This window comes from Carassius gibelio, chromosome A9 (assembly GCF_023724105.1).
Source record: "Carassius gibelio isolate Cgi1373 ecotype wild population from Czech Republic chromosome A9, carGib1.2-hapl.c, whole genome shotgun sequence".
In the NCBI taxonomy this organism is placed as follows: Eukaryota; Metazoa; Chordata; class Actinopteri; order Cypriniformes; family Cyprinidae; genus Carassius; species Carassius gibelio.
The window spans coordinates 22,556,843-22,628,931 of NC_068379.1; the positions used below are offsets into that span (position 1 = coordinate 22,556,843).

Here is a 72,089-nt window from a genome sequence, read left to right on the forward strand (position 1 = left end):
TCCTCAAGGGGCTATTTCTCAGAATATCAATGATCATGTATGGGACAGTTTAGAAGAATGAGACTCAGATACAAAACAAGAGGAATACAGGATACAAGAGGAAAAGAGTGAGGAACCCAAGGAGAATCTCCAATATCTGTAGAAGAATGTGTTAAATTTGCTCTCCAGGAATGCTTTGAAGTGCTCCAAGACCAGCTGTGAGAACGTGATCTGTCAGTGGATCACGGTGAAAGTTCATCGGCTGAACCCACTATGCTTAGTTCTCCAATAAGAAATCGGTCAACACCACCAGAGACACCCTGAAACAATGAATGGGCTCAGAATCCAGCACTTTCACTGTTAATCTTATAAACAATTTATTCCCACCCACATGCTCTCTTGCTTTTCTCCTCAGTATTGTGGGTTGGGCATTATGGCTGTTTGCTATTCTCATTGTAAACGCATATGTGAAACTGAATATGCCGAGTTTATATGCAGCTCAACAATTTTTTTGAACAGCTATATTGCTTTCGCTTTGCAAAGCCATCACTGGCATGGTAACCTAAGGTACAAAAAAATCTCTTTTTAACCTTATTTCCCCCTAAATGGTACATTTTAGCCTATATTTGAACCTTTTGAAAGGGAACCTCTTAAGTGATAGTCCTGTACTTTTTTTTTTTTTTTTTTTTCGAATAATGCATTCATAGATTTGAATATGTAAGTTAAACATTATTTGCCTACACGAATATTATTATTATTTTATTTTTTTTTGTCATTGAAATGTACAATATGGATGTACTGACAGAATCTAAGCTTTAGTATTTGTGTATGCACAGCCCTATAAATGTAAAATCCTTTATGAATCTTTAATATTCTAAATACACTATAGTGCTTAAATATTTGGGATTTTTTTTTTAATACTTTCAAAACATTAGAACACTAAAAATTTATTTAAAAAGCACGTAACTCCACCAGTACCTTTTCTCAACAATAAAACATAATAATAAATAAACATATTTCAGCCATGGCAGAAGCTTCATTATATATATATATATATATATATATATATATATATATATATATATATTCATTATATATATATATATATATATATATATATATATATATATATATATATAATGAAGCTTCTGCCATGGCTATATATATATATATATATATATATATATATATATATATATATATATATATATATATATATATATATATATATATATATATATATATATATATATATAATGAAGCTTCTGCCATGGCTGTCCTCTGACCTGAACCTTATAGAAAATGAGTGGGGTGAACTGAAAAGAAGAAGCACCAACATGCAGCTGTGAATTTGAAGGAACCTGAGAAAATGCAGAAACGATAAACTATTAATCTTTTGTCCCATGTCTTGTGAATTTATGCAGCCCTGGATTTACTACACCATAAAAAGTGCCATATATCTATTTACTGGGGCATGATGATTTCAGGGTCCTGGCACTCTTGTATGTATGTTTCATCAGAAAATGTGGTGATGAGAGGTTTTACCACAGTGTGTGGATAGTCTTGATTTCTGGTGGAAATTTACACCAGGACATCCTCACAATGTATTCCTGATACTAAGCAGCCTAAAAGTTAGAGCCTTTTTAAGAGCCCAAGGGAGAAGTGAGATCAATAGTAGAAGCGAGAAAAGAAAGTGAAAGGAAGAAAGAATAGCTTTGAGCACTTTGAGCACAATACAGGGCCTCAGACTGAGTTATCTAATGGATGCTTTTTGGCTATCCGAACAGAGGAAAAAAGACAGAACAGTCCATCCTCTGTAGTCATTCTCCATGATCTGATGGATTTAATGGAAAAGGGAATTCTTTTCTACTGTTTGTCCATGCTGAGGGACCAGGACATAACTATCAGGATGAGCTGCAGTAATGGGGAGCTGGATGTGATGAAATGTCAGGTCAGACTCCTTCTCTAGAGATGTCGCAAGACTTGTCCTACTGGTATTGCTGGTGACAGGACCAGTGGGCTGCACCCTAGCAAGAGGCTGGTAATGGGACTGTCCTTGGGCGAACACATCACAAAGGTCTCACTAATTCTAGTGCAGAAAGTCATGGCTGCACAATTGGTACTTGCTTATTTGGAGTGTAGGAGTGAACAAACAAAGGCAAGAGGGAAAGTGGCTACAGCCATAATTTCAATAGCAAGTTCAAGTTTGCAATCTGAGATGTGGGAGGAGTGTGAGACATAAAATCCATCTGGAAAAAAGCTTCAAAATATGATTTCAAAATATAAATGCAGCTGCGTTAATGCTAAGGTGGGTGGCCCCAGATAAAAGCTGAATGAAGAAAATAGCTGAAATGTCAATAGAATATCCAGATGAAGGAATGCCATCAGAGAGGTGAAAAACAGCATCTGTACTTGTCGAAATGCATTTCTATACAAAGATTCACACTTATGTGTCTATATGGGTGTATTCAGTATACTTTCTTGTATTCTACAATACATTTCTTAATTTTTTTAATCATGTCTTCTACATGTACATCCCTATTTAGTCTCAATTTATCAACTAATTAATCATTAGAATAATTTATCAAAACAATACACCTCACCTAGTTTCTGTGCACAACAATGCGTAACACCAACAAATTAACAAATGGATAATGAAAGCAACTTTTTATACAAATTATTTGTATCTGTAAAAATTATTTGTATTGTAATTATTTGTATATAAAATGCCAATATTTCTTCATGCACCCTCATCCCCACGTTGCTTGAAACTTATGTTCAGTTACAATTTTGCTTAATTTATTGGGGAAAAAAGCAGTTCAGTTTTCAATCTCTGCAAAAACTTTACCACGTTTTACACTTCCATACAGAACTATATTTTACTACAACTGTTTCTGGTTTCTGCTCAGTGTCTCTCACATCCTTTTGTTTCTAGTCCAATAACTAATACAATTTTTACCATATTTCATCAGCATCAGATACAGTGGATGTGCTTCAAAACCCAGCGAACTACCTTGCCGTCTACTGCCAACGCTGGTATCATCTTAACTGAAATGTAACCTCATAAGTGATTTGGAATAGTCTACATATTAAAAAATTAACCATTAATGGAAACTACACCACATTATCACAAATAATATCGCTAAGCTAATGACACAATTATCTGAAAAGCAGAACACATAAATGTTGGAATATAACGTTTATTTTAATTGGACTGAATTATATAATGTTTATTTAAATTCTTCATCTTGCTATTTGTTTCACTTTAGCGCTTCCACAAAATGTAAAAAACTCAAATCAAAACCATAAATAAACTTGAACTGAAATAGTAATATTGAAGAAGTGTTCCCTATTGTCACGATCATTAGATGGAGTGCCCATGAACTTCAGAAGAGGGAACTCCACTCAGGACCATTCCACCCATCAACCACCAGATGTCACTTGGACACTAGCACCTCTCATACTGTTGCACCACACCCAAACTACATTGCCCACGAGTCACTGCAGCACAATCACCTTACCACACCTGCACCTCATTCATCAGCCAATTTCCTTGCCACACATGCACCTCAATTACACAAACATAAAAGCAGCACAATCACTCTCACTCACTGTGAAGTCTTGTTTAACCTGTCTAGCATTTCCGAGCGGTTTCCCTTGTGTTTGTTTTTCCCGTGTCTGATCTTGGATTGTGTATTTCGACTCTGATTCTCTGCTGCCTGCCCCAATCTCTGCTTGGTTCTGTTTTCGATTCTGGTTGCCCCTAACATACCTGACACCATTCCTGATTTCTGCCTGTCTGACCATTCTTTGAATAAAGTTTTGCACATGGACTCCTCATTACACCTATTCTAAAGGGTGATACCATATATATTTAAAACTTTAAAATGATTTCATTTCAGCTAGTTGCCAGTGCATTTTTATTTAGTTCAACTTGATGTACTTAGAACTAAAATAACAAAGAAATAAGGCTGAATATGTATGGATATTTAAAAAATAAAATCATTCAAAATATTAATCATTATTATAATACCAGTGATAGGCAGTTTGAGTGGAAAGGAACTTGTATTTTTGGGCGCATTAGATATACTGTATACAGAGACACCATCATTAGAATACGTTAATCAACGTGGGAAAATAAATGAATCTTATAAGTTATTAAACTTGTCGAGTGCCAGACATGCATAAGCACAAGACCATACTTTATCATCCCCTGCATTGTTCTGATTAACTACTAATACAACAGTAAGCAATTAGTTTATTGTGTATGGTATCTGTGGCATTCCATATTCCAGTTTTATACAGTAAATGTGCTTCTTTATTTATGATTACAGACTCCTTTTGTCTTTCTTTTTTTTGTATGTGTGTAACCTGACCCATTTATAACAGTCTTTCAATCGTTATACAATTAGAGCCTCATTTAACTAACGATTCTCTGCACCAGAAATGTCATTACCATTCGCCTCATACCTCATGCGCTAAGCTTTCAATTTTTATTTTGCAAAACTGTATGAAAAGTGCACTTTAATCTCCTGAAGTTCAGTTCAGTTCATGAAAGCAGGCTTTTGGAGATTGCTTAGATTGACTTAGATCTCATTTACATGCTGCTGTCAGAAACCCAATTAAAATGGCATAAACAAACAGAACAATTTTTAAAGGTTTCATACCATATTGAATTTTAATTACATTTCACTTGAATATCACTTGAATATTTCATCAGCTCTGAACAATGTTATGCTAAATGATGGCTAGAAAAAATATGACTTTATCACTGCTAAATTACTAAAAAAAAAAAAAAAAAAAAAAAAAAAGCAATTATGACCTACTGGTAAGCTTACAATGGCTCACTCTGATACCCAATATTAAAAATTATATCAGTTAAAATGACTTACAGAATTTACTTGCATCAATAACAAATACTGACACTTACAAATGAAAATGACTAAGAATGCTTGAAAATGTTTAGAATTCCAGTTCTGGGCCAAGAACTGCAAGCAATAAATGACAAAACAAAGGATTGTGAGCAGGCAATAAAAATGCATATTTTCCAAGCATTAGAATGAATGTATATTTTAAGGAATAGTTCACCCAAAAATGAAAATTTGCTGAAATTTTATTCACCCTCAGGCCATTCGAGACATAGATGACTTTGATGAGTTTGCTCCTCTACAGTGAATGGGTTCCGTCAGAATGAGGGTTTAAACAGCTGATAAAAACATCACAATAATCCACAAGTAATTTGTATCTTGTGAAGTGAAAAGCTGTGTGTCTGTAAGAAACAAATCATTCATTAAGGCATTTTAATTTTAACTGCTTCTGGTCAGAATACAAGGCCAAAAGACTCAGCTTTTCGCTTCATAAGACGTTAAGTGATGATGTCATGTAGATTACCATAATGTGCATTTTTTATCAACTGTTTGCACTGTTATTCTAATAGCACCCATTCATTGTAAAGGATCAGTTGATGAGAAAGTGACGTAATGCTAAATTTCTCCAAATCTGTTATGATGAGGAAACAAACTCACCTGCATCTTGAATGGCCTGAAGGTGAGTATGTTTTTGGACAATCTATTCATTTAAGGTAAATATGTCCTCAGTCCTATGCTTTTATTGAGCTGACCTTGCCTTGGAATGAAATTTTGGAATTTAGCATTCACTAAGGTTATGACGTTTTTACAACAGTTTTCTGCGCTCTGTGGGGTTCTGGTGGACTTCAAAGAGGATTAAGCTCTTATAAAATGAGTTGATTCTGATCTGATACAATCAGAGGTAGGGGAGGGCTTCAAATAGAATAAGTCAGAAAAAAAGTGTCCGATGGGTAATTAAAATTTGACAGATGTGAGCTTGTTTGGGTTTATCCTTTTTGCTTGTTTGTCTCAAAAACAACCTGGGCTATTTTAATAAGCCTTAACTATTTCATAAATACAAAAATACACACTTTACAATAGATTTTAATATACAGTATTAGGAAGATCACACTAGAATCAATGAAGGTCATAGGACACACACTGATTCCATCCGTCTCATTTGTTTCCTCTATCACAGATCAATAATGTGTAGATTACAGTCTGGGAGGGATCAATACAGCAACTTATTCTTATCACTAAGGCTTGAGATTGACATAAACGTACATACTTGAGTAAAGCCTTCTGTCTGGCCTTTGTTGCCGAGTGAATCAAGCAGAGACTATCTATCAATCTAATTTCGTATGGCACCTGTGCTGTATAGATTTTCCACAAAAACTTTAATAATAGACCACAATGGAAAAAGTTTATGACAGTTCTGTTAAATTAATAGATTTATTTTACTGCCTTAATAGAAGATGTTTTGTCTGCAGAACTGTGACACACACAAAAAAAAGAAAAATAAATTGTAACTAAACCACACACACACACAGCAATAAGAAACAGTCTGTATAGACCAAAATTAACTATCAGTATCAGATATAGGCCTGAAGCCGTATTTTGCAGACTCTGAGGGTTATATGTTCCACTGATAAACAAAATGAACTGCCCTCCTTGTCACCGTGAGTTAATTGCCTCTGGGTTCCAAAACTGGACCACAGATGTTTATGTGTATTATGTAGTTAGCTATCAGTGTTTATAATTCTCACTTTCCCAGTCCTGAAACAGATCCCAATGTTCCATAAACCCTTGAGGGTCAGGGGTGAGATCGTTGCTATTTTCTTTCAGCATGAATATATAAATGAATAAATAATTGACCCATTTACATAACATTTAGCTGCACCAGAAACATCACTCCACACACTGTGGTTAAAAATGTTTGTGAGCATGTTTTTTTTTCTTTCTTTTTTTTTTTCTATTGTAGTTAAACTACATATTAGTAATTCATGTCTGTTGAAAGAGATGAAGAGGGCAATGCTGAACAGAGCTCACCTGATTTGAAAAGCATTAATCAAACTCAAGTTTTCAGAATTTGATTTCATTCAATTTCTCATATATGAATGCTTCTTAAAAAAAAACATTCAACACACAAACACACACACACACACTTTCTCTATGCCTATGCTTTCATCTCACTATCATTATCTGCTTAAAAAAACTCAGATGTATTATATGAGGTACATGAGAACATGTGGCACACATCTCTGTGACAGCACCAGGAGAGACGTGCTCGACAGACATGTTTTTATGAAGCCATTAACATCGGCCCATCTGCTACAACCAATGATCTCAACAGCAGAAAGAAGTGCAGGTTTATGACCTCATACAAAGCTTACAGCACTGAATACAAACAAGTGTGAGAGAAACAACCTGCAGGTGATGGGAGAAATTCATCTGGCAAATTCATCCTTTGAAAACTTGGTTTAACATTTTACAAACTTACAACATACAGATGAGGTGTCTTGTTTGACTTTTGTGAAAGCAGTTTCAACATTATGCACTATATATATATAGATATATATATATATATATATTATATTATTATATATATATATTGTATATATACACACACACACTCATCTTAAGGATTATTAGGAACATCATACTAATACTGTATTTGACTCCCTTTCGGATTTTTTTATAGGATAGCATCTTGCAGTTGATGGAGATTTGTGGGATGCACATCCAGGGCACGAAGCTCCCATTCCACCACATCCCAAAGATGCCTTATTGGGTTGAGATCTGGTGACTGTGGGGGGCATTTTAGTACAGTTCTACCAGAAAGACTCGGGAGATAGAGGAATGTACGAAGCATACATTTATTGACAGCTCAGCGAGCACAATTATAAAATTTCTTTGGCGGAAGGCCCCGTCCATGGTTCGTAATCCGAGGGTAGCGAATCTGCATTTCCTGCCTGAAGACGAAGGCAGGGGCGCAGCAGACCCCCCTGGAAGGTAAGGACAGGACCATCCTGGTGGTGGTGGGGAGGGTGGAGGTTGTTGTCGCGTCGGCATCTGCGAACTCAAACATGTGTAAGTACGATCTTTTATACAGGAGTATAAAGACGTGATTGGATAATGATGAAGGTAATTAGTGACGAAGTGATTGAGTCTCCCTGGCAGAACTTAGGCTAAAGCTTCCATTGAACTCATTGTCATGTTCAAGAAACCAATTAGAAATGATTCGAGCTTTGTGACATGGTGCATTATCCTGCTGGAAGTAGCCATCAGAGGATGTGGTGGTCATAAAGGGATGGACATGGTCAGAAACAATGCTCAGGTAGGCCGTGGCATTTAAAAGATGCTCAATTGGCACTAAGGGGCCTAAAGTGTGCCAACATCCCCCACACCATTACACCACCACCACCAGCCTGCACAGGCATGATGGATCCATGTTCTCATTCTGTTTACGCCAAATTCTGACTCTACCATCTGAATGTCTCAGCAGAAATCGTGTGTGTGTGTGTGTGTGTGTGTGGGTGTGTGTGTGTGAGAGAGAAATGCTTTGTTATCACACTACATAATTATCTGGACAACTTAATTTTAATAGAAGCAAATTGTGGGCAATAAGAACACAATGACCTTTTAAGCACTATTTCTGTTTCCCTAAAAAAGAAGTTAATTATCTGTTCTGCAAAATGACAAAACATCATTCTATTTTTGAATAACATTTATGCTCTGCACCCTGAACGAACAACAGAAATTCAAGACATTCTATCCTGAGGAACTTTAGCCTTGGAACTTATACGAAACACTAACTGCTTTACATCAAAAAACAGCGACAGTAATGGCCTCTGTTAAAATATAATGGCTGATTTGTCAATTCTAATTGGAGTTACGATTGTCTGAAATGGTGTCACCATTGCAGTGATTAGAAATGATACACCACTCACCCCCTTGACCTTCCTCTACATACCACACATGGTCTCTCTTTTTACATGGCTTAATTGCATCTTGCCCACTGAGGATGTGGGTAATTCAATATAACGTCATGTTCTCGCACTAGACTCGTCTGGATTAAATGTCCATCAAACTACTGGAGTTCATCACAATATATTTTGTCGCCACAGACTACTCTAGTATTACAGAAATGATCTGTTCTATTCCAGCCAGAAAGGTTTCAGAGATGAAATGTAAATGTAGCGGATCAAATAAATCTAAATGTGTCACAAAATAATAAAACTGAACCCATATTCCATGTAAAGATCTGTCCGAACCAACTGAAATGAATTACTGCCAACGCTAACTGGCTCTCTGTATTGGTGTCTAAATCAAATAATGTCATCAATAAAATAAACAGAGTTGTACAGCAGAAATTCGCATTAAATCAGGTGTCAAATGATTCAAATACTGTCATCATTATTTGCCTCCATTTGTGGATGCCAACATCTCACAAAAGGTTATTTAAAACATCATAAACCAGAATTTATAGTTTGCTTTTAATCACCACTGCAGATGCAACAATAACAGTCAACATGTCTTCATCTGATCCTAATAAACATTTACACTACAAGTCAAAAGTTTGAACACAATTGACTGAATTTAGGAGCTGAAAAACTGTTTGATCTAAAGGCTTATGCATAAATGATTGAGATTATTTTTGTACACAATTATTATGTATATTATATATTATTATCTTCTTTACAAACCCATTTTTAATGAAAAATAATACTGGGAATTTGGGGGATGAAATCATATTCTAATATTTAGTAGAGAAATATATATAAAAATAGATTTAGATTTAGATTTAGATTACATAATTATTTATAATTTATATAATTTACATAAATATTCTAAATAATATGTCTTCATTACTAAGTTTTGGGTCACTATTTGAAAATCCATAGCTGTGGTCCCTTGGAGCTCTTCTGTATTTAAACATTGAAAACCTCTGGACTACGTCACTTACCTATATTGACATCCTGCTAATCATAGATAGTTAGTTTGTACTGTTTGTACTGTAACTTGCAGTGTACGCTGAGAAAATTTAACAGCAAAGAGATACCAAAACATTAATTTAACTTTCTTTGACAAATGAAAAACTTTCCCTTCTTCACAGTCCTAGTGAGAGGCATCTGAAAATAGATGCAAGAAGCAGTGTTGACTGATCATGAAAGCAAGTATGACTCTTTGAGCGTAGAATCATGTGGTATGATGTGAGCGTGTAATTCAAACACTAATTGCCTAACCCGTGTATCAGTTCCCGCAGGCAACAAGGTATAGTGTTTTCAGAACAGAGCACCCAGAGCCATTATTTCTCCTGTTTTGCAGATGAGCACAGAGTCCCACTGTACATTATTAGTGTTGTCAAGTTACTATGAGGTGGTTTAAAAGCACCCTTTAACACGCAAATAAGTGGCACTACAAATATGAATATTCTGCAAATGAATAGTGAAACTGTGTGACAGATATTTCTATTTAAAGAGTCTTACTGACATAAATTACTTCTCAGGTATAAAGGGATTTAGAGCAATGGTTGAAGTCTTACAGAACATCATGGTAAACTAAAGGGTTGATCAAAACGCAAATTTTTCTTTAAATGCAACTGTCATTATGATACTGATCGGTTTATAGGCAGTACTCAAATTTCTGACAGGTTATTCATTCCAAAAGGTTACAGTTTGAGAATTACTGTCAAACTGGATGGACTGACAGTCCCCTGCAGTTTACTTAGATTAGGCCCCTGTGTGGAGCATATATGACTCAGAGAACAAACCGTGTTTGCCCTATGTCTAAATGACTCCATGTTGTGTTGAAGCCCTAAAAGCAAGTCATTAATGTGCTATTTGAGCAGAAAACAACAGAAAAAAAAAGTCTAAATGGAATCTGATTTAGCTCTTGGGTGCTTTACATGCTGTAAAAGCAACTTAGTGGAAAAAAGATGGCCTCTTCTAAAATTGCATCAGTTAATGCTTCCAGGAATTAGTCATTTGTTCAAAACTCATTTTCAGAGGCCTACTTAAGACTTTAAATAATCTGTTCTCCTCTTAATTTTTCAAGGACGTCTGATACATTGGCTGCATGATGGTATGCATCCTGAAATTGCAGGGTTGACGGTGTATAAAGATTAAGAGCTTGTTCGCGTAGACACTAAACATCTGCGATTTGTCTTCACAGACACCTGAAGTACTTGTCTCTTCTCAGCAAATGGGCTAATGAAAAGCATCTTTGTGCTCCTAGTCTCTATATTGGTAGTTATTGAGAATCTTTCTCTGTGCAGATGTTGCCAAAGGTTTCAAGGGGGTATTGCGATTTTTCACCTCTGAGACTCTCATAACACTTGAATGGCTCATCGGAGAAACTCAAACTGTTACCTAGGCAACTGCCGCAATACTTAGAGATAAGTTAACAACCTCACCAACCTTAACTATTTAGTGAAATCCAGTGCATCATCACAAGTCACCTCACACTTTAAACATTGTTCCTTTTTTCACCTTTTCATTCAGAGGAAGAAGCAATGTTAAAGCACAATGCAAGTGCTCCCTCGGTTGATTTTAAATGATACTGCATGTCCTTGCTTGCTCTAAGCGTGCTTTGCTTTTTATACAATTCGTTTACATATCAGCAACACCCCACAAGGTTATTACAGACGCATCATTAAATTGGTTTTTTGTTTTGTTTTTGAGAATTCTCAATAAAGTTGTCCAAATATAACCCAAAGTATACAGTATTTGAGAATACATTTCAATTCCAGTTACATTACTAAAATATATAATACAGAATTGGGTCATTCCGTGTCAAATCAAGCAAAGCTCAATTTTTTTATTTTGTTAAGACAAATATAAATAATAATGAAAGCCAAAATGTTAAAGGTCACAGATATATATTTACTGAGTAATCCATGGAGAGTGGGGTCAAAATAATGATTTGGAGCCAATTCATAGGGATGTAAAAATTACTTTAGTAAGCTGGCAGCATCATTTTATTTTTACACATATATTAGCAAAAAAAGCATGTCTTGTGTCTTTGTCTTTGGTTTGCATGCCTGTACTCAATAAGTATTTACGATATCTTAAAATACTTTTGGATTCTTGTTCTTAACAAATGTCCCTTTTAGTATCTTCACTTTAAAGGCCCTCAGTGATTCAGTCCCAGAGATATGGAGATTTGAATTTGGCTCCATGAGTAAATTGGTAAATTGTTCACATTTTCATTGGTCAAAAACTAAATATGGGTGTTTTTTTTTTTTTTTAAAGAGAAATCTCAGAAGAACACGTTTAAAGTAGAAATGTAGCTGCATCTCTTTTTTTTCTATGCAGCTTTTTGCATAGAACACACCTATCTGAGTGCCATAAATATTATTAAAATTCAAAAGAATATTAACAAAAAAAAAAAAAAAAATTAGCTGGGGACTTCTGTTTGAGCTGACGCGGAATGACCCAATTTCAGTTTGAATATAAGAATGGACGGATGAATGGATGGATCGATGGGCAGACGGATGGACAGATAGATTCTTCAGGACTGAATTTTGCACAACCAGTAATTTTTTTTTTTTTTACTTTTACTGCGAGAACATATTAGTGCTTGTGCACTTTATATGAAGCAAGATTGCTGTGCTGTTGTTGAGTAAGGGATCTCATACAATACATGTTGTATGAGAGATGTGCTGAGTTAGCAAATGCCTGGCTTCTCTCTCCTTCCCAAGTCTGACAAGACAGCAATCTTTTGCTAAACAGAAATAGTCAAGATCTATTTAGAGGCTACATACAGATATGCATCACATGTAATTTCAGCAATAAAGAGAAGAGCTGCCAACACCAGTGGGGCCCTGAGTAATAAAAGAGCGTCTACTACACCTCAACAATGTTTAGCTATTATAGTTCACTCAGTGTGGTCTTATGCTGCCCTCTGCAGGAAACTGCAACATCATTTTACAACCTGTTTCCTTAACAAAAACACACACACATTCACATATAATTCATGAATAGTTTTATCAAAGAGCACCAGAGGCAAAAACATCAACTATCTAAGAAACGTTTGATGTTTAATTGCCTCTGTTGCTGTTTTTTTTTTTTTTCAAAAGCCTAAATATTATTTAATTGACTTTTTATATATCAAATGAAGAGTTAATTCACTTGTGCATATTGCACAAACTAGATGCAGAAACAAACTAGAAATCTAAAAACTAAACTAAAAATGCACTGAAATGCACAATCAGATATGTAATTATATAGCACGGGATTCAAATCCTGAATTGACATTATATATAGAATACTATTCATAGCCAAAATAAAATGAACAACTATTATTTATGATAAAATGTTACTTAAGTTAATTAGCTATTGCAGCATCTTGAGACCCAGTTATAATCTTTTTAATAATGACTTTTAACAGCATTACTGTTGCTATTTTAGAACATAAAGAGGGTGGAATTCCTTAATTGATACAATCTTTCATGTATAACAGTCATACAGTTTCAGTAGTTTAACTGGTAGGCCTAGAACATTTCACTAACAAGGCTGCAAGTTTAACTTACAGGGGTAATAAATAGTTTAAAAAGGTAATTTAATGTCACATTAAAAAAAAAAAAAACTGAAGGTAGATACAATGTAGGCTACATGAAAAGGTTAATGTTAGGGGTGCTCCGATCACGATCGGCCGATCGTTAATGCGCATTTCGTCAGTAAAGCCGGTTTTCTAATCAGCGGTTAATTCCATCAGGTGCGTGATTTCACATAGAGCAGCTGTTACTACACAGAGCCGTTGTTAACTGAGAAGATGGGCCAATAAACGCTGAAAATTAACGTGATTTGCGCATCTTCTCTATTAACAACGGCTCTGTGTAGTAACAGCTGCTCTATGTGAAATCACGCACCTGATGGAATTAACCGCTGATTAGAAAACCGGCTTTACTGACGAGATACGCATAACGATCGGCCGATCGTGATCGGAGCACCTCTAGTTAATGTGAAACTTTAAAATTAGAATATATATCCCCCACCACAGTATCTATCAATAAATCGAAAAGGTAGTAATATAATATACTTTTATATTAGCCTTTATTATTTAACTTCCAACGGTACTGTAATTAGTCAAATACGTAGTGAAAAGGTAAATGCGAATCCATTAAGATGACACTAGATGCCGCTGTTCTTTTAGCTACACCGACAGGCGAGCGAAGAAGTCTTGTCCTGTTTCGTGTGTTTCTGGGATACTGGCGGACTAAGTGTGCTCTGAATGTCATGGCGACCAACAGCGAGCAACTTTCCCGAGGTTTCGTAACGGATAAAACTGAAGAAATCCACAACACAGGTGAGTAAATGTGGGTGAATATTTCTCAAGAATAATGAGGGCGAAATGTAAGAATATGACCGAAATGGCCGTGCGTATGGCTGTATATTTGATGTTAAGCCGGTTACGAGCTGGATGCTAAGCTAATACAAGCTAACGAGTCTTTGTCCGCGTGTTCTGTGAGACGCTTATTCAGCCGTGTTTATTATGTATTGTTGCTTCCTACGCCTACATAACTTAATAATATCACAGGAAATATATATAATTATATTACACATGTAAATGAGCTGGCATTGTAGTTGCAAAGCACGTTTGTAAAGTTAGCCTGTGTAGCAGGCGCGTGGTGAGTTAACGCGCGGGAGCGCATCTCCATACTGTCTTTTTTATGAAGCAACGTGTAAAAAAACGAAAGATGTACTATATGTGTTTATATAAATGGTAGGTATGTTTTTGTTGTTTATTAAAATAACACTTACACACAACAATGTTATCTCTCCATGAGGTGCATAAAACCAAAACAATCACACGAGGTGTCTCGTGCGCCCGCTTGACCGTGTTAGCCGGGTTGCTTAACTGTCGTTTACGTACAAATATATATTATACAGTTACACAAATGTAGTATCTATGTTGTTTGGACTGAAAATGGGTAAAAAAAAAATGGTACCTAGTAACAAATTTGTGTAATGCTTAGGGGTAATTTGTCTGCATTGTCGGCAAGTGATAAGACCTTGAGTTGAGGGATGCATGATTTAATCAGCTAACATAGCCACCACTTAAAGTAAAGAATTTCCAGTCTGCCAATTTACCTGCTATTAATTTGAGAAATATTAGTCTCTATGAGAGTTACAACTACTGTAGCTACTGTCCTAGTCACACTGATTCAGTGTCCTTCTGCAACATCATAAATTATATAAAAATCGGGACTGTTTGAATAATTAATATTTTATAATCGTATGAGCATCATAAGTGATTTGCCAGGCTGATGTTATTATGCAACAGCTCTGTTGATTGAGTGCAAATAATCTGTATGTGCCAAGTGTGTCAGATATTATGTAACTAGCCCATAAAACATATGTTCATGTCTTTATGTAAGTCGCATTATAAGTATTTTAATTTTTTTTCAGGGCTCAATATTAAGGTTTTTTGCCCATAGTCATTCAGATTTGTGCTTACAATATTTTCACTAGCTGCATTGCAAAGCATTTTTTAGCAACATTTATATGAGGCAAACTATATTTAATTGTGCCTTAATAAATGTTGTTTTCTTTACAAATAAAAAATAAAATAAAATACTGTAAGGGCTATGTAATTGCATAAAGGTATAACTTCATAAAAAACACCAATGACAATTGGTGATTTGATTAGTTTTCAGTCTATCTTAACTGATGCTTCCAAGACATCTCAATTGTTCTTGCAGAATCGTATTGCTTTGGTGGCATAAATAAAATTCAAAACATCAATGTGTCACAGAAAACAAAATGATTGCATAAAATGTTTAGGATCACCACCATCCTTTTTTATTTATGTGGTGTTTTTTGGTTGGTTTGTTGAATTTATATGCATTTCTGTATTTGTTTTAAATGTAGAGTGAGAAAACGGGGTCAGAGCAAAGACTACAGAAATCATCACAAAAATTAAGATTGGGATTCAGTTTTTGAAATGGAGTGTGCAGTAAACACTGGTCCTGGTAAGTTACAAAGTCTTAGTCCTTTATACGGTCACAATTGTAGCATTTTGCTTTAATCATGTTGAAAATTGGTAATGGCAGAATGATTTTTGGAACAAGTGCTTTAAATGATATCATATATTCATACATTTTCAGAAGTGCCATATTATTAATTTATCTGATCGCTTACTTAAGTATATAATTTCTTCCTTGCTTTTCTCACAGGTAACATGACTGATTTTCCCAGTATATCTTTTTACATCTAAGTGTGGCATTTGGGGTTCACACTGTTAACACCAACTGTTATTATTTAGTTATTGTTGGCCATTTTTAAGGTGTAGCTAAGTCTGCATTATAATTATGTAGCTTATTTGTATACCGTTTATTATAATGGTTAGAAAACACTTGTTTCATGCTGTGGCTATAGTGTTCACATAAATTAGTTTGTAAACATTTTATGTTATCTCTACAGATGATGAGCCATCTGATACTGCTGTTCCGTATGAAGTCATTACTGTAAAGGATGAAAGTGAGACACCAAAAAAGAAAAACAAGAAGCATAAGAAACACAAAAGTAAAAAGAAACGTAAGAAGCGTAAGGGTGAAAAGGAGAGTAGCTCTGAATCAGGAGTTGACTCAGATGGTGATTCCCAAACCAGAACAAGGTGAGTTTTAGTTGCTTGACAATGCCGTTTTAAAAAAAAAAAAAAATTTTATGCTTTCAGTTTCTTTTTCATTAAAGCAAATATGTTTGTTTTTTACAGTGTGAAAAAAGATGGCTCATCTAACCCTGAGGCTGATGATCATGCGAATGCCACAAAAAACTGTATAGAAGGTATGTTTGTGTTTTCTCAATTAACAGATGATCCAGCAAATTATTATTATACATGTATGCACAATTTAAAACCCAATTTACTATGGGTTTTTATCTGAAATTTTGAGCACAACTATATGTGTCTTTACAGACCTCAGTGATGTGGAAGCTGATGCCAAGGTTAAAAAGCAGAAACATCGTGGTGGGAAAAAGAAGAAGAAAAAAAGACGGAAAGAGGAGGAAAAGCAGGAGAAAAAGTCCTCCTCTCGCTCAAGGTCAGCGAGTACCTCAGTGTCAGGGTCAGACTCAGAACCAGACTCCAAACAATCACAAAAATTGGAGGTAGCAAATTTAAAGATGGACAGAAAGTCACCTATCACTGCAGCTAAATTTTCAAAAGACAAATTTAAAGATAGCACAGCTCAGTTGGAAGATAAAAAGACAGAAATTACTTCTGATCACACTGAAGAAGCAAGTTTAAAATTAGGAGAAATAAAACCGATGTCTCCTGAGATTGCACATGCAATAATCACAGAGAGGGACATGAAGGTGGAAACTGTTGGGGAACATGAAAACTTTGGGAAAGCTCAAGAACTTCCTGATATTATCCCTAAGCAAGAGAATGTGCACAAAGAGCAAGCTGTCCAGAAGGACATTTCAAAGGAATCAAATGGGAATCAGAAAGAAAAGAAAAAACAGTCCATCTCCAGGTCAAGGTCAAGGTCACGATCGCTTTCAGACACTAAAGGGAAAAAATCCAAACACAGTTGCTCTAGAACTCCAAAGAAGTCATCTGGTAAATCAGGACGTCATAATGACAGATCATCTTCAAGGGACAGGTCTGTGTCTGGCTCTGGTGGGAAGGATAGAACAAAACGTAGAAGATCTAGGTCTCCAAGACGGTCCCCGTCCAAAGTAAAAAAGAAAACTGGACGGAGGTCAAGGTCACTCTCTGGAAGAAGAGCATATGGCTCTGACTCGAGGTCCCACACAAGGACCAAAAGATCCAGGACCAGGTCTCCACGACGTGGTCATCGTTCAAGATCTAGGTCAACTGGAAGATCAAGACGTTCACGCTCAAGATCAAAACAATCTATTTCACAGCGGAAGAATCGGCGCTCAAGATCAAGGTCCAGATCTGTACGGAGAGGAAGACACTCAAGGTCCCGCTCTCGAAAGAAAACTCCTCCTCGTTTGAGGCGGTCCAGGTCTAGATCTGTCCGAAGAGGCAGGCGAACTCGCTCAAGATCCATTGTGATCCTTAAGCGTTCTAGATCACGCTTGAGAAGAAACAGAAGATCTAGATCAAGATCTGCTCGCAGAAGATCAGGTTCAAGAAGCCCAAGACGTCAAAGTAAGTCTCGGTCACCTCAACGCACCAGGCCCTCTGCGTCACGTTCTCCGGCAGCCTGTCAAAGGAGGTCAAAATCTAGGAGCCCTCATAGCACAAAGTCACAGTCAGCATCTCCTCAACGACATAAAAGATCAAAGTCACGGACATCTTCACATAATTCAAAGTCTGAATCCCCAATATTAGGAAGAACTAAAAAGCAAAAAGGTACACCGTCAAGATCAGTTTCTCCGAGATGCACATCAAGATCAAGATCCATTTCTAGGGAGCGACAGTCATCAGATAGAAGTATATCTCCTACCAAGAGGGCACACTCTAAATCTCCGACAAAGGAGGAAAAGTCCTTAAAGGATAAGATTTTGAAAGATACCTCAGAGACTAAACAGCCAGTTTTAGATCCTGTGGAGGAAAATCTAGAAATAAAAGGGTCAGCAGGGTTAAGTGGATGGAAACCAGTGTCTACTGAATGTACATCTGTGCAAAATCCATCAAATGAAGATGTAAAATCATCAGAATGTGAAACACAAAGTAAAAACATTGAGCAAGAGCCCGAACATCCCTCTGAATGTGAAGGGAGATCAAACCGATCCAGATCTTTGTCCTCAGAGCCAGTTCCTCAACATATTACTGTAGGGACAGATCAAGATGATCGCTCAGGGAGCTCACGATCACCTTCACCGAGTAAAGTTAAAGAATCAAAGTCCTCCAACAGAACATCACCTGTTCGTAGAAAGCGCTCCAAATCAGCTTCTCCCACACAGAAAAGGCGATCCAAGTCTAAATCTGTCAGTAGCAAGAGGAGGTCAAGATCTCCTGTACGAAAACGCAAGTCCAGGTCTCCCTCACATAGTCGTAAAAAGAGGACAAAATCTCGGTCTCCTGTTCGGAAAAGAAGATCAAGATCAACCAATCGAAGGGCAAAATCACGATCAAAATCTCACACAAGAGCAAAGCGCTCAAAATCAAAGTCCCCCAAGCGGAAACGGTCAAAGTCTAGATCGCCAGCTCGAAAAAGAAGGTCCAAATCGCGTTCCCCTGCTAGAAAGAGAAGATCTCGTTCACGGTCAAGGGCTCGTCAGTCACGATCCAGAAGGTCACGTTCTGTTTCACGTCGGAGGAGACCAGCATTTCGTGGACGATCTTTTGATCGACGAGATCGATGGAAACGTGAACCAAGTCATTCACCAATTTTGATTCTCCGTAAGAGGAGGTCCACCTCAAGATCTCGTCGCAGTTCTAGCAAGACGCCACCACGTCTCACTGACCTAGGTAAATATGCTCTTTGCTCGGTTTCCCCTGCTTGTTGGCATTAATAAAATTAAGTTGATTTCAAAATAATGTCAACATAACTTTAATTGCCTCTCTCCTCAGATAAAGATCAACTTTTGGAGATTGCGAAGGCTAATGCTGCTGCAATGTGCGCTAAAGCCGGAATGCCCATACCTGAAAGTCTCAAGCCTAAGGCAATTCTGCAGTTACCTCTGCCAACCCCAGCTCCAACCCCATTGTCTTTGCCTCTGCCACTTCCTGTGCCCAATTTACCTATGAATCTGCCCATGGGTATACCAGGTATGACTGCAATGCCTAACATGACAATGAACGCTGCCATGGCAAGTATGACTGCAGCGACAATGACTGCTGCTCTCTCCAACATGGGTGCTCTGGCATCTATGCCACCGATGGCCCCACTTCCTACCATTACCAACAAGCCCCCTTCAGCACCTACACCTAATCTGGCTAGTATTGAGGAGGTGAAGAGGAAAGTGACTCAACAAGCTAACAGCATTAGCATCAAAGAGTTTACAGAGGTAAGATTTAAGTTCTGTCCCAGTTGCTAAATGAATAATCATACATTTTATATATATATATATTTATTGATATATGTGTATATATACTGGGTCTTAACAAAAATCTCAATGGATTATTACATTTAATGGCAAAAAAATTATGTTTGAAAATGTAAACTGACATTTCCTTAAAATCATTTTTTGTTGGCGAAAATACTAGTGGCCTAAGACACACACACATATATATATATATATATATATATATATATATATATATATATATATATATATATATATATATATATATATTAGGGCTGGGCAAGTTAATGTTATTATCATGTTAACGCATTAATTGATTTTTTTTATTGCGCATTATTGCAGTTTAATATTATTATGAAAGTCCGTTGCTCACTGTCTCTGAAAACACATACAGACAAATCATGGGTCACAGGAGGGGATGCTCCAGATCAGATTATTTAGGCTAAGCGTCAGCATTCCCAAACCACTCTCCAATGTTATTTTTAACAGAAAAGAATGCAATGATCATGTAATCATGAATTTATAAGTTAGAAATTGGAAGCTTCCGATAGCATCCCTATCACAATATATTGTTTTACAGGTCTATCACTTTTGTCACTCAAAAATATTCACACAATCATGCACCCCATATCAGATGTTCTGCACTCCGGCACGGTTAGCGCTAACACTCACTGATCTATAGTCAGGGACTGCTAAACGGATTGATCACACTAGTCAAACCAGGCTTATAGCAGCAGGCCTATTTTTAAATTAAGTGCACAATACACTACTTTTAAATGCAATATTAGTTTTGTGCATAACAATGTGATTAACTGCGATGAATCAATGACAATAATGTGATTAATTGTGATTTTTTTTTAATGTAATTGTTGCTCAGCACTTGTATGCATGTATATATGTGTGTATATATATATATATATATATATATATATGTATGTATGTATGTATGTATCTATATATATTATGAAATTAATACTTTAACACAGATACTTTAATCAAAAGTGACAAGTAAAGGCATTTACAGTGTTGGAAAATATATAAATATAAAAACAAAATGTGTTTGAGGACCAAATCAGCATATTAGAATGACTTCTGAAGGATTATGAGACACCGAAGACTGGAGTAATGGCTGCTGAAAATTCAGCTTGACCACCTCAGGAATTAATTATTTAAAAAAATATATTCAAAAAGAAAACAATTTTATTTATTTTTTTCACAATATTAAATTTTCACTGTAACTTAGATCAAATAAAAGCAAGCCTTTGGGAGCATTTACGCTTCTTAAAACATAAAAAAAATTAATCTTACCAAGACCTGATATATCCATTTAAAAACAATACTTATATTGTTAGTACTCTTAGTATTGTTTTTTTTCCTAATCTTTTTTTCAGAAATGTAAACAGATTGCTGAGAGCAAGGAGGAGATGAGCATTGCACGGCCACATGTTTCAGATGATGATGATGATGATGAGAGACGGGTGAGTATTCATGCTTAAATTTAGAGCCGCAAAACATCTCCATTTTTAAACCAAGTATGTACAAGTTTTGAGAGAAAATGATTGGTGAAATACTGCTTTTGGCCAAAACTTTTAATTGCAGTTTTTGGTCTCCTAGAATTAATCATGTTCTAGTTTTAACATTTTCTATCGGTTGCCTGTATTTACTTCTTGTTAATGTTTTTTTATTTTTTAACTCTTTTGCAGTAACCCACTGTCCTTCTGCTGCATCTCGAATATAGTCCTGATGATGGACACCTGCGGCTTGTATTTAGGATGGATTCTGCTAGAGGATTGCATTCTTCATGTAAATAAAGCTTTTGTTTGCTCACAGGAGAAGGACATTAGAGCATCTGGACACTTGAAGCTACACTGTTTTCAGTCATCTTTAAATTGTCAGTTATTGGAACAGCTGCAAGCTACAGGAACCTTTTTTTCTTTTTCTTTTTTTACCTTGGACTACAAACTACCACATTGGACCATTCAGTATGTCTAAAAGTAGAACAAAGGGGCTGAAGTGTTGAACAGACATACTACCTGCCCAGACTGACAGTGAAATGTTTTGCTTTCAGGCTTGTTTTTACCTTCACTACATATGGTGCCTCTTGATGCCATTGAAGAAGGACCTCTGGTAGATTTAATTCAGATTTATAGGTGTACTTAAAAGAAAGAACTGATTTTGTGGTGTAGTTTAGATCACAGGTAAGGTCTGTTGGTACACACTTTCAGAGCTTTCTGTTAACGTACAGAGACATGATCATTTTAGAAGGTTTTTTTTTTTTTCCTGTCATTTTAAAATTAATGAAGTGTTAGTCACTTGTTTAAATACATTAAAGATAATTGTTTTTGTTCATTAACACTTTTGTGAATTTTTAAAGCAAATTAAATGTTGAGTTTCAGAGTTGTGGATGTACTTGAGTGCTATACTTAACAGATGATGTTTGCATTGATGTGCATTGTAAGGGTTCTGACCACATCCTTTATTAACATTGGTTAAACCTTGCTGTCCTGCTTGATGGTAACTGGCATTGTGGCAAAATTCACAGATAATGACTCATTGATGAGATTAAAGGTTTCTATTCTTATTTTTAGTCTTCTCATATAGTGCATCCTTGTATATGACAGACCACGTTGCAGTTGTGTGGTATACAATGCTGTTTTATCTTTGTGACTGAAATATTTGACCCAGCATAGCTGCAGGGTGGGATGCTGTATTTTCAGGAGTGAAAACATCACCCATCACTATTCTAGATAAAGGGTGATTAAAATGCATAAGATTGTTTAGACACATGTACTGTATATTGTGTAGGTGTGTGTTTTGTCTGAATTATTATTATTATTTTTTACCTCTCCACCTCTACCTCTGTGTTCTATGGTGGAGACCACTTTACCGATTTATCTAAAAAAAAAACATGATGATGGCACAGCTCCTACTAATTAACTTAAAAATATTTAACTCTTTAAGGTCGATACATGAAGATTCATTGTTAGAGTATGTTTAACAAGATGGAATTTTCCACACAAAATAGTTGATAGGTTTGTCACAGTATTGTTGTCCACATTTAAGAAATGATCCGAACTTCTGTACAGAATTTCTTTACACTCCATTAGATTAATTAACAAGCATTGGGAATTATAATTATTTCGTTTTGCCAGTATTGTTTATTTTAAGGGACATTTCACCCAACAGTGAAATTATTGTCACCATTTATCCACCCTCATGTTGTTCCGAACCTGTGTGACTGACTTTTTCTGCAGAAAGGTTTGTGTTAACATGAGGATGAGTAAATGATGGCAATTTCCATTCCTGGACTATCCCTTCAATTAGAAATCTCTCATAAAAAAAAAAAAATAGGATGGCCATGCTGAAGTTTTCTTAAGGATAGTATAAAAAAGGTACAAGCCCACATTCCTTGCATAAAATGTGAAACATCCTCAGTTTTGACGAAGCATTTTAATCCTTTCCATCACATTGTGAAAAATAATGGCACACTTTGTATATAATGCAACTTCAAATATTAAAGGAAACAATCTACATAAATTGAAAATGTGTTTTCTTTTCTAATCAGTTATATTGGAAAAGAATTGTCACCTATGAAATCTTTAGAAAAATCATTGATTTCATCTGTTTTCATTTGAGAAAAAAAAACGTACAGTACAATTGACATCGACACTTATCAAATTTTAAAGTTTTCATTGTTCATTTTTTTTTTTTTTTTTAAGAAGCTGGAGATAATTTATAGCTTGACAATCCACACCTGTCAGATTGTGATTCCAACAAAAAGTAGTGTTAAGACTCAATAAAAAAATCTACTTATGTTAATAAAAGATCACATAAAACATCTTAACAATTAATAATTCCTATATCTACAATATAAAAAATGGAATAGCTCTGTTTGAGTGGTAGTATCTAGAATTTACTAAGTTTAAAAGATCACAAGTGAAAAAATGCCTTCAATAAGACAAAAACGTCCTGATAGTGTAATCTGTCTCAAAGGACTAATCGTCTCTCCAATTCCAGCATTAGCCGTTCAGTCTTTGAAGTAAACGGGCAAGCAATAGTTAGTTAATAAATTAACCGCTCAGTGATTTTAATCATAATTTTTATGCAACCTGTTTATAAATACAGTTATTTTCAAGGATATCTTACCGCCCCCTGCTGGAATCATTGAATATGTAGAAATTAAAGGAAACGGGAAGTAGTCGAATGCAAACGTCGATTGCTGCTTTCATTAGTAAATGAGGTTACTTATTCTTATAATACTCAGGCTAAAGGTCAAACATATAGTTTACAGTTAAAAGAATAACTGTACACGTCATATTTAAATCGGTTCCCAAAGTGAGCGTGAGGCTAGTGACATTTTCATACAGTATGGACAGATAGCTTAGCTTGTCACGCCATATGCTTAATACCAGTAACGTTACAGGAGGAATTAAACTTTTTTTACGACCTGGGAGTAGTTTCTTATCTGTTCCCATAATACATGATGCAGCAGTCGAATAATGAGAACAGCGAGGCAACAGTGGACGTGCATTTTACCGACTTGACTGATTCACTGGTGGCCTGGAAAGTTCCTGTGGATGTTTTTGCCATTGAAAACCCTTTAAGAGTGAGTAATAATGAATTCACACTCCTGTATTCCTCTCAAGAATCTTATTTAGGCCTGAAATGCATGAATAACTAGGATATATAGATTCAGATATCAAGATGCATTTAATTACGGCATATGTTCATATATTATCAAAACAATTTTAATATGTAAAATCATTGCATTGAATATCAAATAATCAAACCAAGTAGAATATATGTTAAAGAAAGAGCACCAGCACACTTTTTAAACAAAACATCTCACAAAAAAAAGAAAGAAAGATGTGTTTTATGTTGTAAACCAATAGATCAACTTGGACACTTGTCAAACATAATGCCTTAATGATTAAAAAAAAAAAACTCTTTCTTGTCAAACATAACGGACAGATCCATATTTAATGTGATGAACTACACATAAATTGGCATTTGTTTTCTTGGTTTAAAAATAAAAACATGTATAGGCTATTGTATCTTTATATCATGTTTATATGGCTGCATATTCATGCTGCAAATGTGTCATTCCACTTTGTTCAAAAGATGCTCTGTTGGATTGAGATCTGAGGGATCTGGGGATAGTTGCATAAACCTACTGTAGCCACTATGTTAAGGACCGTGTCTTAAAGGGATAGTTCACAAAATAAAAAAAGTTTATCTGCTTACCCACAGGGCATCCAAGATGTAGGTGACTTTGTTTCTTCAGTAGTACATAAACTAAGACTTTAAGCTCAAACCATTGCAGTCTATCAGTCTTATAATGTAAGTGGATGCGAATCATGGCTAAACATTCAATAAAATAAAAAAACACAAAACCAAATTAAACCCTGCAGTTCGTGATGATACAGTGATGTTTAAAGACAGAAAAAGATTGTCAGATTATGGCGTATTGGAGACTTTTAAGCGCATTAACGCCACCTTTCTCTCAAGTGGACCTTTGACATTCCTAATTGAGAATTTAGATAGTTGTCCATAGACAATGGTCCATTTGAGAGATAGGTGTTGGTAATGCACTTAAAAGTCTGCGATCTGCCATAAGCAAATAGAAGATGCCTCACACTCAGGCTATGTTTTGAGGAGGTGCACAGTTCAGACAGTTCAGACACTGCAGTGCATTAGAGGTAAAACATTACATAAATACTTTTCATTTTCTTCTACAGACTGATCATTTTCTGTCTTTACACATCGATGTATCATCACAAGCTGCAGGGTTTAATTTGGTTTTGTTTGTGTATCTTTTTCTTTTTTTTTTCTTTTTTTTTTTTAGTTTTATTGAATGTTTCAGCCTTGATTCCCATCCACTAACATTATAAGACTGAAAGACTGCAACGGTTTGAGCTAAAAGTCTTGGTTTGTGTTCTACTGAAGAAACAAAGTCACCTACACCTTGGATGCCCTGGGGGTAGGCACATAAACATAACATTTTCATTTGTGGGTGAACTATCCCTTTAAGAACAAGTTTGACCAACTAGCACTTAGGTAAGGTGGGAAGAAGTCTTATTTTTCAGATTCAAGTTAGACAAAGCAACTTTTTAATACAAACGTTTAAAAAAAGTTATGACCAGTCTTAAAGAAAAAAAAAATAGATGACTAACTTTTAAGACTAGTCTAAGCCTTTTATGCAACCAGACCCAGTTGACAGTGAGCTCATGGAACCAGAGATAACTTGCTTTGTGACATGGGACTTTATACTGCATAATCTTCACAGTAATCTTATTTAATGAGCCGTAAGTAGATATAATCTTTTTCCTAATGATAGGATGCAAGCATCAGATTTGATGATTAGGCATTCATGAGATGGTTGAACTTGAATGACTGTAACTGTGAAAAAGACTGGCTTTTCATTGGTATAAAATAAATTCTGTTTACCAGGTTTTTGGAAAATTTATGCAGAATTGGACATCAGTGGTGTGACTTGAATTTATTTTTTTCCTAATCAAACAACATAATCATTTTAAAAGTTTTTGTGTCAGTTCAGAAGTTTTGTGTGGTTTTGTTTCTTATTCTTCCAAATGAAGCATTTTAAATATTTAGCTATTTGTCTTGAAAGTATAACCTTACATACTTCCTCCATAATTTGTTTAACGTCAGTTTATGATGTATTGCAGTAGCCGTGCTTTCAAGAAATGGAAACTTATTATATACCCGCAGTGTCCCTTGAGTTTAGGTCTGAAATATTGGAGTACTTTACAAGTCAAGTAGCTGAGTAAATAAACATAGCAATAAATAAAAAAAAGCATATTGTACTAATTTGTTTGGCATTTTTCTACAAGATGATTGTGAAATTCCAGTGGAGAATAGGTGTGTTTGTCTTGGCTGAATAAATTTTCCACTTGACATCACCTTTGTTGAGCTGTTACACAAACCCTGGCCGTCAGACATCCTTAAGTCAAGTTGTAGACATTGTTATTATAATGTAGAACAATGACCTGCTGTTTCTTGCTGCTCTTTTTATATAGTTCAACTCAAGATATTGATTTACCACAGTGATGCACAACAGGTTTTGTTAGTTTGTCTCATGGTAAAGGAGTATTTGTTAATGAGGTTTTGGTATGTAATGCACAATTAAGCAAGCACTTACTGTATATCCAAAGACTAAAAGTTGTCTAAAGTACAGCTAGGTTAATTCTGTTGTCTATAGTACAGCTAGGTTAATTCTGCGCTTAGGCAACAGGTCTCTGGCATGTGCAGGTTTCCAAACAGGATGGAAATCTTGAGTTAAATGGAAATGGGATGAGAGCAAAATAAAAGTGATAGGAAAATAGTCTGCTGCTGAGAATGGAGAAAATTGAAAATCTATTCCGTTGTGTTATGCAGTGTGGAAACAGGAAGCAAGTTCTAGGACATGTATAATGTGGATGCCAACATATGGTTAGAGAAAAAGGTCATATAATCACCACCAGACAGACCAGACCAGAGTGGGGGTCAGCTTCGCAAAAATTTCTTTAATACTCCGTTCTCCAATGGTAGATTATTTAACATATTGGTTCTCTCTTCTGGTCCCCATTGACTTCCTTAACATATTTGGTTAAATGGCTGTTGTTGTTTCGTCTACACAGTGGAAGTTTAAAGTGGTCCTAGTATTCTCTTTTACAGTGTCTTGAATTTGTTTTGGGGGTGTACTGGAACATGTTCTTATGCCTGGTGGTTAGAAAAATGCATTATTTTTTATTTTTTACATAATTTACATTATTTCAATACATTTTCCCCATATATTCAAGCCTAAAATTCAAGGCTTTATTGAATGTAGTAATTCAAGCATTGGAAATATTATACGAACATTCTGCTGCCATTTTTTTCTGCCGGTGCGACAAATTTTTGTTAGCGATTGCACTGGCGCAACCACCATGTTGCCCAACTCTTAAGCTCTGCCATTATAGTTGTATTTGAGAAATTTCAAAAGGCAAATAAAATGAAAGTGAAACTAAACTGCACTACGTTTCAGCTGCACTGCGCGAACCGTTTATCAGCTCGAAACGAGATGTAAACAAACTTGTCCAAACTAAGGACAGCTTTACTCAGGAGCCAAAGTTGATTTCACAACACTGTTATGGCACAGACAGATGCAACAGTGCTGCGAGATCCAGTGAGAGACGTTTTAATTTGTTTCACAATGATTGGTTACTCCGAGATTTAGTGAGAATCATTCAAACTCTGCAGAGAAATCTCTGTTATAAACAGTGCTGAAATACGTCAGGAAACCAGAAGTGTAACGCTAACTGTAACCATGGTGTTGAGGTAGAAATAGGCGAATGCATTATATCATTCATTTCGGGGTTTGTACTACCTTTCAAGCATTTCACACAACAATTTCCAGCACTTTAAAACTCGAAGATTATCCAGTTTGAATGTTATTTTTAATGGGATGAACAAAATGAAAGTGACGTGACATACAGCCAAGTATGGTGATCCATACTCCGAATTCGTGCTCTACATTTAACCCATCCAAAGTGCACACACACACCGTGAACACACACCCGGAGCAGTGGGCGGCCATTTATGTTGTGGCACCCGAGGAGCAGCTGGGGGTTCGCTGCCTTGCTCAAGGGCACCTAAGTCTTGCAATTGCCGGCCTGAGACTCGAACCCACAACCCTAGGGTTAGGAGTCAAACGCTCTCACCACTAAGCCACGACTTTATGCTTCGTCGTTAGTAAATATAAACAAAGTAAATATACTTTGTGGTAAACAAACATTTGTGTAAAATGTAAAAATTAAATCAAATCACAACGTTTTGGAAAGAACAAAACGTAGTGTTTACAACTGTGATGACGAGCGCTTATCAGGATCAACTAAACGCTGGGTTTTCAAAAGTATGCAAAATATGTAAAGGTTGCGTCATAGAATCTTTAAAATATGTCAGAGAGTTTTACACACCGGTCTGTTATTGTGGCGATATTTGCAAGCCCCGAAACATGCCGCTGAACGAAACGAACTGTGATTGGTTGTTTGACGTGTCAGTCAGGCAGGCCTTAGCCAAAGAAAGCTGCCATGAATTCTAGACCTTTAGCCGTCAGTATGAAGGGCTACGCAAGACTACCCAGTGCTACCAAATCTGCTCCTGGCACCACCATCTGTAGAACTTAGTGGCGCTGGTGCCACTGCTCTCAAATGTCAGTCTGGAGCCCTGCTTTAATAGTTGATTTAGTTTTACTAGTAATCTTTGTCTGGAGTATTTTCTACTGGTTTCACGGTCTAATTTTTCTGGAGGCAATAAATGTCAATGTTTTTCCCATTTTTTTTTTTTTTTTTTTCTTTTTTTTTTGTGGAGTTATTCATAGTCAGCTAATTGTCTCCTGATGAAAGAATCCACTTTGGTTGCTACTTTTTGTGGAAAGTCTGGAAAGAGTTTTGACACTTGCTATATGCAACCTGGGTCCTCAAGCCGTCATAAACTCAGATGGGTGTCTAGTCAGTGGAAAATGTGAGCTGTTCTCTTTTATAAGTGTCAGATGAATTGACATTCCCTCAGCATTCTGATATCATAACCACAGCCAGGGTCTTATAAACAAAACACTGACATTTAGAAACATGCAACCCACTTCCTGAATTGGTGCTTCAAAACATGAAGTGTGCATTTTAAGTGGACAAGTCGGTGATATCAGCCTGTAGAAAGTAAAGTCATGGTCATACTTGTCCCATGACCCATTTCCCAACTTTGCACATATTCCTACGATGACCTCATTTGCCATGAAATTGAAATCAGATTCTTTTTTTTTCCATTACATTGATGACAGATGATCACTTCAATCGCCATTACTATGACAGAAAATAATGACTTCATTTACCCTTACATTGGGGTAGATAAGTTTGTAATTTGCCATTTGTCTAGATAATAATTCAGTTTTCTGATCTTTTACATATCCATTTGATCTATAGTCAGAGGTGCACATAATTTCTTTAGCCTGGTTCTGATAAGAGAACCTGGAGATTTGGTTTGGTTCTCACACTGCATATAGCGTGGCCCATTAAATGCAACTATAAAAAAATTATTAATAATAGTTATAATATTATTAAACTATTTAGTTTTTTATAAAATTAAATAATAGTAAACTAAATAATGGTGTGTGATATTATTAAAAATAAAAAGCAGTCCTAGTATTAAATACAAATGCATTTATTTTATAGTAAATAAACGTAAAAATAAAATGCTAATATTTCCTACTACTGTGTTTGCCTCTTTAAGAAGAATCACTTTATGTATTCCCCAATTTTTAAGTCATTTTGGAAAAAAGCGTCTAAAAAAAAAAAAAACATTTTCATCATATTCAAACTTAAAATCAGCATGCTTTTATTTTGGCGGGTTGCTGGCTTGTAAGTATACCCACTTCCGGATTTAGCACTGCTGCTGATTAAAGAGTGTCAGTGGATGAATGTCACTGTTTTGTATTGTGCTTTGAAATGATAGGCATAGACTGGTAATTGTGCATTAACAGCTGTCAAACATGTCGGTACGCAAATGCGCTGTCAGTATATATATATATATATATATTAGTGCTGTCAAAATTAGCGCGTTAACGCATTCGATTAATTTGAAATATTTAACGCGTTAAAAAAAAATAACGCAATTAACGCGGTTGCAGTTTTTTTTATTTCCAGTTGTGGCCTGTGTGTTCAACGTGCAAAGAAATATGGATTAGACCAAGGAAGGACTTTTAGACGGAAAGTTTCAGTATAAAACTCTGCCGGATTACTCTTCAGTCTGCCACAAGAAACATTACTCTTCATTCAGTCTGCCACAAGAAACAGCAACATTAAAATCATGAACTCAAATGTCATTGTTTAAAAAAAAAAAAAAAAAAACAATGACTGTAACAGTGCGTAAATCAGACCTTTCTGTAACGCTAACGTTAATAAGCTTAAACAAAAATAACGAAATAATTGTGTAGCGGAGTATTTTTTGAACACATTGCCGCGAACTGTCAATCACTCCTGTACGCGTGCATCACTGTCCTCCTCAGCTGCAGCAACTTGCGCTCTCTCTCTTCATCAAGCTTTAAAACAAAAAGGGGACAAAAATATCATATTGTCTTTGTGCATAGGCTATAGATTAATTAGATAAATGAATATCTAAATTTGTGCCTTGCCGTATACGGTATTTTTTTAGAACTTAGAAAAAAGATGCTGCAGCCAATGAACAGCCAGCGGGGGCTGCAGGACGACTCAACCTCCGCAGACAGTTTTTAATGTTTATCAGACAATAAATACTCAAGATTTTGCTTTAGTATAACTCACAACGAGTTTCACACACCTTCTCCGGCCACGTTGAGTTGTTGACACTTAACAGTGGGAAAAGAGACACATGCGCTATTCACTTGTATAACTTAAGGGTGAATGGGTAATGTAGTTTCTGCTCTGGGTGGGATGAATTAGGAAGCTTGCATTATGAAGGGCGCTCTGAAAATCGGCAGTGCAGGTAAAAGATTAAAACGTCTATTAAAACAGATGTCCAAATGAGCGTACCGGTACGCTACAAGCACGTTCTGGGCGCACAGAGAGGTGGCGGTACGCTCAAGATCTATATTTGGAAGTGGCGGTACTGAGTACCAGTGGGTACCGGCCCACTTAAAGCACTGGCAATGACTATACTTTGGAATTTTTTTGCAGTCCACTTAGAATTCAACATGGAAATCATTTTTGTTTTTTATTGGCATTGATTGTTTTGAAATTCAAATGGTACTTACATGCCTGTGTTTTTATTTCTGTAATAAATATGGCTTTCAAGCCAACAGTTAATTTGGAGGATATTGATGGTTTATTGCAGGTATGTTGTTTACATGAGAAAATCTGTGTTACAAGTTAAACAAAAATTCCAATAAACAATCATATTTTGAATTTAAATAGTTTCTTTGTCTTGAGTTTACATCAATTATTTACATTTTACATTTAAATATCCAAAAAGTTTCAGTCTTTTAATTGCGATTAATCGCGATTAATTTTAAAAAATTGTGCGATTAATTAGTTAATTTTTTTTAATCGATTGACAGCACTAATATATATATATATATATATATATATATTACGCATTTTTTATTTTGGTTGCACATGCGGACCTGCGGACCACTTATGTGCATCCCTGTCTATAGTGACATGACAGTAGAAAATGTCATTTTCAAGTATTTCAGTTATGAATACGTAGATGATAAATATATGAATTTAATTGACTTTATACTTACCGTAAATTAAGTAACAGTAAATCAAATTAATGCAAATTAGGTTAAACTATTATTATATTTAAAATAATTATTTTAGATTTGTTTTATAATAATTATATATATCTTTCTTTTTTTTTTTTTTTTTAAGTAAATATTTGCATAGATTATATTTTAATTGTATTTTGTCTTTTTATTTGGTATTACTTGGACGGCAAAATAAATAAGAATCTAAATGTGTCATTACAGTGATGATAACATGATTTGTCATTGCTTTGACAGACATAAACTATATTTTTGGCTTCTAGCTATTTAAAGATGATGAATTCAGCTGTTTGTGTTGTGTGCTTCTAAACAGAACTGAATGTTTTGTATGCATAATAATACCATTGCTTTCCACTCGTGTAAAAGCATACACCAGATACAGCAACAGAACTTAATGCTGTTCTGTTCTTCATTTTCCACCCTGTATTCCTTCCTCTTTGTCATAATTTGGTTTCAGGTTTTTGCTTTTCCATACCCTATGAGAAGCCTTGTTCCACTGGAACTGGATTCCCAGCTTTTGGACTAAAACATCTGCACATATGACTGACATATGCTTATAGCTAGTGTAGACATCTCTGTGCTTATCTCAGACAGGAAAGCTTTTACCAGATAGATGGGAAAATTTGAGTGAAAGAGAAAAAAGATAGATAAAAGAAATGTGAGTTTCAGAGTTAGTGCCATCCAGGTCAGTGGTATTTATTTTTTCTTTTCGGAAAGTAGTCTTTTATATTCACCACGGCTGCAATTATTGTATCAGAAATGCAGTTAAAACAGTAATATTTTGAAATATTATTAAAATGGATAATGATTGTCTTCTTTTTTTATTATATTTTTTAAATGTAATTCATTCCTGTGATGATAAAGCTGAATTTTCAAGTCAAGTCGTCATGATCAAAATGTCGTGCCTCACAGGACCACGGTGCTACATAAATACAGACATATAACAATGAAGTAAAATGGTATAAACCTATGAACAACTAACCTACTGACAGATTTTGACTGTAAATATACTATATATAAATATTTACTTATATGTAAGCTAAAAATACAGACTATATGAATGCTTTCACATAATACTATACCTATAAACAGCTAGCCTCCAGACAGATTTTGACTAATATATATATATATAAACAAAAAAAGAACAAACTATACAACTGCTACACATAAACACTTAACCTATTCACAACTAACCTCCTGACAGATTTTGAATATGAATATACTATGTGTAAATGTTATAGTAGAAATGTCAGCAGCCATTACATTACTGATCTTTTTTTTCATGATTCTTTGATTAATAGAAAGTTCAAAAGAGCAGCATTTATTTTCTATTATATTTTATGAATATATAATACACATACACACACACATACATATATATATATATATATATATATATATATATATATATATTAGTAATTGCAAAAATATATAGCAAATTGTGATGACCCAACACCGTACCAAAATGTGTTTACATTTAGCCTAGATGTTTAAAATGTCAATCATTACAAAATACATAAAAATTTATGTAAAGTCTACAGTTTGCTCAATTTGTCAAAGTGTTACTATTTGCATATAGCATTATTTTTTCCGTCCGCTGGCCACTAGCCACAGACCTGTGACCTATTTTTTGGATTGACAGCGTCTGTTTAATAGTGTTATTAAGCCTGTAAATGTCTAATAAATAAAGAGTAATAATAAATAAATAAATACAAGAAGCCTGTAAATGTTTCCAGTTAGTTTGAAAGGCCACACAGATGATGTTTATTTTAAAAGAGAATAACAGTTCATCTCTTTGCATCAGCTGCACTTTCGTCAGTTTCAGTATTTGGTGATAACAGTGTGTAGTACAGGAGGGTGAGAGAATATGGATTGTGTTCGTATTGCTTGCAAGATTCTGAGATAATAACATCATGCAGACATGTTACAAATAAACCTGATGTGAAAACCGAATGCCGCTTAAACGGATAGAAACTGAAAAGCTGCTCGTCAATAACAACAGTACAAATCCGCTGCCCCTGGAGTCAGACAGGAGAAAATGAACACCCATGGAAAGTATGCTGTGGGGAGCTTTTGATAACACAGCTGCCCTTCTGCCCAGCTCAGCTGATTTAGATTTTCCATCACAATGGGAGGGGCAGCATGAAAGAGACCTACAGTACTGTGTGATGAGCGATACAGATCATTGTTTTACCACACTGCATGTCCTGATACGGTATGACTGATATGAGCAGAGATTGGCTGAACTGGATCTGAGCTGCATGGAAAGCAGTGGCACATAGTTTCCAAGACTTGCACTTTCACTGTGTTTGTGTGTGAGAGAGAGTCTTTGATTAATCAGTAGAGCCATTCGTTTCGGTGCAGAATGGTAAAATGGGGCGGAGCCTGCTAGCTGAGTCACCCCTCCCATGCAGTGGGTGGAGCATGTTGTCGTGTGGCTGAGAGGGGCCTTTATATAAAAGGAGACGGATGAGTGAGATGCAGTCTTAGAAAGCTTGGTCGGTGGTGCAGGAGCACAAACTATTCCAGAAGATTCTGTCTCAATAAAATAGCGTTACGTAACCACAGTACGCGGACACAAGGGGGGGTTATTTTCTGTGCATTGCTCAGTTTGACCTATTTCCTTTGTGAAAATGCTCTAGGCTCTCTGCTGTACTGAGACCGTCTGAGAAGGACAGGAAGAGAAGCAGAAACGAAGAGGGCGATTTCGAAGCATTTGTTTCCTGAAGCAGGCTTCATTCGCGTCCTCACGCTGGGGAAGGCAAAACGGACACGTCTCAGCCCCTCCTGCCCTTTACATTCTCTAACCTCTCAAGTCCTCCGGAGGATCCGTCAGCGGGCTTCAGTCATGCATCTGAAAACCTTGAAGTGTAACCCTTTCTGCCTTATCGCTTCCTTAGAGGATCCAGATATGTTTAACAGACCTGAGCAGAGGGTAAGGCTTCACTGACATGGTGCCTTACAGTATCAAAATAGCTTTATGCTTCAATTAAATACTAGAATAATTAAGTCAAACTGCTAGAATGTATGTGTTTCAGCCATTAAGAATGAAAGAACGGATGATAGAAAGCTATCCAATAGCTCTCTGAATTCCCATGCAGTCTCTTGTCTTTAATTGATGACTTTAGTTTGTGCTTTCTGGGTGGTTTGTGTATTTAATTACCTACTTCTGTATGATTTATGTATTTAGCTAATTGACCTAGTTGGTTGGTTGTGGTAGTAGTGGTTAGGTCATGGAATAAGATGCTGTGGGAACATTTAATGAGTGTTTGGCTGGACAGTTTGGGGTTTTTGTATCTGACGTAAGCTCTTACGCACTCAACACCAATGCACAATAACAGGATTTGTGGATCATACCCTAATAAATCTCTGCATAGTTTGAAATGGTAAATCGGGACTCTTTCTGTCAGGTCCGGCTGCGTGTTCACAGCATGCAGGAAATCTCTGTTACCTTGGAAACCAATATCTTGCCGAGCACTGACAGACGTGGTCATTTTTAGGATGTGCATTAGATTAGGACTATGTGCGTCAGTACGGTTTAATATAGAAGGGTTTACTGAATATCAATCTGGCAGCATCCCCAAAAACAAGCTAAATGGATTCAGCACTGTAATGTCTTACGAGCGCAGGCTCACCACCATGGATGATAGTTGATCTAGTGGTTTAGACTTAAGGCTGCTTAGAAAGGTTGCCAGTCTGACTCCGAGCCTAAATGGGGGCACACTTAACACTTGAGATCAGATTGCGCCACAGGAAATGTTTATTTGGATACTCCTGAGTCCCACGTAATGTTCGTTTCCTAATTTCTGTTTCCATGAAGATATATAAAGTCAGGTATATTCATTAGAGATTTTTTTTTCCCCTCTCATCCACAGGCAAGTTTTGAGGATCTGTTCCATGCCTTTGACCGAAACGTCACCTTCCAGTACTTTAAGAGTTTTCGTCGGGTGAGAATTAATTTCACCAATGCTCTGGCCGCTGCAGAGGCAAGAGCAAAGCTGCACAAAAGTGATTTTAATGGCAGGGAGGTGCGACTCTATTTTGCCCAGGTATGTCACCTTAAAAGTAGCCTAATACATTAATATTGTGATCATATTTTGTAAAAAATTATATATATATATATATATATATATATATGTATATGTATGTATATGTCTTTTCACTTTTTCGTTTTGTAGGCTTTATTTTGCAATAATGACCATTTGTGACTGTACATTATTCTTTAATTGTTACTGTTTATTTTATCACGCCTAGTTAGGCCTACAGTGTACTGATTATCACCAAAAAAAAAAAAAAAAAATCTAATCTTTTTTTTTTTTTCCACCTTGCCTTCTTTCTAGTCTGTGCACATTGGCAGTCCACACCTGGAGCCTCCTAAACCAGATAAGCAGTTCCTCCTGTCCCCTCCTCCATCACCTCCTGTTGGTTGGGAGCAGTCAAAGGACGCCAAACCTGTCATTAACTATGACCTACTGTGTGCCATCGCCAGACTAGGGCCAGGTACGAAACATGTTTCTAAATGTAATCCTTTTTTTCTGAATGTACCATTAACAAAAAAAAATAGGTCATTGCATAAATTATTCATTTAATTTGACCTGCTTTCAACTTCTAATAATAAATTCTGTCTATTCGACAGGTGAAAAGTATGAACTTCAACCAGGAACTCCCACGACTCCCAGCGTGGTTGTGCATGTTTGCGAAAACAATCAAGAAAGCTCAGGAAATAAGGAGGATATGGATGAAGGCAGACGTCCACGTCCAAAAATCATCCAGACCCGTCGACCAGAATTCACTCCCTCTGTCATGCAGTGATCCTAGGGAACCTTTCATTGTGCCATAATCTTTGCTTTACTATCAAAGGACCCTCTGGGGGATCTGCCGTAGCATGCAGTTGGTCCAACAGACCACCAGAGGACACCTTAAGACAGAACCTCAGCCCTGTGGAGGGAGGCATAATGTAAATTTCCACCATCAGGGCAAAGGGGTCATTGCATGCAGTGGTAGAGTGACTCATTTTTTTGCAGATTGGGGGTTTTCAAGAGTGCTTCATTGGTAACTGTGGACATGGAGAACATGAGTCTCCTATTGTGTAGTGTGTGTTTTTTTTTTTTTTTTTTGTATCTTGGGAAGCATGTTGAATCCCAGTCAGTGATATGATTAGTTTATATTTCTATTTCTGTCATATGATTAGTTTATATTTCTTTTTAGTTTTAGCTTATATTTTCAGGCTCTTATTGAATCAAGATTACTGGAACTCGATGTAGAATAAATACTGATTATGAAGTAAATATTTTGTCACAAAACATGGGGGGATATTTTTCCCATTCATATGGCAATTGTAAATTTTGTTCCACCATGTGCCTCAGCATGTTCCTAAATTGAAGAATCACGATTAAGTGCTCTCGTTGTAAAACATTGTTTTAATTTGACTATATATCTACAGCTTAAGACTTGGCTTTTTTTTCTGGGGGAAGGAGAGTTAAACAAGAGTCCATTGTTTAAACGTTGTTTTAAAATCCTAAGGATGTACTGAAAGGTAAGGTCCTTAATTTCATCTGCTTGAGTTCTTTGTAGGACCATAACACTGTAATTAGTTATGATGGAGGACTGTTACCCTCTTTACCAGGATGAACACCAATTGATTTTATTACATTGAGCTTAATAATGTATTTCTGATGCCTTTTACTGGTCATGTCTGTATATAATAGTATATGCAGTTTTTTTTTTACTTTATTTTGAAACTGTCACTGGTTTGACAAAGGCTTGGGTGTTTGTCCTGTCAAACATGAATAACAGCCATAACATGTCATTAAAACAAATTTTGTTCTTCATTCGTGCTCTCCGTTTGACCTTTTTTTGAAGTGAAAGGGTATTTTAGTCTGTGAAATTGTGAGTGTTCTGATTTTCAGCCCACATGCCTCTCGAGTTTTATGCATTTAGCCATTTTCAAAAGATGACTCAGCATTCATCCAGTATGCTGGAAGTGCAGTACTGACGCAAGTCAGGGACTTTTCAAGGTGATGCCTCTTTTTTGCCTTGAAATAGAATCTGTGAGCCTCATGCCTGCCTGTCTCAATGTAAACCATTGTTCCCACTTGCATGTGGAGTTATTCAGCATCAAGTTCAAGCTGGCAGAGCTGATAGAAATATCTACAGTCCACAGTGACTCATGGCCATCTCCACCAACATATCTTTTAGCTAGCTAACTAGCTTGTTAAAGTCAAAATGATACATTCAAAAATATAATTATTTCCCATGTGAACTGTTAATTAGGCCTGGGGTTGAACAGCACAGGATCTGACCACGTCATTGGTCAGCTGGCCTTCTCTTCAGACCCAGACTTCTCCCCATGAAGCAGCTGATGACCCTGACTTGTTTTAGATTCATTAAAGCTGTTGACATCTTGAGAGGGTTGGATCATTGTGAATAAGTCTCTGTGTTCATAATGGGGTGGAACCATAATCTCAGATACTGTCCTGTCTTCCTTTAGTGATTTTTTTACTAGCAGAGCAACAAGGGGACTAGCGGGAAAGATCCTCGACTAATTTATTTTTGCTTCTTCTGCATTAAACTTCCTATTAGCACCAAAAAACTAAAAGGTATGTCTGTTACATTGATTTTATAATATTTATTTCTTTAATTTGCTTAAATATCAGTTTGTATATTTATATTGTATACTCGACACCTGTTGGCAGCTTTGCTTTACCCTTGATGTTAAACTTGACAACATCAAGTCTCATATATGAGAACAAAAATCAGTCAAGAGTCTTCAAACATTCATTTGATTGGTTGTATATATCTGGCTATATAGTGTTCTTTCGAATAAATTAACCAAGTTATTTTTTTTTAATTATTATTTTTATTTTAGAGAGTTCACTCTCTATATCAACAGTAGAAGATGCTAGAACAGAACTTCACAGATGTACATGCTCTGCTGGTATCCTGGTTGCAGCACTACATTAATGAGACATGGCTGGTGGGAGCAGCTCCGTACGCACCGCCACATCATCCACCTTTCCATCTGAGTGGAGCTCCGGTCCAAGATAAAGGTCACGGCATGATCTACATCTGTCTGATGGTGGGACTCTTTAGTTTCTTTACCTTTGGCATTATGTTCAGCTATATTCGCTCAAAGAAGGTGGAGAACTCGCAGGATCCATATCATCAGTATATAGCTAAAGACTGGCCGAGTATAGCATCTCCTGTGGTCATCAGCAACCCAGCTGCTCTCGGACACATTCCGGCCTACAGTGGAAGAGAGCAGGAGCAGGCTTAGATTACTCTCAGTAACTTCTGTCATTTCTTTGTTTGATTTCCTGCTTTATTAAATTGAATTCTATATATTAAAAATAAATCAAACAGTTGAATTCTGCAGTCGGTTTTGTTTTATAAATGCCACAGGTTCATCTCAGCTGCAGTCTTATAAGGCTAGTTCACAATGTCTCAACAAACACAAACCTTCAGCAGTTGTGGGATTTTGTTGGATCAGTGTTTTATCTGTTGCCATCTGTTGTCATGAAATTATCATGTTCAATTGGCATTTATGAGGTCATGGAATGTTTAAGAAGGTTTTCCAAGAATATCTCACATGCTTGATCATGAATGACAATGAGGCAAGTTTTCCTGCCAGCTCCACAGAAACAATAATTACTCTGCCCTCTGGAGACTGTGCACACACTCACCAGTGTCACATTTTATCTTGTTTTTCTTTTCTTTCTTAATTAAATTAATTTGTATTCCTTTTTAATCAGAGATTTTAGACCTCTAGACTTTAGACAAATTATACAGTATCAAAAAGGCCGAGCCTCCTTATTACAATACATGATTACTATATTACATTAATATTTATAAGCCAAATTATTTAATTGATTTGTTCATATTAATATTAAAGATCACCCAAAATAAAATAAATACTGGAGTAAATACATCACGGCAATCAATTACATTGTAAACAAAATAAATATATAAATAAAACATATTTAAATTATGTAATATTTATAATCATTTATTCTGTAATTAGAAAATGTATTTAATAGCAATTTTATTTAAATAATATATTTAATAATATGTGGATGGATGGATGGATAGATAGATATTTATTGCCATTCATTTTCTGCTAGTTTTTAATAAAACAAGACAATACTTGTTTCATACTATATTACAGTTATGAAACAAACAAGGAATGGGCAAAATAATCTTAATCACACTGATAATAGTCCAAAATGTGAAATCCAACTCCACATTTTAATGCAGCCTTAATTAAGTAGATTCTGAATCCATGTGATGAGTCCTTGTCTGGTGTGCAGAGATGTTGTCTCTATCTGCTCCTTTCCTTCCTTTCTTTTTCTCTTTCCTTCTCCTGCCTGAGCAGCTCAGTTTTCAGTATTATTTCCAGCTCTCTCTTCAGGCTGTAAAACACCATTTGCCTGCTAATGAGAGGCATAATCAGGTTGTCCTCTGAAATTGTCCACTTTCTTGTTGAGTTTCCCCAGTTCATCTGCAAACGCAGCGCAGTGCTCCTATCACTGAAGGGTTTCTGGGTGTCTCATGGGATATCCCAGCTTTGCCCTGACCTCCTGTAACCTCTCCCTCATTCTGGCAATGGTTTCCCTGATCTCTTTCCATGCCTTGATCCATTCAGGCTGGTAACCATTGTCAATGAGGATTCTGTTGAGGCTGTGCATCATGGGGTCCATATAATGAGGTCCTCAACAAACCTCTCCACTGCCTGAGTGATTTTGATCTGCTTGCTGCATAAACATGCATCTAGGGTCACTATGGCTCCTTCATCTGCTGCTGCCTTCTCCATCTCCTTCGGTCGATACTCCAGAAAACAGAGTTGTGTCTGCCGTGGGAGCACCGGAATCTGGGTGGTAGATCTTGGCCATGCGTAGGTAAGCTTCCTTATCCTCTGCGGGGTCGCTGGCTCCATCATCAGGCAGCTGCAGTATACAGTAACTCTCTCTCAAGCAAATAGCTCCATGGAGAACTGAGAGCTCACAGGCTGAGGGAACAGCAGCACAGAGGCAGAGAGATATCTGTGGAGGTCCCCGTTGTGCAACCGTAACAACATCCAGCGACTCATTGTGCCTAAATATGCAAAGAGCAAATAAATAAGGAAATTACAAAAATAAAGCTAAACTGAGTTGAATTACAATTACATTTGAGTAACTCTTTACTTCTTTAGAAATAAATTATCAAACCAAACACCAGAAAGTGTCAAAATACTATAGATATTAAGAATTTTTTTAAGCTTTAGAAATTTAAGCTTTTCAAAATTATTTTTGTGAAATATTTTACATGTAAAGTATTAAAGTGCTAATTTTACTAGTACTTTAAAGAAAGATGTAAAATTGTAAAATTAAAATACAACTGTAAAATTTGCAGTCTTGTCTTTGCAGTTTCAAAAGTTAAACCATTGCGCTTTTATTTTGGCGGAAAAACTGCCAAGGGCTCATTTGTATTACCATTTTGACTTCATAGATCATATTCGTTTCTTGCTACGTCAGATGTTACAAATATTTATCAGTTAATATCTCGTGGGCAGTAGTGTCTCTAAATGGTTATATTAGACATGTTTGATGATGATTTATCCACAAAATACTCCAGTGTGTTAAGTGTGTAGTAGCATAAAAGCTAATGTTCAAAACTAGCCTGCATATAAAACATGAACACTTTCGATACTGCGGAATAAATACAACACGAACAATATATAGCAAGGGCATTCCTCACTGAATTAGCTCGGATTTCTCCACTGCAGAGTGAGCTATGTAAGCATGTCTTTGTGTTACGAATAACACAGTTTTGAATATGTGTACTGGGGTTTGTTGTTACATATTAAGGGAGAACAGAATGCGGGGAAATCTGGGGGAAATGTGGTCACCGTTTTCAGTGCAAAGCGCGTTGTAGAATTTGTCCTTTAGGTGGCGACAAATCTTAACAGCCACAATGCAGGAACATGCATAGCTTTGGCTTCTTTCACCAAGATTCAGTTTGAAAATTCACTGTTACATCCACTGTGCAATATATAGCTGCTGCTATTCTCTTTGCACAGTAAGGTAAAAGTCTGCCTGTTCTGTGAGACAAGACAAGATCAGCAAACCATTCAGGTCGGTGTGTGTGTGTGTGTGTGTGAGAATGTGTGTGTGTGTTTTCAGGAGAGTTTTCGCCACAATTGCATAAGTGATATTTATTATGTTAATGAAATTTTATTGCAATTAATTAGTCAGACCCAAAAGACGCTCTCTTTCTCTCCATCATGGACAAGGTTAATGTGTGTTAATGGGTGGCCTGAAAGTGATTGCAAGTCTTTTTCCATTTTGCGGTCACATGACCTTTCCTAGAATTTACTGTTTTAGAACCCAACCAATTTTTGCACATGTAGTGAATTGTGGTGAATGAATTTATGACATGCTCAGAGGTCTTTTGTTCATCCATCTTTTGCGGTATGTCACTCCATGAACTCTAGAATTATTTATTTATTTGTATGCTTTTAATTTGTTTTAAAACCGTTATTTTCAGAATTAATTGCTTATTCCCAGGCTTTTGTATTTGTTTATTTATTTTTTAATCCAGGTTTCAAATTGATCTTAAATTTTTGGACTCCAATGTGCATCCCCAATTTCAGACCTCAAGGCTGGATATAATCATATATAATATCATTAAAATGTCCTCTATTTGATGTTGTTTCTGATATTAGTTTATATTAATTGGATATATTCAGACTGGCATAAAGGTATAATTTAGAAAGAAGTGGGATCCAAATGCATGTTTGTATAGTCCACTGGATTAAAATGAAACCGGTGTTTACATTTAAATTTCTCAATGAATGTGATCTGCCATGTGAGTAAGCAATTGGTGAACTCATTTGCCCAGAGGACCATGAGAGCTTTTTAGCATCACAGAAATCAGTGTTGTGAGATCAATGGGTCGCCACTGAAGTGCTTTTCCCTGGCACAATCTGTCACACGTACACAGGGACACAAAAGAACCACAAAAAGAAAATCAAGAATCCTTACGTCTAGCTTTGCAGCTGAAAAAGATTTTTGAAAAAGACTGCCGCATTCAAAGAGAACTGATTCTAAGGATAGACTAAAAAATGACCAACTTCACAGATGAAGATCTGGACAACTGCATTACTCCGGGGAAGATGTGCATACAACCCCGCCATCCAAGTAAGCAACAAAACTGTCAGCTATATCCTTTACGAAATGAACAGATTTTTCAATACACTACAATATATGCATTGACCATGTATGGCTATATATTTACACACACACACACACACACATATATATATATATATATATCAAAACTGTAATACATTTGTACTTTTAATAGCTTTATTTAAACACTAATGTAATTCATTTTCCTTTAATGAGTCAACATATGAGTTTGAATAAAGCTGAACACATTCATAAACTTTTATCTTCATTATTGGCATAGTTGGATGTCTTGCTAGCAAGTCATGGAACATAATATAAATTTGAGTGTGATATATATATATATATATATGTGTGTGTGTGTTTATATAGACATATATACATATATTATGAAGTGCTTTGATTAATATTAAATTACATAAATATATTGTCTCATATTTGTCAATATATATAAAAGCTACAATTCCCCAAGTAAGAATAAAAGTATTTTAATATATTAACACAAAATATTAATCTGTATATTTTCATGTACATTAAATCATTAAATATATTGACTGTTAAAATGTAATTTATTATATTTTCTTAATGTAAGGGTAACATTGTTTTAACTGTTGTACTGTAACATGTAGAAGTAAATGTTTTATTGGTAAAACTGTGCAGCTGATTTTCATTGCTCTGTGTAAATGCTAATAGATTTTTGGCTTATTTTTGAAGGTGCTCACACCAACTCTGTTCCTGATCTTGGTGTCCCTACAGGGCTTGATGGGCTACAAAGAGAGGCGAACACGTCAGTGGCGGTACTAAACACAGAGCGGGTCTCATCTACTCTCACCAGTCCGTGAGCCAGAGAAGCTCCACCAGTGACAGATTCAGGGTGACATTGTGCCATCCAAGGTAGTGAATATCTTCAAAGAGCATCTGAAGGCATCCATAGAGACCTGCGGACTAACAAGTTAAGCGTTTTTACAGTGTCCACTTGTTTACTCAAACAGAACAAAATCTTTTTTTTTTTTTTTTTTTTTTTTATCTATTTTCGAATCAATTTTTCTCAAGTTGTCTGATGAATTTTCAAAAAGCTCCATTAATCACACTCTACTGATATGCAACTCTTATGTGATAACAGATTGATTGATTGATTTCCATTACTAGCAACTGTAACTGAATTTGCATGAAAACCACAAACAAAGTATTAAGGGTGTTAGCAGAAAAGTGGTAAAATACTTGCCGGTGTCTATATAATGATTCATATAGAGTATTGCTTAAATTCACATCTACAATCTAAATCAAAAACATAATTTCAATCTAACCCGGAAGAATTATGTCAAATGAATGAGAAGTATGTTATGTATTTTAATGTAATATATTCTATGTAATATACAACATTACTTAATAATTATATATTTACGTTAATTAGTGACACTGGGCACATTAACTGCAATGTTTAATTAAACTACTAAACTAATATATAATTGAATAATCTGAAAGAAAATCTGTAAATCAGTAAAAGCTTGTTTGGAGCTATTAAAGGGGATTCCATGACAGAGGATGCGTATTACAGCTGGTGCAAAAGCTACATAAGTGTGTTAGCCAGCATTATCTCCGGCATTACTTTGTACGGTCCCACAACCTCCTGAAATATAGCAATACTAATGAGCTTGATGACGTGGCAAAGAAGATCAATGATTTCACATTTTTTGGACTTTTGGACAACCCAGGAAAATACTTTCATTAGAAACTTGTGGGTTATATGGCATAGATTCATGTTAGCTGTGCTCTGTACTGACTGCATCATATTGATGAGATGATCATGGAAATAGGCTGTGGTTGGCTAAAGTAAGTATGAAAGAATTTCTTTATGTCTGTCTCATCCTGAAATGTTCACCAGAATTACAAGGTCAGTTGTTTATATATATATATATATATCAAATGATCAATTCCTCCTTTTTTTCTGTTTTTTTTTTGGACAACCATGGTCTGCTCAAATAAGACATTTGAGTACTTTAAATGCTGATCTCTAATAACATACTACAGGAACCCTTAATTATATTGTATTCCAGCAGAGGGCACTGTGATTACAGCAACACGTGTTAAAAATATCCATAATAAACATGACGATGTAATAGCACAAGTCAGTAATAAAGAACTATTATTTTCATTTTCATCTAATTATGTTTTGTTAAAAAAAAAAGAAAAAAAAAAAGCTATATTCACTGAGTAAGATGTCATAATAGTACTGAAAGTTCTGAAAGTGATCTTGGCTCACATTTAACAAAAACACACCAATTCACTATGTCAACAAATTAAAATATTGTGACATGCCAATCAGCTTATTAACTCAAAACACCTGAAAAGGTTACCTGAGCCTTCAAAATGGTCTCTCAGTTTGGTTCACTGGGCTGCACAATCGGGAAGACTGCTGATCTGACTGTTGTCCACAAGACAATCATTGACACCCTTCACAAGGAGGGTAAGACACAAACATTCATTTCCAAAGAAGCCAGCTGTTCACAGAGTGCTGTATCCAAGCATGTTAACAAAGTTGAGTGGAAAGGAAAAAGTGTGACAACCAACTAAGGGAACCGCAGTCTTATGAGGATTGTCAAGTAAAATCGATTTAAAAATTTGTGTGAACTTCACAAGGAATGGACTGAAGCTGGGGTCAAGTCATACAGACGTGTCAAGGAATTTGGCTACAGTCATATTCCTCTTGTTAAGCCAATCCTTAACCACATACAACGTAAGAGGAATCTTACCTGGGCTGAGGAGAAGAACTGGACTGTTGCCCAGTGGTCCAAAGTCCTCTTTTCAGATGAGAGCAAGTTTTGTATTTCATTTGGAAACCAAGGTCCTAGAGTCTGGAGGAAGGGTAGGGAAGCTCATAGCTCAAGTTGCTTGAAGTCAAGTGTTAAGTTTCCACAGTCTGTGATGATTTGGGGTGCAATGTCATCTGCTGGTGTTTGTCCATTGTGTTTTTTGAAAACCAAAGTCACTGCACCCATTTACCAAGAAATTTAAGACCACTTCATGCTTCCTTCTGCTGACCAGTTTTTTGAAGACGCAGATTTCATTTTCCAGCAGGATTTGGCTCCTGCACACACTGCCAAGAGCACCAAAAGTTTGTTAAATGACCATGGTGTTGGTGTGCTTGACTGGCCAGCAAAATCACCAGACCTGAACCCTATAAAGAATCTACATGTATGGGGTAGGCTATTGTCAAAATTAGAAACAAGAGACCAAAAAATGCAGATGAGCTGAAAGCCACTGTCAAAGAAACCTGGGCTTCCATACCACCTCAGCAGTGCCACAAACTGAACACCTCCATGACACGCTGAATTGAGGCAGTAATTAAAGCAAAAGGAGCCCCTACCAAGTTTAAAGTGCATGTACAGTAAATTAATATATTTCCAGAAGGCCAACAATTCACTAAATGTTTTATTTTTTTTATTTGTTTTACGAAGCATTCTAATTTGTTGAGATTGGTAGGTTTTTATTAAATGTGAGCCAAAATCATCACAATTAAAAGCACCAAATACTTCAACTACTTCAGTCTGTGTGCGTTGAATTTATTTAATACATGAGTCTCACAAATTGAGTTGAAATACTGAAATAAATAAATTTTCATTCTAACATTCAAATTTATTGAGAAACACCTGTACTTAAAGTAATAAAACATACTTAATAGTTGCTGATTCTGAAGCACCAGATTGTCATAGCGAAGTCAGAATTACCTTATCTCCAAGGTTCACGAAACGGTCGTATATAAAATGCATCGCTGTTCTGTTGTAAGTAATCTTAAAGCAGTGGTCTCAAACTCAATTCCTGGAGGGCCACAGCTCTGCAGAGTTTAGCTTCAACCAGCTCCAAATCACACCTGTTTGGAAGTTTCTAGAAATCCTTAACAGTTTGATTAGCTGGATCAGGTGTGTTTGATTAGGGTTGGAGCTAAACTGTGCAGACCTGTGGCCCTCCAGGAATTGAGATTGAGACCAGTGTCTTAAAGATTCCTAAATGCATCTACTTTCAGAATACCAAATAAAGCGCTTTTGCTTTTGCATAGATATACACACAGCATCTCCCCGACATGGCTGCTTCAACACTTAACTGCTTAAACCATGGTTTCTTTCTTTGCGTGAACATTTGGGTGGCATTGCGCATATATTTCCACATAGTGACGTAGTCAGTAACACAACTGAGGTGTCCTTGAGCAAGGCACCTAAACCCCAACTGCTCCCTGGGCGGTGCAGCATAAATGGCTGTCCACTGTTCCCAGTGTGTCTTTATGGCATGTGTGTTCACTGCTGTGTGTGTGCACTTTGGATGGGTAAAATGCAGAGCACAAAGGTAAGATTATTACCAACAGTTGACCGAAATGTATAATTGCAGCTTCATTCGACTTTGTGTGTTTGCGTATTCAAAATGCAATTCCCACAAAGGACGTGAGGTGTCTGCTGCTTCAGTTGTGTCATGAAGCAGTATCCGGTTACTGGCACAGACTGGCAACCGATTTACTTGTGAACACCTTATGGTGAGGTGCTAGTGCACTCATACTGTAGACATGGTCTAAGGCTGTCGCTGAGGAGCCCCAGGCAAACACGTGAAGCTGGCCCCCTCCACAACATATAGAATTGGGTGGGGGAGGGAGCATTACGTCATGGGGGCCACAAGTAAAACACACATTCACGAAAACAATAACCGATATTATAACTAAAATAGACCAAGTTTTACACTACCAAACTCTGGGACAATCTACTTAGCATTGTTATTGTTCTGAGGCAGTTTAAATCCAAAGCCCATCTCTTTAACCTGACATATACATAACACACTAATCACTTTTCTATAATTCAGAACTGTTAAAGGATTGTTAGGCTGCATTAATTACAGTAGGTCACCCGGAACTGGGAACATGTCCAATAACACCCAATGTACTTGTTAACATCGTAAGAACAATGCCATTTGTGCTAATATTAATCTGTTTTATTCATATTCTGAGGTCAACATAGCCACCCAGATCCAGTCTGTATCCAGATCAGATGGTCATTGCAGTTACCAGGATACAGTCCATATCCAGTTCCTGAATGTCAACAGAGACAATGTCAACTAGACAAATTCTAGATACAGGTCCCCTGTGAAGACCTCGTTCACCACAAAACCACGAGAACCATAGGTCTCTGCTCAATCTCTAGCCTGGAATTAAACCACACCATGCTGGTTTCATCTGGCAAGAAGAGACTGAGCCTGGTTTCTCTCAGGATTTTCTTTTCCATTTCTGTCACCCATTGGAGTTTTGTTTTTGTTTTTTGCCACTGGTGGCTTTAGCTCATTCATTTGACACATTTTCTGGCTACATTGTTGACTTGACTGCACAGACACTATTGAAAAAAAAGAACTGAACGAAGCTGGACAGTGATATCACTGCATCAACAATGGACTTACTTTAACGAATATACTCACTGTTTTCTATTGTCCTCTTGGATTTTCAGCACAAGTTTTTCCTGTTTGACACTGTGAAGCTGCTTTGACTCAATCATATCGTATGAAGCGCTATATAAATAAAGGTGAATTGACTTGACATTTCTGTTATAGAGATGTGCAAGCTGTGAGTAAATGCGTTGCAAATGGACCCGTTTTAGCTACTGACTAAAAAAATATAAATAGTTAGAAGTAGGGGCTTACTTCCAATGCTAATCAGACAAACTTTGACCCCCTGGCAAAAAATACATGATATAGTTCACTCAGCTGTTGTGTGTTTTACTTGGGTGGTCAGTGTTTAGCCTGTTAGCTTCAGCCATTAGCTCCTTCTGCTTGATGCCATAACTACACAATTATGCCAGCTAAAAGCATGTTTCTCTTCTTCATCAGCCTTCATTGGCAGAACTGAGCATCAGTAAGTCCATCAGAAAACATATACTGTAAATAGCTGTTTTAAATAAATAAATAAACATTAAACATTTTTAATGATGCCAAACTTCTAAACAGTGTGTTCATGGTATGTACGTTTCAATTAGGATTAACTTTATGCAGGATTCATTTAACAAGTGTCTTCGTAACACTTCTGGAAAGACTAAACTTCCTCAGTCTTCTCTTTCAACCATATTGGAAAGTTCTGCCCTTTAGGCCAGTTTTGTGCGTATAGCTCCATTTGTGTTTATTTGTTGTGCCCTGTGTTTTAATGCAGTCTTTTTCACTAGCAGTAAATTTCAAGAAACAAGCGGCTCTTTGTCTTGTGTGCCAGGCACCCTCTCATGCATTGCAATAGATTGGGAGACCCTCATCTTCCCTCTATCCTTCTTTCACATTTTCATGTTCTCTCTATCTCCTTTACTCTACTAATTCTGATAGTCTGATTACTGTGATAAGACTGGTATCCAATAAAAATCAGTCACATTTTGCATTATGTGCTATTAAACATGAATTGCCCTTGAGGTAGGTTGAGCTCAGTGAGGGCACTTAAGCAAAGGAGAGCACTGCAACTGCCTCAGTAAATGAGTGAGGGAACATTCCCTTGGATGGCGGCATAGTGACCCTCTCTTTCACTCTTTGTTACACGCTTTCTTTCACGCTCACTTTGAAAAGGGGCTATTGTGCGAAACATCCTGCTGGGAAGATGGCATAATGGTTTCAGTGTGAGGCAACTTTCCCTGGACATTCTGTCATGTTGGTGGCAAGTGTTATTATGTTAAGGCTTGAGGAATAACCCCGTTGAAAAATGTCAAATGCAAACATATTCTCTGCTTCTACTCAACCACATGTAGTGTAAACATTACCACTGAGTGCAAGATATATAACTAAGCTAGAATACAAAATAATATTGTTGCCCAAAATTCTGTCAAATTAAAATTCTGTCATTATTGAATCATCTTTGTGTCATTTAAAACCTGTATGCTGCATTTTTCATCTATAAACATCCATTCAAAGAAAAATGTATAATGATGTTGGATGTTAAGCTATTAAAAGCTCCAAAAAAGCCGAAATGCCATAAGATTTGTCTATACAATTTGTATGTTATACTCCATGCCTTTTGAAAATGCATGTCATATATATATATATATATATTTAAATTTCAAATGTCAAAATATATTGCACTGCATTTTGTAATATGTAATATGGTGGGGAAAAAGACATTTCAGATCTTAAAATACATTTTGGATATATATGTTTTGGTTAAATTTTGTTTATATTGAAAATATATATAATTGGGCAAGAATTTTTTTTTTTTGTGTGGAAATGCTACAACTAAGTTAATTAAAATATATATAATATAATATTAAGTAAATAACTTTAATTTGGTTATACAATTATAACATTTATAGAAAATGTTTATAAATATCTTTAAACTTTTTTGTATATTTTACGTATACAGAAATATATTTAAAAGTATATCTGAAAATATATATATATGCCATATGTGGTGGACTTGAAATGGAGTGCATGATTCACATGGACTGCTTTTAATAAAAATTGGATATATATGTGTGTGTGTGTTTGTGTGTGTGTGTGTGTGTGTATATGATAACAGCATACGGGTTTGGAAAAATGTGAGAGTGAGTAAATCATGACAGAATTCTCAGTTTTGGGGAACTATTCCTTTAATGGGAATAATGTGACTGTCTGTTATATTCAGTTTGAGATACTTCCACATCTGTTGCATCTTTCAGAGCTGGAGACGGAGCTAACATCAAATGGCTTAAATCGAAGATGTTTGGCATCAAAACAAGATTGAGTGGCACAGTCTAAGAGACAGATAGACATCTGTGACAGGTGCTCTGATAGAGAGAAATTCATGGAGTTTGGTTGTGTGCAGTGGAAAGGAGAAGGGCTTGCGTGACAATGGGACTGACATAAAGATGAAGTGTCTACCGTTGACACAGATATAGACTGACAGTTACAAATACACAAAGACAAACAGAAACTAAGGGAGTAAGCAAGGAGTATGATAACTAGAGTATGACATTAAAGTGAGTGCTTTGGGAAACCCAGTCAATGTTGAAAGAGATAAATATGGGAAGAGATTTTTTTTTGTTTATGCTTTGTTTTTGAGCTGAATATTTATTTTCCTGAATTTTAGATGCAAAGATGTCAAAGTCTGTAAAAAAAAAAAACTCGAACATTTCTTATCAGATTCTTCCAATAGCAAATTGTAATAATTGTCTAAGCTCTATATATACTTACTATGTCAACAACTGTCTTATTTGTATTATTACCTCGGTATGTTTGTTGAAACATCTGATATAAAGTTAATACTGTACTTAATAGTTAATAAAAAGTGTAGTTTACCCATAATTAATATTCTGTCATTATTAAATTATAAACTGAATGTAAAATCTAATTATGTAAAATATTTATTTTTATTAAAAGCATAAATTACAAATGTATAGCTGTAAAATATACAATTATCCTGTAATATCTTAAACAATGTCACCATATTTTTTTTGCAATACAGCCAGTTATCCACTGTCAATTTAACAGGATACTTTTACCATGAAACTATGAGCAATAAAATTCAATGCTGACATTTTGTATCCAAAATCATAAAGCCAATCAACATATTTATGCCTTTGATACAACGTTGTCTCTTTCCCATTGTATATTAAATAAAAAATGAATAGTAGTTCCACTATATGCATCTGTTTTGCATTCATAAAGATGCATTTTGTCAAACCAGATGTTTGATATGCCATGTAATATGAAGTGTCATTCTCTTTGCTGTCCTGGGTCAGGTCACATCCCCAGTAATTCATTTTCTTATTGTCTGACAGGATTTGACACGTCATTACAAAACGGCATCAGTAAAGGGAGGTCATTCGATCTCAGACATAATGCCCAGTAGCACTGGTGCTCTTCTAGGAAAGAAGAAATGGCTTGTCCATCAAATGACAGAACGTAACAGTGGCCATTGTATCTTAGTGCAGGTGGAGGGTGTTATCTGAAACCTTGTCCATAGCATGACACATTTGTGTTTGTTTACTGTATAGGATCCATTTAAAAAGGTGTGTGTGTGTGTGGTCTAAATTTGGATTTCTAAAGACATCTGAAATGGGGAGAGGATGAATGCGACCTAGACGGAGATCAAGAAAGAACAGCGGGTCTTTGATATGGCCCAACAAGAGAAATACATTTAATGGATTTGTATCAGATCAAAGGGACTGAAAGGGGAGAATTACAATGCATTTGTCTAAGGTAGCATCTGTGTCCTTCTGGCATAAACAGATAAAACAACACAGAGAACCATTTGTAATCACAGGCTTACACACAAAATAAAAGCAATGCATTAAATGAAATTGGAAAACTCGTCAAAATGGTCTCGCTTCAAATCATCCGCAGCTCATTCTCTTGTGTGTGACTGATTTTTCTCAGGCATTTACGAATGCTTGGTGTCAGAAAAGCGCAGCTTAGCTATATACACAGATTACTGCCAAAGCTCTTGCATAATAGGTTGTAAGACCTCATTTTAAGCTTTCAGATTTACAGAGCAACGGCTTTAACATGCAATATTATTTAGACATAAGCTAACAATTCTGACGTTGCATAATACTTATAATGTTATAGGACGAGTACAGGACTGAATGGCAGCTCCTCTTTGGCTCCACAGTATACAGATCAACAGCATGATTGTATTATCTTTTTGCCACTTGAGGTTTCCTGGCGCGTTTCTTGGTTTCCCACATTGTCATGGTTTCCTCAGAAGCAGTGTAAAACATGCAAGGGAGAAAAAAAAAAAACAATAATGGAAAAGCATTGGATTTTTGTTTTTTCTGCAATTTTTGCACACCTACTAAATATATATTATTCTGCGTGTGTGTGTCTGTGTGTGTTATATTTTTTTTCCAGTATTTTTTGTTCATTGCTGGATTTTTATTAATTGTTTATGGTTATCACTCCTTATACATCTTTAATAATTTAGTTATTTTTTGTGCATCATAAAAAAGCCTACATAATTTTACTATTCTTATAAAATTATGACACCTTATTGCTCAAAACTTTGGAATAATATAATTTTTTTATTTTTCTTTTTTTATTTATTTATTTTTATTGTTCACCAACTAATAAAATCAACATTCAAATAATTTATTGATGATCTTGTGACACTTAAGATTGAATTAATAGCTGCTGAAAATTCAGTTTTGCTATTGCAGGATAAATATCATTTTAATATATTTATTTTAAATATAGTTATTTTTTATTTATTTTTTTATAATTCAACAGTTCTTCAAAGTTGGAATAATACTTCACAATATAACGATTATTATATTTTTTTTTATATAAAAATAAATGCAAGTACAGCAGAAGAGATTTATTTTAAAAACATTTTAAAAATATATTAACTTTAACCGTTACTGCAGCCTACTGTAATAAATGAAATACAAACTTTTTGGTTAATTAACATTTGATTAACATTAAAGTCAAAGTCGATTTTATCCGGGTTTTTTTTTTTTTTTTTTTTCAGGCAGGCAAGCTAATGCTGTGAATTTCACCTAACTATTTAGAGTAATAAAACAAGAAAGTTGTCTCTCAATGGATTCAGACCTTAGAATTAGACTTCCCTTCTCGTGCGCTCTGCGCGCACTCACAGAGACACACAGGCTACACAAAGAATTTGCTGCTATTTTCCTATTGGTTGTTCCGTTTCTACACAAACGTGTGATTGAGACTCGCATATATGAGTTGAGCTGCAGCAGACCCGCTGATGATCTGATGTTCTGCTCTATACACTTGAAAGGGGTTTTGAAAGTGAACGTGAAGTAGCACAGCCGCCGTTCACAAGCGAAAATGGGAGTTGGGGTAAGTAAAATATGTTTCAATAACTGTACTTGCTTAATTTGAAGCATATATTTAGGGAGATGCACTTATGACGGATATTTTCAGAAATATAAGTATTATATTGAGTATACGAAAATCGCTGGTGACAAATATCAGCTGTAATAAATAACTAGGCGTTACCACGAATTTTGTATAACTTAAACGAAAATATTATTAATATATTAGGCTATATTTTATCTTAAATGTATGGCTGTTATAAAATTATACACACAAACACACACCAAATATGCATTTATGTACATGAGACCAAAAAGTCTGAAACCAAATTGAATATATATAAAAGGCTGTGATATTTGTGGTAAGTGATCTATACATATATATTTTAAACAAGACCAAAACATTTTTATGTGTGTTTCAGATTCAATTTTGTGTAATTGTGCGGTTGGAGTTTTCTAATGCTATGATTGCTGACTGAAAAGTAGGAGTGTAGTAGGCTGCAGTATGACCTGTGCAGTACTTGCCGTTCTCATCATTATTCATCACTATTTATAGCTTTATTTGCATACTTGTGGAATCAGGATTTAGTTTTGCTAATAACTTTCAACATTATATATATATATATATATATATATATATATATATATAGATAGATAGATAGATAGATAGATAGATATAGATTTGTTCTTGTGTAGTGTAGTATTTAGGCTTTTCCCTTACTTCCTAACACTATTTCTTGAGCCCCAGGTTGTTGTTTTAGAGTGATGTTTTCACTCCTTCCCTTAAGAACATGGTGTGATTTATCTAGGTCAGTGCTCCTGAATTACCACAAAACTTTACTAATCCTGTGTAATAAGAATAGAGGAAATACGTCAAGATGCAGTTACTTTATGCCTCCTAATGTGCTGCAGCTGTTTTCATAATGTCGACTTAAAGGTTCTTTCACAGTACAACCAAACCACTGTGTTAATTGGGACTGTTTACAACTGCTGAGAATTTGTTTTGAGGTCATACAATGAAATCAGATCCAAACAATCCTCAAATTCATTTTTCATTCTCACAAACAGTTGATCCTATCACACTCCTGTGTGTGTTGCTACTAAGGTGGCTTAACGTGTTTGCCTAAGGCAACAATTGTACTCTGAACTGAACAGGTGAATAAAACATGAACACTTTGTGTGGGTGTTTATCTGTTGCATGTTTGCGGATATGTGAAACTAAACAGATATTCCGAGAAAAACGAATGATACTCCCAGCTTTGCTTACTCGCGTTCTCTTTGGGAAATTAAATGTACTGAGGGAAAAGGCTTTGTTGCTTCTGCTTATTTCTTTTGATTGGAAAGAAGCCAATGTGACATGGTTCCTTCCATGTCACTAGCTGAGATTGGCCCTCTGCCACAGAACATTATTAGATTTGTGCATGCCATGTAGAAGATCACGTCAAGAAAAAACTGATTACTTCGAAATACATAAAAGACCCTTGACAACTCAGGAGCTTGGCAGCAGTTTGAATATGTTTTGGTAATCAGATAGTTGGGCTTGCTCTCATATTCACCACAGGAGGTACAATGTAATAGGTTCAAGATTCAGAAAGTATGTAAAGCACAATAAAGGCATCATAAAAGTGATAACTTGAAAAATTTAGTGCACAAATCAATTCAGTTTTGCTTTTTGAACCTTTTTAGAAGCTTGAAAACTTGAAAGCTTAAAATTTAAAGCTTAGAAACTGCGTGAAAAATTGTTAGCAGCACAGTCTTTAGAATTTCTAATTTTATGTACCATAAAAGAAAGTAAAATGGGTTTGAAACAACATGAAAGTAAGCACCGACAGATTTAATTATATTTTTAAATTTAATTTAATTTAATTTAATTTAATTTAATTATTTTGTTTCATTTTATTTTGTTTTGGGGTTATTTTATTTTATTTTATTTGTTTTAGGTGAATTATTTCTTTACCTTTTTCCACAATATTTACTCCATAAACAATTGACTCAGTAACAAGATCTTACAAGGTTGTTATTTGATGTTTCAAACATCTATTTCAGGATGGACGGGACCAGTACGAGCTGGCGGCAACGTCAGAGCAAGGAGGAAAGAAAAAGAACAAAAACAAGAAAAAGGAGAAAGATATGGATGAGCTAAAAAAAGAAGTGAATTTGGTAAGACTCTACTTAGCTTTGGTCAATATGGTACACTGATAATTTTTCCGAAACTGAGTCTTTCTGTATACAATCTATTTCAGGATGATCACAAACTGACTTTGGAAGAGCTCCACCGTAAATATGGCACAGACTTGAGCAGAGTAAGTTCACCAAATGTCTCCAAGTGTGTTTTTCTTTTATGAAATCTAGTGATTAATAACTAACATAGTCTTCTCTTTGACTTAACCAGGGTCTCACAAGCGCCCGTGTAGCAGAGATTCTGGCCCGTGATGGTCCTAATGCCCTCACTCCACCTCCAACCACCCCAGAGTGGGTGAAGTTCTGTAAGCAGATGTTTGGGGGCTTCTCTATGCTGTTGTGGACTGGTGCCCTTCTCTGCTTTCTTGCATATGGCATTCAGGCAGCAATGGAAGATGAGCCAGCCAATGACAATGTGAGGGGATGCTGAAAAAAAATATTTAAATGTGTGTTCTGCTTCGTAGATATGTTTTACCTAGTATTGTTTATCCCTTTTTGCAATGCAGCTGTATTTGGGAGTTGTGCTGTCAGCTGTGGTGATTGTCACTGGCTGTTTCTCATACTATCAAGAAGCTAAGAGCTCAAAAATTATGGACTCTTTCAAGAATTTGGTTCCCCAGGTATTTTTTTTTTTTTTTTCAGTTTAGTTATTTTTGCTATTGAATTTTTCTTGAAATCGAATAAACTAATGTATAATAATGTATAAATAAATTGTAGTTCTATATCCTTATGAATGTTTTGTTCAGATTAATATTTTTTTCCTTTCTAGCAAGCATTGGTTGTCCGTGATGGTGAGAAGAATCATATCAATGCTGAAGAGGTTGTGGTTGGTGATCTGGTGGAGGTAAAAGGTGGTGACAGGATCCCTGCTGACCTGAGAATCATAGCCTCACATGGCTGCAAGGTTATTACGAGCCGCTATATCTGGCCTGATCAGTGTAGTGTGAACATCACATTTCCTTGCTGTGGCAGTGACATTATATAAAAATAGCTCTTAAATTGGGTGTTTTAAGGTGGATAACTCTTCTCTGACTGGAGAATCAGAGCCTCAGACACGTTCCCCGGATTTCTCAAATGATAATCCTCTAGAGACCAGGAATATTGCTTTCTTCTCCACCAACTGTGTAGAAGGTATTTTATATTCTCATTCACTACAGATGTTGAATAAAGTGTTTTTACACCTATTCTTAGAAATCTAGTAGACTTCATTATAATTACATTTATTTCATATTTTTATATTTATACTTTTATTTTATTATTGCTCACTTTGACATTAGGTGGTGACAAATGATTGTCCTGAAGGGATAGTTCACCCCAAAATGAAAATTTGATGTTTGTCTGCTTACCTCCAGGGCATCCAAGATGTAGGTGACTTTGTTTCTTCTGTAGAACACAGATTTTTAGCTCAAACCGTCGCAGTCTCTCAGACTTATAATGTAAGTTGATGGGAATCACGGCTAAAACATACAATAAAACAACAACAAAAAAAAAAAAACATACAAAAACAAAACCAAATTAAACCCTGCGGCTCGTGACGATACATTGATGTGTAAAGACAAAAAACAATATATATCTTTTTTTACCTCTGATTCATGCAATGTCCGAACTTTTAGAACTTGTGGACCATTGACACTCTTATCTAAAATCTCAATTAGGAGTGTCAATGGTCAACTTGAGAGATAGGTGGCAGTAATGCACTTACAAGTCTGCGATCCGCCATAAAGCAAGAAGAAGAAGAAGATGCCTCAAGCGCCTGGTGCTGAGGTCGCGCACAACAGGACACACTTAGAAGAATTCTAACAGTTTGGACATTGCATGAATCAGAGGTAAAAAAAATTTAATTAATACTGTTCAGATTCTTGCACAGACCGATTGTTTTGTTTCTTTACACATCAATGTATCGTCAAGAGCTGCAGGGTTTAATTTGGTTTTGTTTGTGTATGATATATATATATATTTTTTATTATGTTTTAGCCATGATTCCCATCTACTTACATTGTAAAACTGATAGTCTGCAACAGTTTGAGCTAAAAATCTTGGTTTGTGTTCTACTGAAGAAACAAAGTCACCTACATCTTGGATACCCTGGTGGTAAGCAGATGGACATAAAATACATTTTTTGTAAATACATTTCAATCAGTGAGTCAATGACTCAACCTATTCAATAAAAAACACTGATTTGCTCATAAATGAAACAATGTAATGCCAATGATTAATTCTATGGTGTTGCTATTTCTACTGTATTTCTATAGTTCTAGCTATTTTCAGCTACGTTTGTTGGCAAAACAAAAATAGACAAAGTAACTTGAGATGTATCTAAAATGAAAATTATTCAAAATTAAAATCTTGCTAAAGCAGTATCGCATATGCAAGTTATATCACAAGTGAAATGTTGGAATATATAATATTGTTTAATATAAAGTTCAGAAGAGCAGCATTTTGAAATAGAAATATTTTGTAAAAAGCGTTTTTACCATCAATTTTGATCAGTTTAATGAGTCACAGTGTGTGTTTACTTGAATAGATTAAATGTAGAGCAGAAATTCCAAATATAGGACACCCATTCATATATGTGTCTATTTTAGATTTGAAATTTTTGAATAACAGCCCGATGCTTTGGTGTCCTCTATTTCTCATCTTACACTTCACATTTGTTATAGGTACTGCACGTGGCATCGTCATTAGCACCGGAGACCGTACTGTAATGGGACGAATTGCCACACTTGCGTCTGGACTAGAGGTTGGGCGCACCCCCATCTCCATTGAGATTGAGCACTTCATCCATATCATCACAGGCGTGGCTGTCTTCCTGGGCGTTTCTTTCTTTATTCTGTCTCTCGTTCTTGGTTACTCCTGGTTGGAGGCTGTCATCTTTCTTATTGGCATCATTGTGGCCAATGTGCCTGAAGGTCTTCTCGCTACAGTCACGGTTAGTTAGTTTAAACTTACTTTGTTTGAAGATTACGCCCTATATTTGCATGACACCTACTCTCTTTTTTTGTTCTTTAGGTTTGTCTGACCCTCACAGCTAAACGCATGGCTAAGAAAAACTGTTTGGTTAAGAACCTTGAGGCTGTTGAAACGCTGGGCTCAACCTCAACCATCTGTTCCGATAAAACTGGCACATTAACGCAGAATCGCATGACCGTAGCCCACATGTGGTTTGATAACCAGATCCATGAGGCTGACACCACAGAGAATCAGAGCGGGACCTCCTTTGACCGCAGCTCAGCCACCTGGGAATCATTGGCTCGTATTGCTGGGCTCTGCAACCGGGCTGTGTTTCTGGCAGAACAGTCAGAGGTGCCAATTCTGAAGGTTAGTTTTTGATTTGATGCACATCAATTATATGACTAACATGTGTCACAGGGTGTAGGTCACTGCACAAGTTATATGACTTTTGGTGGGGATCTGCTTTTTTAAAGAAGCAGTGCAGTTTGTGTTTGTCAAAAAACATATTAATTTATTTCTGAAAGAACAAATATATAAGGATATACATTATATACATTTGTCCCATCCAATAATGTCATGTATGTCATCTCTACATTTTAGATATTGTTTATAAAAAATGTTTTTATATACTTCTCATTTGTGTGCTTAAATGTTTAGAGAGATGTTGCTGGTGATGCGTCTGAATCTGCTCTTCTAAAATGCATTGAGCTTTGCTGTGGATCGGTGAAAGAAATGAGAGACAAGTACACCAAAGTGGCAGAAATCCCTTTCAACTCTACAAACAAATATCAGGTACTGGAATTAGGATCTTGCATCGCTACTTATAATACAAAAAAGGGTTTTCATTTAGGATGTCAGTCAATAAAGAATTCCAATTCAAAAACATTAAATATGCCATTAACTTACAAGTTAAATTGACAGCTCTGATACTACTAATAAAATACATCTCTCATCTTTATCTGAGATTATATGGTGCTTTGCTTGCATTGGCAGCTGTCAGTGCACAAGAACCAAAATGGTTGCACAGAATCTAAACACCTGCTGGTGATGAAAGGAGCCCCAGAGAGAATCCTGGACCGCTGTGCTACTATATTGTTCCAAGGGAAGGAGCAACCTTTGGATGATGAAATGAAAGAAGCCTTTCAGAATGCTTATCTGGAGCTCGGGGGCCTTGGAGAAAGAGTTTTAGGTAAAATAGAAAAAGCTGCTTCTTCAAAGAAACGTTGTGAGTTCACATGAGAACACTGTGAACTGATCATTCACATTCTTGTCCAACAGGATTCTGCCATTTCTACCTCCCTGATGAACAGTTTCCAGAAGGCTTCCAGTTTGATACTGAAGATGTGAATTTCCCTACTGAGAATCTGTGCTTTGTGGGTCTCATGTCAATGATCGACCCTCCACGTGCTGCTGTACCTGATGCTGTGGGCAAATGCAGAAGTGCAGGAATCAAGGTAAAGCAGAGATGCAAATCCATTACAATGTGCTGAAAATATTATATAATTAAAGTTTACATATGTTTACATATATTTCTCAACTGTTAGGTTATCATGGTAACTGGTGACCATCCAATCACTGCCAAAGCCATAGCAAAGGGTGTTGGGATTATTTCTGAGGGTAATGAGACTGTGGAAGACATTGCTGCTCGCTTGAATATCCCTGTCAATGAGGTCAATCCCAGGTATTGTGTTAGTTTTACTAAACATTTTACTCTTAATTTTCCCTTACATTAAGCCAATAAGTCAATAAAATGCTCTCTTTTCAGAGATGCAAAGGCCTGTGTGGTTCATGGTGGAGACTTGAAGGACCTCACAGCTGAACAGTTAGATGATATTCTGAAGTACCACACAGAAATTGTGTTTGCCAGAACGTCCCCACAGCAGAAACTTATTATTGTTGAGGGGTGTCAACGTCAGGTAATCATTGAACCTCTGAATAAATCTAAATAATGGACTGTTGTGTACTAAATACTTCAATTAGAAATTTCAGAACAGTGGTTTCCTAACTTTTTGATTCCAAAGATCACCAAATATGATCCCCCTTGTGAGGAATCCCCTTTCTAAAATAAAGAGGCAACTTAAATATTTTTATGTACTTTACAGAAGTAGATTAATACTTTTATTCAATCCTTAAAGGAACACTCCACTATTTTTTTAATATATGCTCATTTTCCAACTCCCCTAGAGTTAAACAGTTCAGTTTCACTGTTTGTGAATCCTTTCATCCGATATCCGGGTCTGGAGGTAGCACTTTAGCTGTAGCTTAGCATAGATCATTGAATCATGGTTAGACTGTTGGCATCTCGCTCAAAACTGACCAAAGAGTTTTTATATTTTTCATATTTAAAACATGTCTCTTCTGTAGTTACATCGTGTACTTAGACTGACGGAAAATGAAAAGTTGAATTTTTTTAAGGCTGATATGGCTAGGAACTATACTATAATTCTGGCATATCAGCATAGAAAATCACAACTTTTAATTTTCCGTCAGTCTTAGTACACAATGTAACTACAGAAGAGTCGTTTCAGTTTTAAATAGGAAAAGTATCTCTTTGGTCATTTCTGAGTGAGATGCTAACAATCTAAACAGATTCAATGATCTATGCTAAGCTAGAGCTAAAGTGCTACCGCTAGACCCGGAGAACGGCAGAAGGGATTCGAAAACAGTAAAACTCAACTGTTTCACTCTAGGGTTAGAAGTTAGAGTTGGAAAATGAGCCTATTTTCAGAAACAGTGGAGTGTTCTTTTAAAAAAAGTGTATCACAGCTTTCATAAAAATATTAAGCAGCAAAACTGTTAGAAAATGTTTAGAAAATTGCAATTTGGGGTTAATGTTAAGCATACATGTATACATACATAAATATATAACCATTTCTGTTCCAAAGGGAGCCATTGTGGCTGTAACAGGGGATGGTGTGAATGATTCTCCAGCACTGAAGAAGGCTGATATTGGTGTTGCTATGGGCATTGCTGGCTCAGATGTGTCCAAACAGGCTGCTGACATGATCCTCCTGGATGACAATTTTGCATCAATTGTCACAGGTGTAGAGGAAGGTATTGGAGACCTTTTATTTTTTCATATCTTCTCAATGTTGTTGGCTCCTTTATTAGCATTTTCTCTCCACTCTAGGCCGGCTGATCTTTGACAATTTGAAGAAGTCCATTGCTTACACCCTGACCAGTAACATCCCTGAGATCACACCCTTCCTGTTCTTCATTATCGCCAACATCCCCTTACCTCTAGGAACTGTTACCATTCTGTGTATCGACCTGGGAACAGACATGGTCAGTGCAGAACTCACTGGGTTATTTTTTTTTTCACACTTGCATTTGGTACTTTATCTCTACAAGTGATGACAGTTAATCATTTTGTTTTGTTTGTACAAGGCTCCTGCTATTTCTCTGGCATACGAGGCTGCTGAGAGTGATATCATGAAGAGACAGCCCAGAAACCCTAAAACAGACAAATTGGTGAATGAAAGACTTATTAGCATTGCATATGGACAGATAGGTAGGTGCTATTTTGTGGCTTTGTTTCAGTATCCAAAATGGTAGAGCATCGCTCTAAAAGTAAAAACAAACAAAACAAGTTATGAGTAAATTTCCTAGAGAACACATCCAAGAAGAATTTTCCAGAATCCATTCATTCATTTTTAATGAAATTTGATCAGGTGCTAAATTAGTATGTTGATCCAAGTTTTTCCTGGCTAACATGGTATCATATAAAAGCTATTCATGTCAAAATGTGAAAATGGCTTCACATTTTGAAAATAGCTTTAATGCAACATTTTATCTTGTTGTGCAGGTATGATTCAGGCTCTGGCTGGATTCTTCACATACTTTGTCATTCTTGCTGAGAATGGCTTTTTGCCATCAAGACTTCTAGGAATTCGTGTATATTGGGATGACAAGCATATGAATGACCTGGAGGACAGTTATGGGCAACAATGGGTAGGTACTATGAATTACTTCATAGCTGTGAACCATAAATTTGCTACATTTTTATTCTAAAGAGCGTTGTTTTGGATAACAAATATGCTTAGTGCAAGTGCAACTACTATGTATTCCCAAAAGAGGAAGTGCTTTTAAATACATACGAAACTGTTTAGGATGGGTAAAATTATTAATGTTATTTTAAAGAAGTCTCTTCTCATGTTCACCAAGGCTGTATTTATTTTTATGCAATTTATTCCTGTGATGCCAAAGCTGAATTATCAGCAGCCATTACTCCAGTCTTCACTGTCACATGATCCATCAGAAATCATTCTAATATGCTGATTTGATGCTAAAAAAACATTTGTAATTATCACTGCTGTGTTGCCTAATATTTTTGAGAAAACGGTGACACTTTTTTTCCCCAGAATTCTTTCGGAAACAGCATTTATTTAAAATAAAGGTCTTCTGGAACATTATAAATGTCTTTACTGTCACTTTTGATCAATTTAATGAATTCTTGCTGAATAAATGTATTCATTTCTTTAAAAACAATCTTACCGACTATTGACCGGTACTGTATATCAGCTAAAATTGAATGTAGTCAACAGTTAGTCAATTTAGGTGTGCATTAGCATTTAGATCAAAACAATGTTATGTATTTTCAGACATATGAACAGAGAAAGATTGTGGAGTTCACTTGCCACACAGCATTCTTCGCCAGTATTGTGATCGTGCAGTGGGCCGATCTGATTATCTGCAAGACCAGGCGTAATTCTGTCTTCCAGCAGGGAATGAAGTGAGTCTGGAAGAACAGATGAGCTCCAAATAAGTGTAAACCATGTTCTTGAGGAGATTTTCTTTTATTCACTGTCTGTTTACTGCATTTTTGTCCTACAAGGAACAAAATCTTGATCTTTGGATTGTTTGAGGAAACAGCCCTGGCGGCTTTCTTGTCTTATTGCCCTGGCATGGATGTGGCTCTCAGAATGTACCCACTCAAGTAGGCTAAAATATATTTGTAGAAAATAAATATGCAGTTTGTTCTTGGCTGCTTCTTTGGTTTATATTCTGTGCTCTATCTACAGGCTCAATTGGTGGTTCTGTGCCCTCCCGTACTCTCTTCTCATCTTTATTTATGATGAAATCAGAAAGCTCATCCTTAGACGGAACCCCGGAGGTAATCAGGAAATTGCAACCTTGTTTTAACCAGTTTGTACTGTGTTGTAGGATACAAATGAATACTATACTAATGTATGTTTAAGCACTGAATGAGTACATTGTTTTATATTTTTCAACTGTAAAAGTAAAAATAAGTTTTTATTTCTTTGCAGGTTGGGTGGAAAGAGAGACATACTACTAGACCATCATGTTAGCACTACTTCACTGTGTTATCTTTGTGGTGTAACAGTAGTTTTGCTGTTCTGAATTTAACATACACATTTTTAAATATTTTTATATAGAATGATTGTAGTGCTAAGAATTCTGCTGACTTGCTAAATATAGTCTTGAAAAACTTTTTAATTGTGGAATTTGAATAAACTGTGTCAACTTCACAAAAGTGTGGTCTCATTTAATAACTAGATTTTTATACTTACATGTCAGTTATCTTGTTAGTATGGAACAACTTATGGACCTTTAAATGTGCCAGTGATGTTTTTATTCAGTGTTGACTACATTTCCAAGTGTAATTCACATAAGAAAGTTAACTTATACTTGCGTATGAATGTATTTTTAATATTTATAAATGTTTTTAATATACTTGAAAGCAGTGGTGTAAAAAAAGAGAGACATGACAAGGATAGGTAAGGTTGCTTGTTATATAGTTTGTACTAGAATGTGTTTGTGTGTGTGTGTTATAATTTGCTCACTGGATTTCGAGATGGCTAAGAGCCTAGTAACCCAGAAGAATAGAATCATGTTGGCATGGATACACAGCAGTAGCCCTAAACTATTTCATTCAGAGTTAAAGGAACAGAATGTGCCTGTGTTTTCCTCTCCGTCCTTATTGGAGCCCATTGGAATGTTAAGCCACTCTTCTTTTTGTTATCTTCTGTAGTGGTGTTCCCATTGATTTGGCTAAACACACACACACACCATTACTGAAACGAACCACTCATTTTCCCACGTAAGATGCACAGTAATTCAACCACTTTTTATCTTCCAAATTGTGACTATATTGTCTACTGTATGATTAGTTTTGATCATGAGCAGCATGAAAGGGCAGTGATGCATGTCCCCTTTCCACTTCTAGATAAATACTTTGTCATCATTTATTCTGTCTATTAGTGCATGCAATTTTCTTTTTTTTTCTTTTTTTTTCAGTCAAATGAAATGCTAAACATTTATCTCAGCCAACTTTGTTGTGACTGTGGGTAACAACATTAATTTTGGCATAGTGAGTCAGTAGTTGAATATATACTGTTAAGCTTACATATTGTTCAGGAATACAGATCAAAAATCTTAAAATGCTGAAAGTTTTGTGTGAGGGGTTATTTTTTGGAATACTGCTATGGTAATGGGACAGAAAATACAGTTCGTACAGGTTAAAAAGCATTACATTTATGAACCAACCCCATAAAACACAGAAACCCAATGTGTGTGTGACTGTTACCGACTATAAACCGACTATAAAATGAGGACTACAACAAGTAAATCAACACAGGAAGTGCTCGTAATACAAAGTTTTAGACTTTTTTTCAGATTACTACTAGACAGGGATTAAGGAAAGAGAAAGTGTTTATTTATTTATTTCCACTTTATTTAATTAAGGCTCCTCATATGTTTATGCCAAACCCAGCACCTGACCCTAATCTGGCAGATCCAGATCCTGACACAGCCAGATGGGTCCACGGTCAGTATTACTCTCATTCATGTCAGTTCTGTCTTGTTTAATTGTCTTTTTTACTTGCATGTATCCCCTTGTCAACCTTCTTGTTCCACACCTGTGCCTAGTTAACCCATTGAGTGTTTTATACACATGCAGTTTGTCCCTTTTTTAGTCAATGTGTACCATATACTGTAGGCATGTCCTTATATTTTGTAATAGTTTTCCTGATTTCCTATTAAAATAAATATTTTGGATTTTAAGTAGTCTTAAATGCTGCACTTGGGTTAAAATCTTATGTTGCATTCTCAAAGCATTAGAAGAGTCCTGCAGAGATACGAGGCATGTGAGTGACAGGCATAGATGCAACATTTAGGTTATCATTAGATTTATTTATTAGACATATTTATTTTCTTTTTTTTTAAGTATAAAATGCACTAGGAGCACACAAAAAACTGAGAACTTTCCACACAACTCCATCAGTGTGTGTGGGTGTGTGTTTGTTTGTGCATGTGTGTGTTTTCCCATGCAAAACCTAGAAACCTATAAAGGTTCTATTGTTCTATCATATCCACAGTATTTACAGTTAAATGAAGCCCACCAAAATTTTAAATATTGATTTATTTACTGTGGAAATGTAGGACATTGGTAAATACAAATTATATGTAGAATTACAATTTGCAATCTAAAGAGTGACTGAGGTATAGGAGACTTGAGGTACAGTAGGCGACCCTAACCCATAATGATAACCAACCAATTAATTCTCAAAAGTGTTGAGCTCCTTTTTCTCAGATCTCCCTCACTTTTATACCCCAAAGTAGGCAATATACAGTGATAACAATACACACCAGAACCAAAATCCTAAGAGTTTTAGTTTATAGAATGTAAACAAACAAATGCTTTCAAGCACTAGATTAAAATGGCAGGGAACAACTAGCTTACTTAACTATCAGTCTGTTTTTCAGTCTGAAGGAGCAAATGACTGATATTGAGGTTATGCATAGTATATAGTTTTTTTTTCTTGCACAAAATTTGCAATTTATATTAATTGAATATTATTAATAATTAGACAGGCCTGTATAGCCAGTGGTGTCAAAAGTATTGGCTTTCATTACTCAAGTAGAAGTATAGATACTAGGTCTTAAAAAGACTTTTGTAGAAGTTGAAGTATCAACTCACGCTTTTTACTCAAGTAAAAGTGTAAAAGTACTGGTTTAAAAAACTACTTAAAGTATAAAAGTAAAAGTAATGTAAGGGAACAAATGCCATTAAGAACAAAAGCTTAGGCCGCACCACAGGGGCCTATTGTGAACTACCCCACCTCCTAAAAAAAAACATTTTTCTAAAGGCCATAATGAATATAATGTTATATTAAATGTTCATGTTGAAAAATTTGGGATGCACTAGGCTACCTGTTTCAGCCACATATATGCCCATTGAAAATGAATGCATTTTAGTACAATGCAAATACATTAAAGGACTAGAGATATGATTACTAGTTGCCAATAAGTATTGTTATGGTGCAAAAAGTCAAACTTTAGAGGCATGTCATCAATAACCTTTAATGGAATGTAAATGTACATCCAAGCTTAGCTGCAGGAATCTGCGAGGGCAATGGACAAGAACATTGGTGCAGGCTTAGTAACAATTACTCTTGTAACGTTGTCTATTTACAATAAGCATTATAGTGCTGTCAAAATTAATGATTAATCCAAGTGATTAATCAATAACTAAAAAGGAAAATTAACTCATAATCCCGATACCTTCTTGATTGACAGCTTCCTGTATTCGGTACATACGTATGCTATGTTAAGTTACAAAGTTGGTATAGCCTAGATATCACAACATTGTCAATCGCAAACGATAATTTATTAAAACGTCTCACTACCGAACTACCAACAGTAGCTTTATTTGTGGAGAACGAAGATAAAGCACCCATTTGGTAAATGAGCCAGTGAGAAATAATAACTTTTAAATAGGGTCCAGTGCCTTTTCGATACTTTTAAAACAGTACAGGCGCCTAAATGGTGCCTGAACCTATACTTAAAAAAAAGAACCTAAAAAAAAAAAAACTATGGATAACTTAAAAGAACATTCCAAATATTTTAAATAAATCCATAGCTTTCACCTTGGATGCTCTCACTTCCCAAGTTGTGCTTCCCTTAATCTAAGGCTAATAAATGTATTTCACAATCTGGGTCATTATTTAATATAAAACCACACATAATTCTACTGTATATCTACTACTGTCACTCACTCTGATATTTAGTTAAGATGAGTGCTGTCTGTCACTGTCTTAAATCAGTTCTGTGAATGACTGTATGCTCATTCTTTATAAAGTAGCAACAATGTCGTTTGTAAAGTACAGTAATGTGCAAAAGTCTTAGGCACATTAGTATTTTCACCCCAAAAAAGGGTTTTAAGCCAGTTATTTAAATCTTTTGCTTTAGTGTGTCCATAGTAAATATCAGTTTGCCATTAATTTTAATAATAATCTAGTGCGATTTTGAATGCACAAGCAGTTTGACAACGGCAAAATGAATGTTTGGAAATGTAAACTGATATTTTCTACCGACACACTACAGCAAAATATATAAATAGCCGAACACCATTCTTTTAAGTGAAAATACTAACGTGCCTAAGACTTTTGTACAGTAGTTAGTGTATGTATAAAGTACGTATGATTAAATTAATATTTAGTATAAGTATATTTAAATAAGTGTAATTAAAGTATTTGTTCGGTCATATGTGTTAAGGGCTAGATTTTCACTGGAGGAAACGGCTGTGACAAGCGAAAACTTTACAGTAGATGAGAAAGCGACAGCTTCTTCGTGACCTTTTGTAAACTGTATTTATGACAAATAACTTCACTGATACAGATTCTAACAATCTATTGATAAACACACACCTTATGTCCTCTGTCTTTGTTTGAGCTCGTGCTGCTCCGCCGCGGTCTGCGGATTGAAGAGCGCTCTGAAAGACGGGGAGGAGACCGGTCTGACGCCGGTTTCATATGATATTTAAGCCGACTGACTCTGAGGCGATCGGATACCGGTTCCATACCCAACCCTACTTTTAAGAAATACATTTTATGATAAACGAACCAAAAACTGTCTATGCCCTTGCTGGAGGGTGATGTAATTTGTGTCATGAGCAGGTGCGATGGATCGCATACAAACCAATAGGGTGTCGGGATGGTATCTGTTTATACTTCTCATCCAACCACAATCAAATTCACTCCATCCGGATGGCGCGATTTATCTGGATAGGTTTTTTTTTTTTTTTTTTTTTTTTTTTTGAGTGATGACAAGCCGGAATGAAAACAAGGCGAAATGAAATACCAGTAACGAAGCTATTTTTAAAATGTAAGGAGTAGAAAGTACAGATACTTGCGTGAAAATGTAAGGAGTAGAAGTAAAAAGTCGGCTGAAAAATAATTACTCAAGTAAAGTATAGATACCCCAAATTTCTACTTAAGTACAGTAACGAAGTATTTGTACTTCGTTACTTGACACCTCTGTGTATAGCACATGACTAATATGTACTGCTGGTATGGTATTTTTGGTCTTTTTTCTGTGGTCACGCTGAACTGTTGGTGTATGGAAAATGGAGCTGCATGATGATTCTTTAAACATTCTTCTTTTGTGTTACTTTAAATTTGAGGAGGACAGTGCAGTCAAGGCCTAGAAGGCCTCAAGAGCTTTTTTTCCCCATTGTGTCGGTCAATACCTTTATTAACCCAAAGCACTGAGTTTAAGTTCTAGCTTTTTTCCTAATCAGAATGTCGTATATTGTTTCCCACTAAATGTGACTTGGCGGTAACAGCATCACTCCGCTAGCCTAGAGAGAATAGAGCTTTTGTTGGATTGAAAATGGGACTTGATTCAGAGGCCCATCGCTCCGTGACAAGAATGAAGTGCAGCTCTAAGCAAAAAGCTCAGTGGTGAAATTCTAATTTATTTTCTCCGCTCTCAGACAAGCACATAATCAGGGGACAGGAAAGCACAGTTTTCTCATGACGTTCCTGTAATCCATAATTGACGTATTGATAATACTATATTATTAATAATGCTGCTTATGCTTTGAACGATTGCCACTGGAGAGTTAATTGAAAATTTGAATGTTGTGCTTCTATGCAATAGGATTCCTGGCAGTATATTTGGTTATTTCATTATTTATATTGCCTTTTGACTTATAAATGTGAAAATATGGTCTGCTGAATGGTTCGCAGTGTAGGATGAGGCAATGGAAACGTCTAAGCAGTACAAACTGCAACAGGTTTCGTGGGCAGGATAAATTTAGAACTTGAGCAGTTCTGGAATTATGCGTATTGATCATATTGATATTGAGCTTAAGAATATTTTTGTATTCTTGAAAGAAGTATCCTTTGTTCACCCCGGCTGATTTTATTTGATTAAAAATACAGTAAATTATGAAATTATGTTACAGCAACTGTTTTCTATTTTTTATTCTATTAATTAATTATTTTTTATGTTATTTATTCTTGTGAAGGTGCAAAGGTGAATTCTTAAAGCAAGGGTGTAAGAATAATCAAATTGTGTCTCTTCTTCAATGATTGTTCATTGTGTCCATGGAATTCTTGTTTTTGTACTGTTTGTTCAGCAGAAGTCAAACTGTACTATTACACACTGTCCTCTTATTATATATAATTTGAATGGGCACATTAAGTTTTCACTAAGTTACGTACAAGATAAGATATGGAAACAGTATGTGGTCTTTCTTTGCTTTGGACCTGTTGTTTTCAGAAATAAATCCTCTGGTTAAAGTGTTAGTTCACACAAAAATGTAAATTCTGTCATCATTTACTCACTCTCGCCATTCCATCCAAACCCATCACACTTTTTTTTTCTGAAACACAAAAGAAGATATTTTGAAGTGTTTGGAAAATAGTTTTTACCCATATGATGAATGACAAAAAAACTTAATTTTTACAGTTCAATCCTTGAATTTTTGATCTTCACTTCAGTGTTTTCCTGTACAGTTTCACTTTAAGTGAAAATGTTGTATTGAATTCTTAATAAATAAATAAAATAATAATATTGGATTATTTTCCATTATACATGGTCATACATGTTTAATGTTTAATGTTTAATTTTTCAAATTATATTAAATCATGGTGACATCTTCAAGGTTTGGGTAAGGTGGACATCATTTTGGCTACTGGTAGTTTGTAAAAAAAAAATAAAATAAAAAAAAAATTCTTGCCTTATTCAGTTTTTTTTTTTTACACTCTGTTGCCCTCTGCTGGCGATGGTATATTATTTATTCCCTTTTCATAAAATAAAACGTAGATCATGTCTGGATGACATCTAATGCAGACACTGTTTTCATTCACACATTCACCTTCCAGTCTAACATACGCTTGCTTTTTCATAGCTTTCAATTTCACAGATATTTGAATGATTTGCAGTTCACAAATAGACATTTTAATGTGTCAGTAGACGCTATGAATCATCGACACCCTCCTTGAATAAACTCTCCGGGACAGAAGGAGGTATCATCAGAATCCTTCAGATCCCAATTACTTTGAGTTTCACACCCCCGGTGTGAGCTGAAGAGCCTGACACATCTGCAACGTAGTTATCTTCTGAAATGATACTTCCAGAGAAGTCATTTCCTGTTTGTTAGAGAACAGACGCTAAGGAATTGCCGGTGGATGTCAAACTGTAAACAAACACTTATCACCTAAACACACAGTCATTAACCTGTCAGGCATTAACATGTGCTTGTTAGCAGAGCAGAGAATTATCATAAACTCAGAGAACAGCTGAGGCACAGAGATATTACAGTGTACATTACAGCTTCAAATCCTGACTAATAGAGCTGCTCGTAGTAAACACCACCGAAATGCTTAATCGTCTAACTGCTAAAAATGCTAAAGTTCAGGAAGCTCACTGTTTTATTCAAATAAAGGTGATATATTTTTTCACAGCAGGTAATTTTTCAAATGTGACTATGCCTTTCTTGCAGTCCAAGTTGCACCCTCAAAACATAATGTGTAAATAAAGGCAATTTTTTTTTTTTTGTATATAAAGGGCACATTTTCAGGCTGTGACACTTTTATATTATATATTTAAAATTTGCATACAGTACATGACCCAATGTAATGCACACAGATGCTCAACTGTAATGACATGATAAAGAAGTTAAATATTATATATCATGTGTTCAGAACTGCTGCTGTATGAAAGAGTTCCTGACAGACTGAACAGAA

At 35.8% G+C, this 72,089-nt stretch overlaps 3 protein-coding genes and 1 pseudogene across 5 annotated transcripts; 3 read left to right on the plus strand and 1 right to left on the minus strand.

Annotated features, from left to right (window-relative positions):
* The first annotated feature begins 13,830 nt into the window (after positions 1–13,830).
* On the plus strand, positions 13,831–23,102 carry LOC128019993 (serine/arginine repetitive matrix protein 2). The gene is made up of 8 exons (XM_052606477.1): positions 13,831–14,135; positions 15,701–15,801; positions 16,253–16,445; positions 16,545–16,615; positions 16,746–19,214; positions 19,317–19,753; positions 21,163–21,249; positions 21,475–23,102. The coding sequence occupies exons 2-8, from the start codon at positions 15,774–15,776 to the stop codon at positions 21,475–21,477; spliced, it is 3,288 nt and encodes a 1,095-aa protein (XP_052462437.1). The 5' UTR covers positions 13,831–14,135; positions 15,701–15,773; the 3' UTR covers positions 21,478–23,102.
* Positions 23,103–23,937: 835 nt separating this feature from the next.
* On the plus strand, positions 23,938–37,876 carry LOC128019994 (calcipressin-1). Of its 3 annotated transcripts, XM_052606480.1 has the most exons (5): positions 23,940–24,377; positions 34,688–34,980; positions 35,921–36,094; positions 36,386–36,545; positions 36,682–37,876. In XM_052606480.1, exons 2-5 carry the CDS (start codon positions 34,894–34,896, stop codon positions 36,855–36,857), a joined length of 597 nt encoding a protein of 198 aa, XP_052462440.1. In that variant the 5' UTR covers positions 23,940–24,377; positions 34,688–34,893; the 3' UTR covers positions 36,858–37,876. The 3 variants fall into 3 exon arrangements, with proteins under 3 accessions (XP_052462438.1, XP_052462440.1, XP_052462439.1); XM_052606478.1 differs by lacking the exon at positions 34,688–34,980 and having other exon boundaries at positions 23,938–24,377; XM_052606479.1 differs by lacking the exon at positions 23,940–24,377 and having other exon boundaries at positions 34,516–34,980.
* Positions 37,877–40,124: 2,248 nt separating this feature from the next.
* LOC128020342 (dnaJ homolog subfamily C member 28-like) lies at positions 40,125–47,056 on the minus strand (annotated as a pseudogene).
* A 6,765-nt stretch (positions 47,057–53,821) lies between these two features.
* Positions 53,822–64,588, plus strand: LOC128019995 (sodium/potassium-transporting ATPase subunit alpha-1). Its single transcript, XM_052606481.1, has 22 exons — positions 53,822–53,986; positions 56,008–56,121; positions 56,205–56,264; positions 56,354–56,557; positions 56,649–56,762; positions 56,912–57,046; positions 57,156–57,273; positions 58,803–59,071; positions 59,152–59,460; positions 59,752–59,886; positions 60,088–60,283; positions 60,373–60,548; positions 60,639–60,775; positions 60,860–61,010; positions 61,980–62,148; positions 62,225–62,379; positions 62,482–62,605; positions 62,900–63,045; positions 63,696–63,826; positions 63,929–64,030; positions 64,116–64,207; positions 64,362–64,588. Exons 1-22 carry the CDS (start codon positions 53,975–53,977, stop codon positions 64,388–64,390), a joined length of 3,078 nt encoding a protein of 1,025 aa, XP_052462441.1. The 5' UTR covers positions 53,822–53,974; the 3' UTR covers positions 64,391–64,588.
* The last annotated feature ends 7,501 nt before the right edge of the window (positions 64,589–72,089 follow it).

Bases quoted from the DNA above. Each gene is read 5' to 3' on its own strand.
- LOC128019993 (XM_052606477.1), top strand. From the start codon at position 15,774: ATGGAGTGTGCAGTAAACACTGGTCCTG. The intron at 15,802-16,252 runs GTAAGTTACAAA...TTATCTCTACAG, and splicing joins TGCAGTAAACACTGGTCCTG to ATGATGAGCCATCTGATACT. The intron at 19,215-19,316 runs GTAAATATGCTC...CTCTCTCCTCAG, and splicing joins ACCACGTCTCACTGACCTAG to ATAAAGATCAACTTTTGGAG.
- LOC128019995 (XM_052606481.1), top strand. The intron at 61,011-61,979 runs GTAATCATTGAA...TCTGTTCCAAAG, and splicing joins TTGAGGGGTGTCAACGTCAG to GGAGCCATTGTGGCTGTAAC. The intron at 62,149-62,224 runs GTATTGGAGACC...TCTCCACTCTAG, and splicing joins TGTCACAGGTGTAGAGGAAG to GCCGGCTGATCTTTGACAAT.
- LOC128019994 (XM_052606478.1), top strand. From the start codon at position 24,252: ATGATGCAGCAGTCGAATAATGAGAACAGCGAGGCAACAGTGGACGTG. The intron at 24,378-35,920 runs GTGAGTAATAAT...TCTCATCCACAG, and splicing joins CCATTGAAAACCCTTTAAGA to GCAAGTTTTGAGGATCTGTT. The intron at 36,095-36,385 runs GTATGTCACCTT...CCTTCTTTCTAG, and splicing joins TGCGACTCTATTTTGCCCAG to TCTGTGCACATTGGCAGTCC.